General features: G+C 42.5%; 2 protein-coding genes across 2 annotated transcripts; one reads left to right on the top strand and one right to left on the bottom strand.

The window, feature by feature from the left end:
- Nucleotides 1–2,615: 2,615 nt before the first annotated feature.
- On the top strand, nucleotides 2,616–6,435 carry LOC310859215 (uncharacterized protein; the record flags this gene model as incomplete). The annotated part of the gene is made up of 12 exons (XM_083765616.1): nucleotides 2,616–2,691; nucleotides 2,776–2,877; nucleotides 2,979–3,032; nucleotides 3,123–3,176; nucleotides 3,464–3,493; nucleotides 3,646–3,681; nucleotides 3,967–4,023; nucleotides 4,445–4,594; nucleotides 4,712–4,774; nucleotides 4,966–5,201; nucleotides 5,299–5,458; nucleotides 6,026–6,435. The coding sequence occupies 12 exons, from the start codon at nucleotides 2,616–2,618 to the stop codon at nucleotides 6,160–6,162; spliced, it is 1,155 nt and encodes a 384-aa protein (XP_083621742.1). The 3' UTR covers nucleotides 6,163–6,435.
- Nucleotides 6,436–11,581: 5,146 nt separating this feature from the next.
- On the bottom strand, nucleotides 11,582–29,463 carry cusr (Copper-only SOD repeat protein). Its single transcript, XM_083765961.1, has 10 exons — nucleotides 29,236–29,463; nucleotides 25,814–27,899; nucleotides 23,325–23,424; nucleotides 20,892–20,969; nucleotides 20,510–20,602; nucleotides 19,751–19,883; nucleotides 19,135–19,249; nucleotides 17,716–17,840; nucleotides 12,801–12,881; nucleotides 11,582–12,053 (listed from the first exon to the last, which is right to left on the bottom strand). Exons 1-10 carry the CDS (start codon nucleotides 29,273–29,275, stop codon nucleotides 11,935–11,937), a joined length of 2,970 nt encoding a protein of 989 aa, XP_083622087.1. The 5' UTR covers nucleotides 29,276–29,463; the 3' UTR covers nucleotides 11,582–11,934.
- Nucleotides 29,464–71,164: the final 41,701 nt, after the last annotated feature.

Below are 71,164 nucleotides of genomic sequence, written 5' to 3'. Positions count from 1 at the left end.
CTCAAATGCAAGGTGGCGAGTACTATCATTTTGGATTGGTGCGTGGAATACTTTCACGATTGAAATGTCTGAGATTACCAGTGAACCTCAAAACTCTTACTTTACAGTTCAACATGGATGGTCTCCCCATCTTTAAGAGTTCAAGACTTCAATTCTGGCCTATACTTGCAATGCTGAAATGTGATTACACAAAGTCTCCATTTATTGTCGGTATATTTTGTGGTTTGACCAAGCCAAAGTGTGTTGTTGAGTATCTGCAGCAATTTGTTAGCGACCTTAAAAATGTACTGGCTAATGGAATTATTCATAATGGTAAGCATTTGAATGCAGAGGTTTCCGCATTTGTGTGCGACGCTCCCGCCAGAGCCTACATTAAGAATATTAAGTCACATAATGGGTATTCCGGATGCGACAAGTGTGATCAAGAGGGTGTGTGGAGGAACAAAATGACGTATCCGGAAACAAATGTCAGGCTGAGGACTGACTTGAGTTTTAGTGATATGATTGATGAGCAACATCACTTAAAACAGACACTCAGTCCTTTAACAGGGATTGTAAAGATGGTATCTTCATTTCCAATAGATTATATGCACCTCTGTTGTCTTGGGTTGATGAGAAAACTGTTGAATATCTGGTTAAAGGGCAATCTAGCCACTAGACTTCCTTCACACGTGGTTAACAGTATGACAAGCAAACTGTTGGTGTTGCATTCCCACACCCCTGTTGAATTCAATCGCAAGCCAAGAGGTTTGAACGAGCTTGATCGTTGGAAAGCTACTGAGTTCCGATCCTTTATGTTATACTGGGGTCCTGTAGTTCTGAAGGATTGCCTTCCCTGTGAGTTGTATGACAATTTCATGTTGTTTTCAGTGGCCATGTATTTGTTTTTGTCACCTGAAATTACTGGCCAAATGGTTGAATTTGCCCATAAGTTGACCATTTCTTTTGTGGAACACTTTGGAAAACTCTATGGTAGAGATCAGATTGTGTTCAGTGTTCACCAGCTTATACATTTAGCAGAGGAATACAAACGATTTGGACCCTTGGATAATGTTTCTGGATTCCCTTTTGAGAATTATCTTGGCCAAATAAAGCATCTGTTACGCAAGCCAAACCAACCTCTACAGCAGGTAGTCAAAAGATTATCAGAAAAGCCACAGGTTGAGTTTCCACTAGCAACGGATGAACCAGTATTACAGAACATCCATACTGATGGTCCACTTCCTCGGCATTTCAGTGCTGCTCTACAGTACAAAAAGGTCTCCAATAGTCGTTTCACCTTGTCTACAAAGCAAGGGGATAATTGTATTCAGGTGGGAGATACTATTGCAGTAGTACAGAATATAGTCCAGGAACAAAATGAGGTCTATGTAATATACAGAACCTTCAGACAGCATGAATCGTATTACACTTATCCCTGTGAGTCCTCATGCATAGGCACATATAAGGTCAGAGAGTTGTGTGACAATATTGGGGTTGGTAAACTTAGCTGTATTAAACGTAAATGTGTTCTGTGTCCAGAGGCTGAGGGAGATGGCCTCATAGCCATTCCAATAGCTCATATGCAGTAGCATTCATGTATGTAAAAAATAAACTAAAACTAACTTTACCAACCCCAATATCATAATATTTATATTCTGTCATTTATTGTACAGAATGGAAAAGGAGGTGGTGCTGTGGGCCGTGGTACTATTCCCTACTACTGGAGGAACTGCTACAGTTCCTTCCAGTTGGTTCAATCCAAAGGATAGTACCTTGTTCTGGCCCCCAAAAAACATCAACTTTTCGAAGGCCCTCAAAGAAAAAATGATGCCTCAAAACGGATGGACCATGCATGAAAATGTTCGGCTCTTAATTTCTTGTGGTAAGTAGACACTGCATCATTGTCATGTCCACATGGCTTGTCAATCAGATCTATTTATTTTTCCATTCTGGTCCAGTAGGAGAACCATAATTGTGGGTCTGAGGGGGTAGAGTATTTATATAGCGGTTTTATCCAAGGACACTGACACAAATTCAGGGGGACCCAAAGATCAAACTGCACTTTCTGGTTCCCAACCGGCAACTCTACCCCTGAGCCACCGCCAAGTATTGGTAGTTGCCTCATTTGGCAGATGGTATTCTGGTTGCCATTTTCAAAATCCTGTTTATATTGCATTGTTTAAGTATTAGTCACACTTCTTTAAATGGCATACTGTATTTCCTACTTGTTTTACAGACTCACTTGAAAAGGCCAAGCAACATGAAGACAAGTATATAACTACTGGATGTCCAACCACTGATTTAGAATCTGAGGAGGAAACGGATGCACGGCGTAAAAGACGAATAAGGTACATGCAGTGCCCACACTGAGATTAGGAGGCTGCAGGGTTTTTTGAGGACTAATCCGTTCCTCACTGCTTGGAACTCTGCATGCCTCGAGGGTTGGATTGGATGTCTGTCCTGTGTCCTGTGATGGACTAGTGTCATGTCTATGTGTGCTTGTACGTCAAGCTGTCTCATTTTACAGAAAATTATCGGCTCCTGACCCGAGAACAGTGCATCTCAAGGCTTGCTCATTTATTGTAATTATACTGATAAATGTTTATTTAATTTTAAGGCCAAATACTGTGTACATGGAGTCAGATGAGGAGCCAGAAACAATCAGCGCTAAGAGAAGATTTGCCAAGCCACCTGCTGTTCTTTTTCCAGGTACAGTGGCACTGTCAGTTATGACACTAATGGCTACCCATTTAAGTATTTGCATGTATAATTCTTTCTACTTTGTTAATCCAGTGCTGCTCGACTCCAATGTACCAACACCCAACCAGTACCCACCTGCACCAATACCAGTGCGGAAAACCAACCAGTCTGTACCAACCCCTAGTGAAATCAGTGGTATGTTATTACAATGCAAGCATGTAGTTCCTCTGTCAATACATGCAAACATATCAGTCATGTGATATGTGTTAAAGTTTCTGTCTTGTGTTCCCTTTTAGCCTCTGAAGGAAGGTGCTTGGAGGACGTGCAGACATTTGACCAGCCTGATAATGGTAACCAGTCTAACCACTTCGCATTACTACCAGGATATGTGCTTTGTGAGTTATAACTTTCATAGTTCATGTTTTATGTTTTCATTTTAGGCTTTTGTGGAAGCTTCTTGGCAGAGCTAGAGTCAAGAGACCTCTTTAATGATGGTAAGTACTAATGGGCTACATATATGTGATGCCCTGATCGGCCACTCTTATTGTGTCTAAAGTCCGTCTAGATGGGAGGCGGTATTGGGGGATTAATACTACTACTTACAGGAGAAGACCTTATTGACTTGAAATGTTAATTCAATTTAAAATGTTGAGTTGATAATACAGTAGCTTATTCAGTGACTCACTATTTTGCAAGGAGCTGTTTGCGTTGGCATGATGTCATATGACTTCATAAGAGTTATTTTACCTTGACTAATTAGATTTATTTGTATTCATTTCAGGAGGGCACCATAATGGACAAGCAAGAAATGGTATGTCCGTTGTCTGTTATAACTTTGTTTACAGTTGCTGTGCTATTGCACCATGACATACAGTAACTGTAACTTATTAGACTGAAATATTTCAACTTCTTTACTCCCAAGTTAAATCCCCTTGAATAATTTGATTGTTCTCATTTTTTTAGTTCACCCTCCCCAAGGCTATCCCCAAGATTATCAAGGTGAGTTGACTAACAATTTGTGCCACGGACGGTATTACCAGAAACAAAATACCTTTTATCGCCTGAATGACGATAAAAGGGCTGTAACTGAGTGTTCAAATGGACTTGTAAGGGTCCATTTGGTTCCATTTGTACACTGAGTTAAGGGGGTAGTACTATAGTGGGGATCTATTCTTCAACTATTCACTTGGTAGTCAATTGTGTTCATCCCACATCTTCTAAAACTGGAAATTGATGGTGCTCATTCATAACAATAAAAGATTGATATTAGTTTTATTTCTCCAGGAATGCCAATGTATACCAGCCCCTACCACACTGTGCCATCAGAGCAAGCAAGGAACAGTATGTATTTCTCATCCCATTCAGGACAGGAACCCCTGTTGGTGTTTTAAGCATTGTTATACTTTAGCTTTTGAAAAATAGCAGATCTACGAGCTTGTAGATCTGCTATTTTTGAAATATTGTGAAAGTGTGGGGCAAATCTTTGAATATATTTTAGAGCAGACGCTTTTAACTCAAACCTTGCTTCTGGGGGGTCCCTGGAACAGCATATTTTCAGATGGGGATCGGTGGCCAAATACAGATCATTCTGGGGGTCCTTGACATGAAAATATTTGAGAACCACTGACACAGAAACACAGGTTTATCCGAAAACTGTTGTTAAAAAAAAAGATCTGCCTCAGTCTCTCTCTGTCTAAATGGGTTAAATGTTGTTTTTGCAATATTCCACAAATCATGTTCAATGATGCGTCCTTTCTTTTAGCCTTCAGTCCCAGCTATGCAAATGGAACCAGATCAGCTGGATTCAGGACGCCTGACCAGGGTGCAAATGGCACCAGATCATCTGCATTCAGGACACCTGACCAGGGTGCAAATGGCACCAGATCATCTGGATTCAGGACTCCTGACCAGGGTAAAGATACCTATATTACCACCCCCCCCCCCCCCCCCCACACACACACACACACGGAATTACACAATGACCTATGTGCAATGCCTTGTCTGATCCCATGTTGTCTGTTTCTTAAAGCTTCAACGCCAGAAACACCACAGAGAAGAGTGCATGGAGGGGAACCCAGCCAGATGTTGCAAGGCAAGTATAATTTTCTTAACCTTTCTGATGACATCTGAATTGACAAACTTGTCCCTTTGTCTTTACTGTCTTTGTTAAGCATTTAATGGTTACTATAAGCGAGGGGTGCAGACATCAGTGAGTTGGTGTCATTTGATTGAAAATGGTCAATCTATCCTTGAAATTTAATGTCAAATTGTTTTTCTTCCAAGACCTTTCTTCCCAGAAAAACACTAAAATGCTGGCAGAGATACTTATGGAGGTGAGGCAGATGGGGAGGGACATTCAATTCATCAAAACTGAAATGGCAAAGTCCACATTGAATGTCCGAGGTGTTCCTGAATCCCAACGAGAGGAATCCTTCCCCATCAATCTGCCTCTCTCCAACGAGGAGCAGTTTGATGAGGCGGAAACTGCACTGAGGGAGGAGGGAGTGCGTCGCAAGATGGTGAGCCTTAGAATGCCTTGTGATGGGTGCAATTATTCTTTCTTGGACAATATTTGACTTTCTTTTGCTAATTTTAATTTTAATGCACTACTTCTAGATTGCACGCCTGGCATTAGTCGGAGGGACCAATAGTGAGAACATGATCCGGCGAATGGTTGGCGCCATCCTGACAAACAACCTGGCATGTGTTTTCAACTGGGCTGGCAAGGGAGAGAAGAGGGCCTTCAAAGACACCCTAGTTCAGGACTGCATTTTTGGTGAGTCTGCACATCAAAATACTTGGAGTTGTTGTTGAGGCATTCAATTTGACTCTGTAGATTGGCTATTTTCACTATTTCTCCTATTGGACCATAGGCCTGATTGACACCGCACGAGTGGTTGATTTGGCCAATGTTTCACCAGTTTTATAGTATAAATTGACTTTTCTAATGGTATTACTTTTTAATTTCTGAGGTATTCATTATTCTTCACTGTCATCTGGGGACACCCCATATTCATGTGGGGGTCCCGAGCCACAGGCTGATAACTACTGCTCTAATGCTCACAATTGGACTGCACAAATTTGTCTACTCGCGCTGCATCTCAGGTGTTCTGTGCCTGTGTACAGTTAAGAATGTCACTGGTAGGCAAGTTTCAGAACTGTCCACTGCCCTCCTCTGAGACAGAGTAGACAAACTGTGACATTTATTTAATTAACATTAGTGTGGCTCAATTGTATGTAGGTTCCCGCCTGAACCTAGTACACAATGGACATTTGTCACTTTGAATGGAACTGCAGCTTTATTTTATTTTTAATTTAGTAACGCCTGTTTTCTTTTTTTCAGCGGCTGCTCGTCAATTTGACCGCAAGTTGACAGAATTGCAGTACAAGGATGCTCTGCAGAAGTGGCTGCGCTATGCACCCGACAGGAGTGGCGGGGTACCCAGGAAAGACAAGGTTCCCACACCTGCAGGTCCTTAAAGTCTTAACCCATTTAGGCCTGATGTCAAAAATGTAAAAATCTCTTCTAAAGCAGCCAGTGGGTTTGATGGATCATTGGACTGTTTGTTTCGTTCATGTTGAACTGGGGTCCTATTGGTTCTGAAGGACTGCCTGCTTTCTTTGTCCCCTGTAGTTTCAGGACAAATGGATGGACGGTTAATGTGGTGTTCATGTTGAACTGGGGAGGAAGTTTCTTTAATTGTGTCCCCTGGATTTTCAGGGCTGTTTTTGGTTCATGTTGAACTGGGGTCGTTCAAGGACATTACTCTTTTGAAAATTGCAGCTCTACAAGCTCACAATGTGACTCATTGAGCTGTGTATAGGACTGAAGTGGTGTATGTTTTGTATGTATCAAAATCTGCATAGAGTAACTTCTCAAATTCAGTGTAGCAAAATAAATGCTGGGAATTGGATGTGTTTGAATCTAATAAATAAGTAAATGAATAATGGTCTGTTTTGTTTTTGTTCATAGAGAATGTTGTAAAGCAGCTGTTCTCAAACCTTGGTTTCTTTAATTGTTTTGGAAATGGCCAATCCAGAGGCTCAAAAAATGACAATGTGGGGTCTTTGTATTAAAAGGTTGAGAACCACTGCAGTATAGCATACTTAATGGACCATTTCAGCTTTTTCTATGCATCATTTAAAAAATAATCATTTTACTCTTCTGCTGTGGTAGCTCCAAACGTGTCTGTTAGTGATATCACTGACTAGACTACTTTGGTGTGTTCCTTGTTGAACTATACCATTAATTTTGTAATTTATATTCTTTTTTTAATGAGACATATTGGGCATACAGAAGAAGGTTGAAATGGCCCTTTAATAATAGCATTGTTTCAATGTATGATGGATGGATGGATGTATAGTTGAATCAATGTTAATGGATGGATAGATGCATAGTTGAATCAATGTTGATGCAATTCTACGTTCTTTCAATGTTGATTATATCATAGTTGAATCAATGTTTATTCATTGTCACAATTGGTTGGAAGTGCAACATTATTTCAATGTGGATCATAGCGAGCACTTTCAACATCTTCTCAATACCTGACATCAATGTTGATTGCAACCATCATGGCTGACTAATATCACAACGTTGATTCAATCATCTTTTGTTATCTGGGAAGGACATCGCATCCATGGAGCATTGTCCTGCCGTCCGGGTGCAATCAGCCAGCACCGACCACACCCCCGCAACCGCCGCAGGGCAAGCCCTCATGCGCACCCGCCCATTGACCTTATTTATGCACACCGCTGCCATCTTGCCAGCAAGGTGGTAACTAGGTGCAATTTCCCAGAAAAAGTCCTATCTGATTGTATTAACCCATTGACGCCTGGTGTAACCTATACGTTGTTCTACCTTTGATGCCGGTGTCAAACGGACCATCATTGCAGCTGCACGAAAAGCTTGAATTATCCTCTTTCTATCTGCAAAGTGTTTGTTTCATAACAATCCACTGTAGACATGTTAGGAGCTACTTCCTGTCAAGAAATTCCTTGCAGGTCTCATTGTTTTCTAAATTATCTATTCCATCAACAAACCATATCAAGTCTGCCTTTACATCAGGGGTTTTCAACTGAGTATGAACCAGGGACCACCACCCTGACTGAGAATCAACCTGGGGACCACCACCCTGACTGAGAATCAACCTGGGGACCACCACCCTGACTGAGAATCAACCTGGGGACCACCACCCTGACTGAAAATCAACCTGGGGACCATTGTTGTGTTGGGAGGGGGGATATGGTCGTGGTGTGGGGGAAAGAAATTAACCTTCCATATTAAACTCATGTTGCTGTTCATTGTAACTTATTCTATGACTCAGTAAGCAGAGACTTGCGATTCATTATGGGCACATTTCCTTATAATGGTGACTCATCCAGGCAATCCGGTACGGTTTCGCTTGAGATTCTAACTCACTTTTCTGTGGAAGTTCTTGACATCCGTCTTCCCAGTAACTGACAACATCGATGCGTCATCATTGTCACCAGATTATTTACTGCATTGTTTCTCAACTTGTGGTCAATACAATAAATTCAAACACGAATCTTCACTTTCCTACATTACTAAATGCATGGTCAGGGACCACATGCAACACCTTCACGGACCACCAGTGGTCCACGGACCACCTGTTGAAAACCCATGCTTTACATAGATAGATTGTGCATTACATTCACCCATTCACACCCATTCATACACCGATGGCGGTGGAAACCATGCAAGGCACCAACCAGCACATCAGGAGTAATTAGGGGTTCAGTGTCTTGCTCAAGGACACTTCGACACTAACTCTGGGGGAGCCCGGGTTCGAACTGGCAACCTTGCGGTTGCCATCCGGCCGCTCAGATCTGTCTGATGAGATCTGGAGCGAGGGGTTGAGGAGGATTCATTCTGGCTCAGTCAATAGCCAGATTGCAGCTTGTCCAGTTTAAAGTCATGCACAGATTACATTATTCTAAGGTCAGAATGAACAAAATGTATACAGCTGTTTCCGACATTTGTGACAAATGCAACATATCACTAAACCCAAGCGTTTAGGTTATAAACACTTATTTGTAACACTTTTTAAACGTGTCACAGTGTTTAGATTATAAACAGAAGAACATGTTTAATCGCACTTTTTACACACACATAAACGTGTTTAGTTTTTACAATCAAAGTCAATCATATAGGTGTTTAGAATTCGAACACTAGGTGTTCTCGTGAGGTGTTCGAGTGAACTCGTGTTCTACTGTATTTTATGACCATTAATAAACATTTGGCATTTTATTATTACACACTGGTGTTTAGGTTTTAAACGTGTCACATGTTCCAGGGATTTACAGTGGCTGGGGCACGTTGGGTCACCGTCACACCTTCTAGTCTTGCCCAAAGATCGTTCCATTTTGGCATAACATTTTTGCATGGTACAGCATACAGTATACCGTAGTAATACCCTTCCAGACGCTCCAGCTACCTAGCCCTGTTGGGTTGCTCTGCTCCGTTGCCTCCCTTGCACTGCCGTACTCTGTTCAGCAGACCCTCATGCTTGGTACACTGGCAGCTAAAATAATTACCTTGTTTTTCTAGATGGCTTAAAGATGGAGTGCCACAATTTTTTTATTTTTCCAGTTTTTCATGTGTCTATGAGGTGACAGTACTTCATTAGACACCCTGGAGTTGTTTTTATGTGCAATGGTGTATTAACTTTGTATTTAGGGTTTCTTCTTGGAGGCTGAACCCTTGACAGTCTAACGGGCCAATGAAGTAAACAGTAATATAGTGACACCACACTATCAGCCCCTCCCCTAACCCCTCCCCCTTTATCATACAACTACAGCTGTGGGTGCGGCTTCAGTTCAGGTGGATCACCACCCATCACCACCCACCAGGCAAACCAGGCATACTTAATGAACTGGTGGGCGTGTCCACATAAAAGCATGATTTTAACAAATACTGTACACTTTTTGGAAAAAGTTCTTCCCCCTTATATTGTAATAATACCTGATGATCATGTTTTAGGGTGGGAAAAAATGGTGGCACTCCATCTTTAATGAATTTGTATCCTTGATACACTTAGAGAGGCTGCGTTGCAACGGGCAGAACAGTCTAGCAACATTTGAACACAATTAATGTTGTTAATGTTTCAAAACAGTACTTTTGTATTTATACGGTTACTGTTGTATTTATTCTAACATCATGATAGGTCTGTTACTCGTTCATTATGCATTATAGTCTGGTGTTTCTGTTGTTACGTCTTGTGTCAGTCTTGTATGTCTTGTCTATATAAAAAATCCAATAAAAACTAATATATTAAAAAATAAAGTGCTTCCAAACTTAAATAATCATCTGCAAGGAATTTCTTGACAGGAACTAGCTCATAACATGTCTACGGTGGATTTTTATAAAACAAACACTTTGCAGAAAGAGGATAATTCAAGCTTTTTGTAGTGGCGGTGTGCATAAGGTCCTTTCTCTTATGCCAGAGCCAACAGGAGGCTCTGTCTGCCTTGTGTGTTCTTGGGTGATTGCAGGCACTGAGAGGTCTCTAGAACTATGGTTTGCTTCCTGCAGGGATAATATGAGTACAACTTCTCTCTTTGAGTGCACACAAACCGTGCAACTTGTTTATTTTTTTTCCCACGACTGCTTAAAAGCACAGCAAGCAATATGACATCACCCCAGACGAACTCTGAGATAATGTCCATCAGATTGAATCACTTGAATTATGAATAAAGTCCCCATACAATCACTACAATATTTCTATTCACATAATTCCCGTGGATTTAAACAAAATGGATATTAATTTATGGATGGTTCAGTGAGTGCACATGCCTAGAGCAATGAACTGAACTACAGTACAGCAGTGGTACACAAACACACCAGTGTGGCGAAGAACACAAGTGGCTCCCTGAAACAAGTCCAGGTGGGCCTTGGGATTTTGAGACAATTATGAATACATTATTATTGCAATATGTACAAATATACAAAATGTTTTATTTACCATAGCAATCAATTGTGCACATTAATTTCCCAACACACAGGCAAATTCTATAACCTTGCTTTTTTACCACTTTGTCTGACATCCCTATTTTGGGCAGTCTATGGTCATACAGGCAAAAAAAATTAAGCTACACTACAGTATATAACTTTCCTATTCTACCACAGTTTTGAACCCCAGTCTCCTGTGCAAGTACTTACAATTTTACCACTGAGCTAATAGAGCCTGCCTGCTAGCTCTGGAGAGTAAAGGTGGTTGCACACTAGACACGTTTTTCGGAAAACCGATGGAGAAACACCACAAAGAATCCGAACAATTGTGTGCAGGGACCTTAATTGTGTCAAACCAGAAAAAGGATTGTGTCAAAGGTTGTGTCCAACACGTGCTTTAAATAGAAGGGAGACCAAATACAACCATATATTTAAATGTTATAATGTATTAACATACTTAACCATACAGATTGGAGAAAATCATTTTGTATTCCCTATAGGAAAATGTTCAGAATAGAGAAGATCTACAAGCTCACCATGCATTGCATTACAACGGGTTGTTCAGACAACACAACAGTGGGGGTAAATAAAGACTTTTCCAGCTATCAGGTCACACAGAACATCCAAGAAGCCTATGTACAATGTGCAAATAGGGAAACAAATGTGACCCACCGTGAATGGGAGACTGCCATCGGATTTCTTTTGAATTTTCGTTCTTTCATGTCATATGAAAGCAGAGAATCATCAATCAAAATGTAAATCTTCAATTTGACATATTGGTTGTTCAGTTTGACCCACCAGTTTTGGAGATATGGCTTATAGAGTAATGTCTTGCAGAGAAACAGCGAGTTGAGAAAACAGGCTTGAAAGGTTCACTTCTGTGGACTCTAACATCCTTCATATTCATATTCATATTTACATCGATCGATTTCAGCTCTCACATTTATTTCATAAATGCTCTAGTATGTGAAGAGTCTGCCTGTGCTATTAACTCATTTTGGGGGAAAATTAAAAAAATAAATAAATCCTCCTATGGTGAAAAGCTGGAATTTGCACGATGGCAGTCTCTCAGTCAAAACTGGTCACAGATATCCAACGGCAAAAGGACAATAATTTGCTCTCAGAAATATATCGCTAGACACAATTTTCATTTGATTGACAATAATGCATATTTTGTCGCCATCATCACATCACGACAGCCATTAATGCATTCACAGTTTGTAGAATGTTGAGTATCCTCAATGGTTGTGCATGCTATAATTGAATCGGTGTGCAGCTACAGGCTACAGCTGAGTCCAAGATGACAGAATCAAGGCCACAGCTATCACAACAGCCATGAGATATCTTCCAGGTGTGAGCAACAGACCAGCACTTGCAGGTTCTACAGGACTCACAAGGGATGCTAAATCATAAGGATTTAAAATTAATCAAGTTATTTAGCACAACCAAAAATACTTTCATCATATAATGCTGTGTACATTTTTCTTGCCCTGTTATCTGTTTGGTGCCTACATTTCCCCAGCGGGATCAATAGTCAATAATAATTTGATTAGTAATTGATTGATAATTGATTAATACTAATAAATGTCTTATCTTATCTTAGGGTTATCTCATCAGTTTGATATACTGCAGCATGCAGTATGGAAGTACGCCATCTAATTATACATAAGTGTTAGGTTGACCCCGATGTACAGTATACATATCAGGCATGTAGCGGTATGAGATTGTATGGTATGGTACGGTATCAAACAAAATGTCACGGTATAAAATATATATATATTTGGGGGGATTTTCTTTTTTTTTGGTGAGAGCCCATAAAATAAACAATATAAATATATTGTAGAGACCTTCTGTGATCTAAGTTTGTACCGCCTCTGCTCAAATTCAGGTTGTGCTTTGGCATGACGTTATTGCCATGCGCCAAAAAAAAAGATCTACAAATGAACCAAACATTACAACGTGACAACGTGCAACTGCCGCTGGAAATGGATGGCTGTCGCTTTGTTGTTTTGCTTTTGGTATGAGATGAGTAACAATGGCAATTTTCACTGATGTCAACCTTTGCCTAAAATATGTTGTTTAACTTGTCGATGTGGATCTGTCTTTATGTTTGGCAATGGCTGTTAGCCACAGATCATACTGTACTTACTTGTGCACAATTCAGATTCCTGGAACGCACCCATCTTCTCACTGTTTTTGACGGAGTCCAGTTTTTCCTTGCTGACATCCCCTATAGGACACACACAATACATGAAAAACAATGCCAAACAGTTAAGCCCAGTGGGGAAAGAAAGTTACAGTATGAACAGTATGTGATTATACCAACATTGAATAAGTTAATTTCTAAAGCTATCCTATCCTATCCTATCCATTTTGAGGAAACATAAGACTGTAAATTCACGGTTCAATAAAAAAACAGCATATACCCAAATGTCTATTACCGTATATGTAATAGCTTCAGCAATGTTCCATATTTAGTTTCATTTTCATATGAATAATACGTTGTCCATGTTGGTTTAACATTGTTGACATTGTTGACAAAATAATGTCTTGCCGACAAAGGCCCTTAAGGTCAAATGTATCAGATCTGACAATGGTGCGGAAGTTATATGTTCAACCATCAACAATAGGCTTAAAAATTGACAAAAGTTCATCAAAACACAAAAGCATTGTAATACAAAAGATATTGGGGCTGAAATCCTCCCCAATGATTACTGTGGGTTGTATCATCCATTCCTTTTCTATTCTTGTATTATTGTTTCATGTCAAGGTTGCCTTGTGATTCCTGCAAATGTTGGCTGTTGCACCATGAATTGGGCGCATGTGTGTGTGTGTGTGTGTGTGTGTGTGTGTGTGTGTGTGTGTGTGTGTGTGTGTGTGTGTGTGTGTGTGTGTGTGTGCGCGCGTGCGTGTTTGTGTGTGTTTGCGCATGTGCAATGTATAGCTGGAATATGTCAATCTTCAGTTTTTTTTCGATCACAGTGTGAGAGTGGTTTCCTGTGCAAATACATGTATAGAATACATACAATATATGGAATTTAATGTATATAAACCAATATATAGCTTTGAACCTAGTAGACTAAATATAAAGATTTCCAATGTGGCCAAGTCAACAAAGAAGGTAGGGAAAGTTATATACAGTATTTTGGCATTCTATAGTCTCTTTAATAAACAGAAAATAGATTTCATATGGGTGACCAAATTTCTGCTAATCAGGAGAGAGTAGGCCTACCCATTTATCACCTAAGAATTTGTCTGCTGATTTCTTTGTCATCACTTCCAATTTTACTTGTTTATCCTTTAGCTGTTTGAGTTTTCTAAAAAGCTGAAGAGATGGGAGACTCCTTTGATGTCATGGAAATCCAAAAAGTGAATGTAGCCTACAGCATTAGCTGTAACCACACTAATAGTTATGGGCGGTCATCAGTACGCACAACCAAAGGTTCATGAGGTAAGTCAAAGAACCCTGCAACAAGATTGAGTTGCAAACATGTCGACTGTAAATGAGGAGAATGTGTGTCTCCTCATTCTTACTTAAGACCTGGAGGCGTGATCAATGCCATTTGGCTATTCTGAGTGGCCAAAGAGCATTATTAACCACGCCTCCAGTTAAGTAATAAGACCTGGTACTTAAGACACGCAAAATACAGCCCCTTAGGTCTTTTTCTATTTGGGCCCTAGTCATTAAGCTCTAGGAAAGATGTTAGCATCAGCAAGGCACTTGAGGAGGGTGGCTAAGTTGTCTTTATTGTCAAGATCAATGGGAAGATAAAGCTGGGTGTCGTTGGCATATAGAAATAAAATGTTATATTGTGTCTACGGATAATCTCGCTTAGGGGAAGCAGGTAGAGGGAGAAAAAGATAGGGCCTAGGATTGATCCCTGGGGGATCTCTGAGTGCCCTTCAAACCATTGAAGGGCACTCAGAGATGCCCACAACCCCCTCCAGTCGGTTAATGAGTGTCAGGTGATCAATGGTGTCAAATGGAAAGGAAAGGGGAGTTTAGGAACAGGTGTATAGTTATTCAGGGGTCTAGGTTAAGTTTTTCTTAGCAGAGGACTGACCATTGTATTGTTCGTTTTCCTTTCATAGTTGTATATCATCTGTATTGTATTTGCTTTGTTCAGGACCCCAGGAAGACTAGAGGCTCTTTCAAGTGTCCTTTAATAAACGTAAACATAAATCAGTCATCATTTTATAATGAAACACCTACGGGTAATTTTACATGAGACCCTTAATGAGGATGAAGAGCTATTGTGTACAATCTTGTGTGAACTATGAAAATGACACGCACGCACGCACGCACGCACGCACGCACGCACGCACGCACGCACGCACACACACACACACACACACACACACACACACACACACACACACACACACACACACACACACACACACACACACACACACACACACACACACACACACACACACACACACACACACACACACACACACACACACACACACACACACTATAGCATCAGGTTTCCCAACAATCTTTTTATTTTTTCCGAGAAAGCTTTTCAATTGTCCATTGTCGGGACAGACCCAAGCCTCTTTAGGAAGGGCAGAGTGAACAAAAAGCTCCATAGAAAATGGAAACAACACTTTGAGGTTGACTTATACAGCCCAGGCGTATAGACTTACAGATGCTCCCATGGATTCAATTGATCTCACACACAAAAACATAATGGCTGTGTCCAAAGCCATTGTGTTCATTTGGACAAAGAACTTTTTGCTCTTCATTTTTGACTGATATTATAATATCTTGGACTACATTATGTTGTTTTGCACTTTTCACTGTACTACTGTGGTATGCATTACAGTACATTAGCCTACTACGTTTCTTTCCCATGGCATTATTTGGAAGGGCAGAAATGCGAGACGTCAGATGCCAACTCAGGTCCTGCCTGGCCACACCACCAGACATGCCCTACCTGGTGCAATTCATTTAATTTAACTGAAAACTCTGATGTACAATAATGAACACTGATGTACAATGTTACAGCCATGAGCCATGGCTTGGCTCTCACATTATGAATTAGGCTTTAGGCTTCATACTTTGTCTCATGATGGTATTGCTTGGCGAAAACAACAGATTTTTGGAGAGCGACACCATCGTGCAATAAAGTATGCATGTATGTAAGTGTCAGTCTTACAGTTTGTGCTGGCTATGTTTTTTGTTGAAACACTACTAAGGTTGCTCTTATGTTAAACAGGTGAGTCAACACTATCCTTCATAACTTAACTTACTTAGCTTAAGCCCTTAATAAGGGTGCTAGATGCCCGTGCTTATAGTGATGGGTCTGAATTTCTCTCTGCATCATTGCACAAGAATAATAACCGGTAAGCTAGCCAAATGTCTGCATACAGTACATAACAGTCATAGGGGTGTGATGCTTTGCTGACACACACACATTACTAATATATTACCATGCTATTTATATCATTCCTTGGTAAAATGCACACCTGGTTCACCTCGTTCCTGGTGATTGTGTCTTCCTTGATCCTTATTATTCTTCTGCCATTGCTATCGTTGGCTTTCAGTATACTGGTTATTTCCTTCTACACTGGAATATATACTGGCATGAACCTACTGACAGGACAATAGTAAGTTGATTTTAATGAACATGAACCTACTGACAGGACAATAGTAGGTTGATTTTAATTTTACGAGAACAATTCACCAAACAACCCACAAAATAAAACTGCTTTTCAGAATAAACCTAAACCTAATCTTTATAGAGATTCTCTCTAAGAAATAATTGCGACCATAGGTCTGCAAAACCTGCAAAACAGGTCAGTCAGTCCGTCCGTCCGTCCGTCAGTCAAACCTCGTGACATGCTCCATATATGGCCGTCTCCATATATGAAGATCACGACATTGAACTCATCAAAACCTGCATGGCCATACAGTGGCGTGCACAGACATTTAGAGGGGCAGGTGCCTAAGTGAAAAAAAGGGCACCTTGTGCAGCTCATTTTGGGGCGGGAACCCATTTTGGTGCTTTAGCTATTGAAAATTAGCAGATCTACAAGCTCATAGCGCAAGCTCATAGCGCGCCAACGAGTGCTCTAGCACCCCCTAGTGTCTATCTGTGCACGCCATTGTAGCCATACATGGAGATCCAGTCACCTCCATACATGGAGGTGACTGGATCATCACCTTGTTCAGGTCCATATATGGAGAGGTCAATATTTTGAGCATGACTCGCCACGTGTTGGCCAAGATGTTGGCCAGCATGCCCCCGGCATCATCTGGCTTGACTGAGGCTTGAGGCTTTCCTCAGCCTGGTGCGTGCTGACTAGCACCTGGGCGTCCTTGAAGCTGGCCCGTTCCTATGTGTGTTGAGCATGTGGTGGGATCGTTGCATGAGGAAACTCCACTCCGCACGCTCATAATAACCTACATCTGCAGCCATACATGGAGCCGGCCAGCAACTCTACATCTGACCTCACTGGCACCAGAATAATAGTTTAAGAAGCTCTGTTGTTTTCTCGCCCTCAGGGCGTCTTACTGGCAATGTGCTATTGAATTTCAACACATTCAAGCCATGTCAGTTATGGTATAAATAATAAAATATTAAGCTTAAATTATTACAGCAAAGCCCCACGGCTCATGGATCCTGGCATACCTCTGCTATAGATACTATTGGAGCCAGAAGCCATTGAGCCAGGCTTGGCTCACACCGTATACATTTTGGCTTCATGGACGGGGCAAAAGGGGCCAGTGCTCAGAGGCCCCTTGACTGCCAGGGGCCCTTGAAGGCCTCTTTGGCATTTTATTAAAATGTACAGTATAGTAGACGCTCAAATATGGAAGCACGTCAGCCTATAGTACAAGGCCCATGCTATAATTTGGCCGTTTGACTAAAAGAGAGATTTTTGACATGTATCATGTAAATACTGTAGGGTATAGACTATAAATCCTGCATAATAAAATGTCTACATGTGCTACTGTATCTTGATTTCTTTACACACCAATGCCTTACAACTCGATACATTTTGTAAAATGTGTGTTGTTGTGTATGTGGAACAGCAGTCAGCCCCTATACCTGATATGAAATAGTTCACTTTCTGGCACGTGCCACCGGCTGCAGGAAGAGGGGACCCAGATATGATGGTGACTCTTGATATGTGCATCCCAAGGACATCAGCCACCCTCGAACGGAAGTCAAATCTGGAAAAGGAAACCAATAACCAATAACCAACAATGACCTTTGATCGCAATACTCGCGGTGTCCTTCATGTACCAGATCTATGTATCAGATCTAGACACATGCGTCACATGCACAGAGCGTGTCATCAGGGTTTCGGGTCTCCCGCAACATCATATCATACTCAGGTGAGTGCCCATACCCATGCCCATACCCATGCCCATACTCAGGTGAGTGCCCATACCCATACCCATGCCCATACCCATGCCTATACCCATGCCCATACCCATGCCCATACCCAGCCGGGGTGATCAAGTCCCGACTTACGTCCCAGTAGCTACCCTCGATCAGTCCCATTAGGGAAAAACCAGGTCCACACAATCCGTTCCTCCTGAACTACTCTGCCGGGACTGGGAGGTACCATTCTGGCGAGTGGAAGGACTAGGCTCTGTGGGTTGACTCCTTTCCGGGCCCCTCCTACGTCTTACCAGGTCCACTCCTGCTCTCACCAGGTCCAGGAATGGTGGATTCTCGAGCCGCAATGGTTCCGCAGGCTCCACCTTGCCCTTGGTGGTGCCGCAGGCTCCGCTTGAGGCTTGAATGGCCCTCCTAAAGGCCTCACCGTGGGTTTGTTGGGCTTCTTCCTCACAGAAGACACAGGCTGGAGCGCCAACCCATACTGCTCCCGGCTACTACTTACTACTACATTTTTATGTACGCTAACGCTACTGACCTATTATTATGATTCATAATTAGCTCTGTGAGGCCAAAGGCCAAGGGTAGAAATGATGTTTTCACCCCTGGAGATGCAGAGGGATCATGGAAATGGCAATATCTATCCATCCATCCTTCCTTCCATCCATCCATCCATCCTTCCATCCATCCATCCTTCCATCCATCCATCCATCCATCCATCTTCAACCGCTTATCCAGAGTCGGGTCTAGCAGTTCCAGCAGAGACCCCCAGACTTCCCTCTCTGGACTAGAGCAACATTAGAAACTCCTGGGGGGGGGCTACAGAGGCGTTCCCAGGCCAGTGTGGAGATCTAATCCCTCCATCTGGTCCTTGGTCTGCCCCGGGGTCTCGTAACGAGGACCTCCCTAGGAAGACGCTCGGGATGCAACTGTACTAGATGCCCGAACCACCTAAGCTGGCTCATTTCCAAGCGAAGAAGCAACGTCTCTACTCCGAGTCTCTCTCGCGTGACTGAACTTCTCACTCTTTCTCTAAGGGAGACATTTCGGTTCTATCCACTTGTATCCGCAACCTTATTATTTATGTCAGTCAATAATGCAAAGTAGGATGTTTATACTAACCTGCTGAAGGATTTAACCATAGGGAACATCTGTGTTGCAGAAGGGGATTCTGGCAGGATATCAGCACATGCCAAAATATTGTCTCCATTTTTAAGAAGCATGGACCTGTGAATAACTAAAAACAAAACAACATTCTGAGTTTCATTTGTGTGATTGATACTCCATCCTCTCATAATAATAAATTGTTACTTGTTAATTTATGATCTTATGTTAGCTTCATACAGAGGCAGCAGCCTGCATGCTTTTAAGCATTTATCTTCAGCTGTATAAACACTTATACTCAGTGGAGTCAAAGAGCCTGATTTGTCAGTTCAACGCTTTCACTTCACTAAAACAATGTCTCTCTAAAGACTGTATGGAAATCATTCCATGTGTTTAGATTAAATGTAATAACATTACAAAGTAAAGTGGTTTAGTGTTGAGAAACCCACAAGATTTTTTTTTTTCTTGTTACATTTTATATAATCAGTTTAAATGTTGACCCTTAAGCCCAATTTGTACTTACTTTGTCATACAATGGTGATGCATGTGAAAATATCTGATCTATAAGTAGATTGTAGATCGATATATTCGGTCTGTAACACAGTTGTACGACAGAGAGTAAACAGTGTTGTACCTGTGAAGTCCCAAGCCAGCAGGATGTTCACATCAGTGTAGAGTTGTCTCTCTGTCAGGCTGACATTGCCATGTCTGTCGGTCATGGACCCCGTCATACATCCCAACGGGGTGTCAGGTGAACAGCTGGCGGTCTAAGGAGGAGAATAGTGGAATTATAGCCGTATACAGTAGGGCCGGGACTAATTGCGATTAATTACGATTAATTAACTACAGAAAAAAAAATTACGCATTTTAAATCGCACTATTTTTTCACCGCGGAACGTTGCCACTGGACAGTGACAGTGTCAGTGTCCGTGTCCTCTTCAGACAATAACCAGAAACCGCAGACAGTTCACCAGACTGGGGGAAGCCGCTGAGATCACTTTGCTTGTCCCCGTGGATTGGAAATATGATTTAAAAGGCTTTAAAAACTTATGTATTCACTATTCATTGATTCACTAGTATACCAAAATCCATTTGAAAAAATTGCTTTCTCAGTTCTCGGGTCAAATAATGATATGCGATTAAAATGCGATTAATCTAGATTAATTAATCGCAAAGCCTCTGATTAATTAGATTAATTTTTGTAATCGAGTCCCAGCTCTAGTATACAGTGTACATACTGTATGCTAGTAGCATGAGGCATATAGAGTCATCACAACCCGTAAGATACATCCTGTTTTTGTTTGGACAAAATGATCTGCTTTCTAGTATCAGGTAGGTATTAGAGCTGGTTCATTCAGAGGAAATATACTGTATATGGAAAAGTTGTTCTTACCACAGACATCATATTGAAAGGATTATAGGTTACATCGTTGCACTGGCCGTTGCTGATGCGGTTTTCCATGATGAACCAGGAAACAGAGGTGATCTGATGTTGTCAAACAAGAGTTAAGATATGGATTTTTTACTTTGAAGCATATTCTTAGGTACTGTGTGTGTGTGTGTGTGTGTGTGTGTGTGTGTGTGTGTGTGTGTGCGTGTGCGTGTGCGTGTGCGTGTGCGTGTGTGTGTGTGCGTGTGTGCGTGCGTGGGAGTATGGTATATGCATTAGTGCATCGTTACAGTATTATACAGTATGGTATCTGCATCTATGTGTCACTATGTCTTGTAGTCCTTGCACTGTAGCATGTAGCCACTAGCCGTGTATCTGTGCTTACAGCTTCTCTGGCTGATGATTGGAGGTCTACTTCCAGTTGAACATCACTGCTGCTCCCATCAGGAAATGTCAGCTGAGACTGCAATACACAATCAAAAGTACATCGAACTGGCGTTATAGCAAAGTCAGTGAGAACATTTTTCAATAAAAATCAGCGGGTTACACATAACCATAGATTTGATCATCTTCTGCCTAAGATATTTACAGCAGGCTATATCCATAAATCTGATCATCTTCTATACCAATATATTGATATCCATACATCTGATCATATTCTGCCTAATATATTGATATCTACATCTGATCATATTCTGCATAACATATTGATATCCATGTAATTCGATGCGAGAGTGGTGGACTAGCCGACACCAACTTGGGACTCCTGGACTATGGCCTCCACACCCCCCTTTATAGCTATCCCTGCATGGGTCCATACTGGAGCTCTGCTTTCACGCCATAGTGACGTAGTGTGCTCTTTCCCTTCCTAGCTGTGGCTTGAGATGACTCCCACAGTGTCAGTTAGGCTGCCATGTGCCAAGTATTTTCAAATTGTATGAGGACTATGGATGGAATAAATGGATACATTAGCATATTTACACAGCATTGTGTGGTGTTCATTAATATACGCTGTCCCTTCCAAATAAATATACAAATAGAAAATAAAAATATATTTTTAAGGCATATAATTTGCATCTGTATTGGGAAATGAGTGCTGATATAGAAAATAACAAGGGATTCATAACCTTTTGTCTTAGTTGTATATTGTAATAATAATGTGCGTTGTCACAATATCCCAAGGCACACCTGTACTTGTCTCATATTATAGCACAGGCACACCACTGTCCCTGTGCCTCGGCACGTCATTTGGGAACCACTGAAATATAACAATAATAGTAGTGCTCTGAGGGCTCTCCCATCGGAGCTCAGTGTGGGGCTTCTGGAGTGGGCTGACAGACACAGCTGTTCCCCTGAGCTGAGCAGTTGCCTGTAGTTTGGAAGACCACTGGACTCCAGCAGCAAGTATAGACTGATGCAAAGATACAGTAATTCACTGCATCCCATTGCTCTCCAGAGCCCTAATGAATTCACCGTCTGTCCAGCACAGTATAATTGGCCTGTCATGTTTTAGTGGCAGCTTCGGTTCCAAAAGGTTACCATGAAAAAAAACAGTGCCAACTGGTGTTAATAAAACACTATATGCACTCAGAATGGCCCTCATTTATCAACTGATGAACTTGAGTAGGACAAAAAGTCACGTCTGGTCGGGAGCTGTCGTACGCTTTGTCCTCGGCTGTTTTTCTGTCGTACACAAGCGGAGCAGCATTGTCTGAACTGCTGACACGCTGTCACAGGCATCTAAGCATATGTTTTCACTCCTAAAATGTTAATATAAAACTATAACTATGTATATACATGTAAAAAAAAAAAGACAAAGAGAGATTTCCAACTTTACAAGTAATTAATTTCGCGAAATTAAATACAATATAACATGTTTACAATGTATTAGTTTGTGCTTAATCTAACAGTGCTTTACTGGCCTTGTTATGCGAGCGCACTTGTGAGATGATTTGGGAGCGCATGCGGCACAACATCAGATGCCTTGCGTGCGTCTGTGTGTGTGTATGAGAGGGGTGAGGCGGGCAGCAAGGCACGGGAGAACCTTTTTTTTTTTCCTGTAACCAGGGTTTCGAGGACGTATTGCATGTGTTCATGTCGCAAAAATGAGGGCGAGGCTTGATTTCATAGGGCGTGCCAGATAGATTTCAGCCGTCACATTTATTAACGTCAGAACGAAATTAAGGAAGGATCAGCTGTTTGCGATCACTATATAAATGCCGTGGCGACGTGGGTGTACTACGAAACCTGCACTCGAATCTGTGGCAGATTTTACACTCAATTGATAAATGAGGGCCTCAGACTCTTGCCAATGATCTTAATTAAAGTTAAGGTATTATGGTATGCATTTTCATGAAATAAGTATTACATTTTAGTTGACTTAGTTACAGAGACATAAATATAGACACGTACCAGTCGCCATGTGGGTTTTTATTTTGTCAACAGAAAATGACCACATTGGTTAAGTGAATCAGTTTCATAACCTGGTTTGGCAACTTCAGCTTGTGAAATAAAAAACAGAGCTTAGTCAGAAGATTATTGACCTTAGCCAGGTGCAATTAGCTGGAAACGTTAAGACATGTGGCAAAATCGATACCATTTCTGCCATTGCCCTTACCCAACGCAATCCATAAACCCAAGATAGATAGATAGATAGATAGATAGATAGATAGATAGATAGATAGATAGATAGATAGATAGATAGATAGATAGATAGATAGATAGATAGATAGATAGATAGATAGATAGATAGATAGATAGATAGATAGATAGATAGATAGATAGATAGATAGATATAACTTGACATGCATGTTCTTACCAGTTTCACTGTCCCAGACACTGAACCGCTGAACTCAGCCTTGGCAAACACCATATGTCCATCTGCTTCATGGACATCAATGATGTTCGAACACTGCATGCTGAAAATAATTATCACGGTTAATTTAACACTGAGAGTGTAAGCATGTGTAATAATGGATTGCAGCTTGCTGAAAACAACTGATTATTTAATAATTTTAATTTGACTTAAGACATGATCCTTCTCCAATAGAAGTACTATAGTACTGTACTATAATATGCACGTGACATCATCGTACCCGGAAGTTATGCGGGAACGCCTACTGAGTGGCAAAAACAACTTTCTGGCCTTGGCAGCCCATACATCCAAACAGAAAAGTCCTAGGATTGTATTAAATGACATTAAAGGAGGTGACGGAAAGCTCTTTCTTTCTGCAAAGTGTTTGTTTAATATAAATCTACCATAGACATGTTATTAATTATTATTAAGAAATTCTGTGCAGGTGATTATCAGAGTTTGGAAGTGTTCGTTTTCAATGACGCAATGTCCTGCTGCCTTCTGCATTATGTAAGATTTAGAATCACTGTGGTACGCAGGACCGCTGAGTGATTTCCAACGAGCGCTTCCCAACTCCAACGCTGTATGCTGCTCTGCTGCTCATTGGTCTAGATGAGAGGGGCGTGTCCCAGTGGAAGAGTGATGCCTAATTTGGGCAGGCAAAACATTCCAAAACGTTTCAAATTGAGCTTGTGGATCGACTTGTAGATTGGCTTACAATTTCACTTTTAAACACTTATGGGAGTCATTTTCACATGTCATGCTTTTGTGTAAACCCGGCCAGGCTGTTTCTATAAGTTTCTTGATTCAATATTTAGATATTTAGAGGACTGTATCTATTTGATAATGTTCCCCATCTCCACTTCAAACTCCACGTTTGATTCATTTTAAAATCATGCCCATGCAATGATTAATGATAGTGATTAATAGTATCATGGGTTGAATGAAGTAAGAAGTGACCCAAGTTAAGAATAATGCGACTTCCTGGAACTCTGCTGTAAACTTTTCAGGAAATGAACAAAATGAAACAAAACATGTTTTTATAACAACACAGCCTCATACTACCTCATGATGCTGTTCCTGTTCCTTTCAGTAAAGTAAAGGAACTAACATTTGAATTGAATGACAAGTAGAAAGCACAGCCTTCACCAAACGGTGGCCTACTTAGTAGTTTACTGGCCTACTTGGAACGAATTGAATGACAAGTAGAAAGCACAGCCTTCACCAAGCGTAGTTTTGCCTTTTAAAACGATAAACGATAGCCATATCGGTTCACCATTATCTTTGTTATAGTTACTAGAGCAGTGCCCGCAGGGCCTCCACAGCGGTGCCCGTTGGGTACTGGCCTACTTGGAACGATGCAAGTTGGAAATGCATGGAGCACCCAGATATTATTATGTCTGTGTCCCTTTTATGCCCATATATGGAGTTCTTTGTCAGGCATGCCCAAATATGGGGTCTATGCAGACGATGTCAGAACAGTCCACAGTCCACAGCCCAGGCAGAGGCCTTTTTGGGGCGGTTCTTGTGGTGGGGTGAGACGAATTTGAAGTCGGTGGGGGCGAACGGTTATTGAGTTACGTGGATTAACCCATTCTGACCTGAGATCAGATTCTAAAAATGTCAGTCGTTCTTCGATTAAAAAAAAAATAGCAGACCTACAAGCGAGTGGCGCGATATGAGCTTGTAGATCTGCTATTTTTCAATAGCTAAAGCATAACATGATGCTGACAAAAATGGGTGCCCGTTCAGAATGGGTTAAACACAGACAGACAGAAAGACAGAGACTTGGTGCATTTATATATAGATAGATAGAAGATATAGCTTGTAGATCTGCTATTTTTTGGTGTGGAGGTCTAAAGGAGAGGGCCTATAGAGCGTCGCAGTCCCGCCCCCTACCAGGGCCCAGGAAATGATTCTCCGTTCATTTTCCTCATAGACATTTCAAAAAGTATTTATTTAAAGACCTTTTAAGCCTCGTACAAAGCCAACTCTTGTTGTGACAAATCATGACAACAAACACAACTTTTCGGGCCGAACAAATAATTAGAAAGAAGAAGAAAACGGCAGGTTAGAACACTTTTTTTCTTGTTTTTCTTCTTTGTAATTATTTGTTTTTTCCAGTTTGTTGTCATGATTTGTCACGACTCCAGTTGGCTTTGTACGACGCTTAAAAGGTCTTTAAATAAATACGTTTTGAAATGTCTATGTGAAAAATGCATTGGGAATTATTTCCTGGGCCTGGTGTCGTCATGAAAGGGAGCGAACAGGGGGAACATAGGGAAAAGAAGTATAGGGTCTAAGTGGTCAAGTGCTGCACATATAACTTGTACAAACACGCACGCACGCACGCACGCACGTGCGTGCACACATTCACACACACACCCACACACACACACACACACACACACACACACACACACACACACACACATTCACAAATACTGTGTCACCTGCTTTGATCGATATGTTGAATCACCAGCGATCTCCCGACGATGCTGTTAGTTAGAGTTAGCGGCAGGCTGCTGTCCACATCCAGATGATGCATTTCATCGAGACCCGTCATCATCCCAAACTTCCCAGCTAGGTCTCCTGTCATATACTCATCTACAGTACCAGTCCCAGGGGCAGGATGAGAGTCTGACGTGTTCATGTGAAATGGGTTGAAGAGAGCTATGGCGTCAGAGCAGGGCTGTGCAGTGCCACTCTTGATGGGCACCGGGTGAACATAGTAGGCCCCTGCTATGGACTTTAGGTTTGTCATGGACATGTTCATCAGCGTAGGGCCCAGAGGGAACTGCTCAGAGAACTGCACCTGGCCCTTGCCGGGCCCATCACCAAACCACTTGCCAGTGCTTGCTACAGGGAGACGGACCAGAGTGAGATTGGCACAAGCTATCCTGCGTAGGCTCCTACCCGCGTCATGAATGACCACCGACCGGCCAATCATAGAGTCCGAACCTTGCATCCAGGCAGTGGTATCGGTGAAGAAGTATTTTCCCTCCACCCCGCCAACTCTGGTGCCCAGTTGGATGGAGCTGAATTTCAATTCGAGGTCCCCCACCTCACAGCTCAGTGGGTGGTGGGGACCACAGTGGAGAGGGTAGCTGCTGTCTGTTATGTCAATAGAAAAGGGGTTCCAGTGGGTCTGTGTGAGACCACAGTGTCCGTCATCATCGTCCCTCTCTGAGCTGATTGGATCTAAGTGAATGTGCCATTGGTGGTTGTTGGTGGCGCTTGTATCTGGTCTCCCATAATTCACATCGAAGAAGATTGATATATCAGACAATGGGTTGTTCTTCAGCTGGGCAAACTGGACCTCGCCGACCACCGGGCTCCGAAACCTGGCCCTTGCTACCATCACTTCCCCTGGGTAACCAATGTTGGTGCACGCAAACCTGGAACCCTCTGGCGTGTGGATCACAATTGATCGGCCCAAAATGCTGTTCTGTCCAAAAAGGGGAAGGTTGAAGTCTCTAAACACCATATCCAACTCATTTTTGCCGTCCAGTAACATGTGTTTACCACTGATGTCGCCAACTTCATACTTATCGTGCGTCTTCCCAGGCCCCTTGGGGTATGTCGGACGGGTTCGGACGACTCCAAAGGGCTTTAAATGATCGCCTACGTTGTCGTTACTACATCGGCTTTCAGGTGGGGCCCTCATTGAAGGCATGGGGAACAAGTGGACATGGTATTTTGATGTTCTGCCCTGTAAGTTAGTGAGGTTGACACTGACCTCTGTCACATCGAATGGTGAAGCCTGTTGGAATTTGAAATAGCCTTTGATCCCTCTCATATCAACCACTGCACTCACCTCCTTGTTCTGCACTTCATGGATCTGAGCACACGTGAAACCTTCCTTCTCCGTTTGCATGAGAAGGAAGGCAGTGTTGGTACTGAAAGTAGTCAGGTCTAAACGGGACTTCACAAGTTCTAGAGGGGTTCCAACGTTCAGGACACCCAACTGGGTCAATGCTGAGGGGTCAAGGCTTCCAAGAATGACGTCGCAATTAGCAGCAGAGCTCACTGATCCAAAGAGAGTTATATTAGTCTTTGAGGCATTGACTTGACCAATCGTAGCTAGATCTGCCAGGAGCCTGACACGGGTCGCTCCTGTGTTTAGCCTGATGTAGACATTACCAGCGATGGGGCGGAAGAATCTGGCCTGAAGCGTTTTGAATGTGCGACCGCTACCTACAACTGTGCAGACTTTAGTGCCATTACAGGTTTCCAAGGTCAGTGAGAGGTCATCCAAGTTTGACCTCTGCTCAAACAGGCTGGGCACGTTGACTGTCGAACCTGAGGCAGAATCTGTGGTGAAGGTGAAGATACTAGATCCAATGTTAGCTTCAGAACAAGGCCCAACAAAATGGCCATACATGACTGGAAATTCACTAAGGGACAACTTGAGAGACACACAGGTTCCGACACCAGACACATTCACAGTGGCTATCTTGGAGGTGGAGTCCAACCTCACCTGCCCTGTGACTCCACCCATGTTCAGATGAGCCTCAAACAGAGTGCAGGAGATAGAAGCTGGAAAAAAAACCAAGAGATTATTTTTGTTACTTGCTTCACACACACACACACACACACACACACACACACACACACACACACACACACACACACACACACACACACACACACACACACACACACACACACACACACACACACACACACAGAGCAAGCGTTTTGCTGTGACTTGACATAAACGCTGTTAGGCTATGTATGAAGGTAGGGTAATATTTTATATTAAAATAAGAGTCTATATGCTGACTGCTGTAGACTAGACGAGCACTGTTCAAGTCTGGCTCAATTCCTGCCAAATTGTCAATATTCAATATTTACATGTTACAGACATTTACAGACCCCATCTGAACAATCACTCTAGCAATGATTACTATACGTTTTACAAACACAGGACAGGATATGATGTTATTATCCAAAATGCCTTGGACTCTGCATGGCAGGGGCGTCCTCCTCCCTGAGCCAAGTTTGCGCCTGAATATATAGTTCTTTAACCTTTGAACAAAACACCAAATAAAACCAAGAATGATCACTTACCCTATACCCTTTTCTATCAACAAGTCTACAATTTAGATCTAAATCACACAGCTTTTTGTGTTGTTTTATCCCACCTGTAACCTCCAGTTGGTATCTATCTAACTGTGTGAAGATGCCAACACCACCATGAGCCAATGTATTGTGATTTTCATTTATGTAACACTACCCTAACCCTAATTGTGCCAATGAAGCCATGCAAAGCAAAACCCACTAATGACTACTTACTGCAGCAGGAGGATTAACCTGAAAGGTAGGTAACATTATATCCCAGCAAAAAAAGCAGGTAAAAGATATTTAAAATTCCATACTATTATGTGACTCTAACACATAATGCATGGTATAGCAGAATGTTGGCATCCTATGATGCCAACATTCAGGTTCCATCAGATAATGGAACCTGCTTTGGTCTGAAGGCTCTAGATCTAGAATAGTCCCTTCTCTCTTAACATAAAACCAACTTTAAACCAACAACAATCTGATACACACATGTAAGTAAAAAGTCCAAAAAGAAAATAAATAAGAAAAACTAGGAAAAAGCAGAATACACACACACACACACACACACACACACACACACACACACACACACACACACACACACACACACACACACACACACACACACACACACACACACATACACAAAGCTATTATACATAATGCATCTTAGAAACACATCATTATATGACATGTTTGCCAAGCTTTGACCTTTCAAAGCAAGTTAATAAACTAGTTAGTTAATAGCTAGTGCTATTCTCACATGCACATCACATCAGACAGATTTTGAAAAAAAGAAACTTACCAAGTAAAGCAGACAACAGGGTTAATGCTGAAAGGCACATTCTGGCAGAAGTGTAGAGTGCAGAACAAGAGGGAAAAAAATTATTGCGTTGTCCTATGTAGTTATCCTTTCTATATGTAGAAAGATATTCTTTCAAGCCATCTAAATCTAAATGGAGGGAAATAATAAAAAAGGGGTGTGACAGAATAGTCAGTGCCACAAGTGGTGTGTGCTCTTCAGAGTGTGTGCCTGGTTTGTGAGGGCGGTGAGGGTGTATTCATCATCAGTGAGGTGTGCAGCTGCCTTATGTGTGCCTTTGAGCTTCTCTATTTCTCAGCCCGCAGACAGCCCTCATTGACCACCTTAGGCTGTGATTGGTGGAGCAACATTGTCCCCTTATCGTTGACTTCCTAGAAAATAAGAACGGGAGGGAGGCAATCAACATGCTACCTAGTTCCAGGTAGCATGTCCCTCAAGTTTGTGTTCATGCAATACAATTTTTTTTATCTGAGAGAATATAAATGTGATTAACGGCCCAATTGTTTATACTCTTACAAATTGATAAATTACAGTGTGCCCTACTACCCTAGCCCTACCCAGCACTCCATGCATTCTTATATGACAGGTAACCTTTTGTGCAGTGAATACATGAGAAACTAATGCTGATGTTCTTCAATCACACAGCAGAACTCGAAACTAACAGCTGTCACTATATGGTTACTCATTTGGTTTTGGCCACAATGTATTTTTATGCCATTTTACAAATAGTACCGGTGGTTTGTTCCTATAATTGCTTTCACTCCTTTGCTGAATTTGGAATACTGTCACTGTGGCCATAGTTAAATATATCACATGTCACAAGGTCCCCACCCTCAGGTTAGCAGAGCCATGACCAAGGAACAGGACCACGCCTTTGACCTGTAATAAAGATATTTGCTCACAATATAGTGCACACACATTATTCTTTTTTTCCACATTGAATTGCTATGAAAACTGACTGAATTCCCCTCCCTTCATTTTCTTGTCTGAGTCAAACCTGCACACATGTAGGTGCTTCCCCTCTTCCAAGTTCCTTCTATCACGTTATGTAATAATCACGGTGCATCAACTGCACGTGTGCTCTAAAAATAGCAGTCCTGTAAGACAATGTGACGTTACATTTACACACTTTGGAGGGCAGGTGGCATAGTGGAGGTCTTCCACTTGGCTCATTTAGACCACTGATTGCACTAGAAGCAAGAATCACAATTCAGGGCACATACAGTACCAGTAGGCATGTGTTTATACTCTGACGTACATTCTGAGAGGGACATATACACTGTAAAATCCTCAGTGTTGATCTAACTCTGAGTGTACAAACTAAACCAAATGGGCCCTCACAGGACCATTTGGTTCCATGTGTACACTCTTCATTGTTAACCACTTAAACCCTCTATAGCCTACTTAGTAAACCGCATACTTGGTGTACTCTTTTTACCTGTTACCTAACAATGTTAAATCAACAGGCAGGGAATAACAAGGTAGCTGGGTTGAACTTAAACAGAATAGTATAAGCACCACAGACATATACTTTCTGTTTTATTTGTTTGTTTTTCTGATCGGCCTACAGAAGTGTTGATGATCTTTACCGTAATAATACAAAATAAAGCTAAATAAAAGCCCTTACCAAGTCTCATTTTCCATGTCAATACAGTAAATGTACTTGGGAAGTGTATGCTTAACTAACAAGGATAATTACATGAAATCAAAATGAAAAAGGCTGCTACACATATAAAGTCAATCAGCAATATTTCTCAACCTTAAAAGACATTGCAGCATTTATGTGAATTTCCAAAGCAACAGGTTGCAACTAACAAACGTACAATTAGAGGTCAAGCAGACAACTGGTAAATAACGTAATGTAGCTTTTGTGATTGAATCATGACAAATCCAATGCACCTATGCAAAAAAGGAATAACAGTTGTTGCAAGTTGTTGCAACAGTTGTTTATAGATGGAAGGGACAGTGGTGCCAGAACAACCAGGGCAACTATACTACTGCGAAGTTCCAAACAGATGTAGTGTGTTTGGTAAAACAGTCTTCTCTGTTAGAGCCTCCCATCATCGGAACAGTCTCCCTACAGAGGTAACCTCGCCTCACCAGGCTTTCCACCTCGGAGGAAAGCCTGGTCTCTGTTTCAAAAGTGCTGTATGATCCGATCGGGAGCGGATGATATCGTTACATCATGTTGTAGTATTGTTTTGTAGTCATCAGGTAGGAACAATCAAACGGAATTTCCTTTTCCCTCAAACCGGAAGAATAACAATAAAAGCTCTCTTTTATTGAGAAAAATCGGTTTGAGGGAAAAGGAAGTTCCGGAAGATTGCTGACTACAAAACAATACTACAACATGACGTAGCGATATCATCCACTCCCGACCGGTTCATGAACTGAACCGAAATGGAATGGTGCCCAGGCTACTACAGAAGTAAGAGAGATCTCCAACTATTTGACCTTCAAATTTAACCTTAAGAGGTGGCTTAAAGCAAAACAAATCTGTAATCACGAGTAATCTTTATTATTACTAGCTTCCGTCACTGCTGTCACTTTTCACTGTATTTGTTCTTCCCCCTGTACTATGTTTACTTGTTTTTGTATTGTATGTTTTTGTAAGGATACCCTTTTACCACTTTTAAGAGCCTGCTCAGGGACTACAGATGAAAATGAGCTTATGGCTAACTCTGGCCCATTTACGTGGATTTGAAAAATGACGTGTTGATTAATGTGCATTGTCCCTGTTAAATAAATAAATGAATAGAGTACAGTCAAACACTTATCACAGAATAAAGTCCTTTCCTTGTTTCCATTTAGGTTATCCATACGTTTTAGTCCTCGATATCTATAAACCTATTGTGTGTTTCTGTTATGTTTCTGTTATCACTTGTACATACCTTGAGATGTTACACCTGCATATCTTGGCTATTGAGAATGATCACACATTGGAAAAGGTTAAGCTTTAAATGTATCTTACCTGATCACAGCATGTGCTTGAAAAGATTTCTAAACATGAGGAAGTTGTCTTGAAACCGTTCCTCAGAAGTCCGTCACAATACATTACAGTTACGTCACATTTGATAAGATTAGTGATTAGTAAAATAAGGAAGTACAATCTGTCTTGGAGGAGGTTTTCATGTGCACCATCCCATTATAGATACACACTGTGTAGACTGTAGAGGGAATTACTCGGGGCAGGCCTCGATCAGTCCATGGATTGTCAATGGATTGTTATCATTAAAGGCAGTTATACTAGTCCATTTTTGTCAGTTTCAGTCCCTGCGACGGCATTCAGCATCAAGGGTAGATAGGAACCCATAACATAATTGGGGGCTCGTGAAAGTAGATAGGACCCCATAACATAATTGGGGGCTCGTGAAAGTAGATAGGACCCCATAACATAATTGGGGGCTCGTGAAAGTAGATAGGACCATTGTTTGATATTAATTCGGAATTAAAAAAGAAAAAAGTTTAACTCCAAATTTTGCCCAAAAATAAAAATAGTAATTAGGTTTGTTTATATTCGTTATTGTAATTTGGCTTCTTTGGATTCTGATCAGTTTTGGGATATTTTGTTTTGAAATATTTCAATTGTTTTTGCGGCCTAGTTTGGCCTTTTCGTTCGTTTCGTAGTGTTTTTTTTTTTTTTGTTAAAAGGCGGCGCGAGTAGAGTTGTTCGTTCGGTGGTTTATTCTTTCTCGGTCTGGTGAGTAGTCCCTGCGACATACTAGTGTCATGTCCAGGGGGTGTACTTGTACACCAAGCTGCCTCACACTACAGAAACAGGAGATAGGCTCCTGCCTTATGGGCCTCGATCGAAAAGGCTACTTACTTTACTTATATCTGTCAGTTTCCTTTTTCATATAATTATGGGAATTAATTCAAAGTTTTGAAAAGGTGACTGTACGGTTGCAGAATGGCATATAGGCCTAGGTAGGGTAAGTGTTAACCTGTTTTGTTAAAACAGTCAAGGCTCCCACTTTGAGAAACCCTAGTTAGTGGGTGACAATATTATCACACGAAAACATGAAATTACCTACCTAGGTTTTTATCCTGGAGGCTAATCTTTCAAGTGATCAAATGGCCACCAATGTAATAAACAAAAGTCAACCAAAGAACAAGATTCCTGTACACTGTACAGGATCTCCTCACTGGTCAACAAAAACACCTTGAAGACCCTAACCGGAGCCCCCATACAAGGTTTATGCATGCACATCATCATACCACAGCACCTCTAAAACAAGGCTACAGACATCCCAAAGCAAACCGGTCAGGCAGCAGGCCTTAGACTCCTAGAACCCACCTCACCCCTGCCCATTTTGATAGGCTGGAATGGCTAGGGTTGACGACAGAGAACAGCCACTTGCAATGGGCCTGGTCTACAAGATTCGCTATACACAACTATGATACCCATGTACCTGTCTAAATACTTCTGTCAACGAAGTCCACAATCACAACACCAGAGGGAGTTCAACAAACAATTTTCAATCAATCAATCAATCAACAAACCAACCAACCAACCAACCAACCAACCAACCAACCAACCAACCAACCAGTAGTATTTATAGCAGTTGGTATATGAACAATTTAGCCTTCTTGTCCACTAGATGGCGGGCAAACTCTACATAGACAGTGTACTGTGTAGCTTGGTTGATTTTAGGTTGTATTGTTGTAATTGTTTACGAACTAATAGAGAATTAATAGTACATTATTTATTTTTTACATTATTTTAAGTAAAATATAAATTAAATAGGCTTTCGAAGCAAAGGATGCAATTAAGTGTGCATTTAACAATAATAACGTTTATAAAGTATTTGAAATACCCTGCATAAAATTCAATGAACATAGTGCTTATACATTGTGCTGAAAATAGCTATTAGATTATAGGCTACTATTAAAATAGAACGATTAAAAATAACTCATTGTAATATACTCTTCTTCTAGTGAAACCATAATCAAAACAATGTAATGTAAACAACAGTCCGGTTTGCAACGCATGTGTTCAAGAGTAGGTGGTTGCTAAAAACGTGCCTCTAATTCAAATAACCCAGACAGAGGAACACAACGACTTCCTGTCACATAGTGAACCCGACTTCCTGTATAAGCCGGTTTACTAGATCTATAGACCATGTGGCTGGGCGAGTCGTCGTCTACATGAGAACTCTTGCAACAATCCAGGTCATTTATATATCTGTGAAAACCCAGTGTTGCCCGCGGCGCACTCACAACAACGTGTTCGTCGAATTCAAATCCTGAATCAGAATCAACTCAAGGTTCGGGAGTCTCTCGGGACAGACAGTGGGAATAATACTTTGCTTGCGGTATTGTGGACGCATTTCCATCTCCTTTTGCTCACTTAAACACCAGAAGAACAGGTATGGTTTCATTTTAAGTATTATATTTATTATTCTAGAGATATTCATAAATAGTGAATGTTGTCAATTTGAGTGTGTATTTGATTTCATACCCTTTTTGCTCACTGCTCAGACTCACTGAAAAGAAATGGCTTGGTTTGGTGTATCCATAATTCCGTGCCCGTGTCAAACTGTACATGATAATAAATAATATGCCAGCTAATCTGGAGTTATGTATGTGGGGCAGGTTCAACTTCATCATGGGGCTACTTAATTAAATTATCCAAGCGTGACATGACAATGAAAGAAGCAGCATTAAATAATAAGGCTGCCAAACGTTTAATGGATCCTTTTAGTGGGCTGTGCAATCATGCGCAATATGCTTTACTTTAACTTCTCAAGAATTAATTCATGGTTAGTAGTAGACAGTACGTTACCTGTGTGTGGTTCCGAATGCCTTTCTTTCAGTGTGTTGTCTAGCAGCATTAATGAGCAAAGAAGACGACCGCGGCTATAACTACTAAACAAAATCTGCCTGTGCAAACTCACCAATCAGCTGATCAATCATCAGTCTATCAATCTATCATGCTGCACAGGTTTTTGAAAGTCATATTTTGACAGTACTTGCTTCTTTTCATTCTATGGGAGGGAACTGATGACACATTTTATTTTTCTCTATTCTGCCATGGTCTATTTGACTATTCAATGGAGATGGTAAATGGTTGAAAATGTATATTTTCATTTTTCAACATTAACTGAAAGTTGCACAACAAATAATATGACCTAAATCAGCCTGATGGTGGAGCTGTAATTAAAGGTAACATTTTGAGAATTTGAAAAGATTTGCCTAAAGAACTACTAATAAAGTCCATCTTTTTTTCTTTTTCTTTTTTTTTTTTTTTTACATCTCCTGTATGTAAGTCCAGTTGTTAATACCACATTTCTTTGTAGATCATTATTGGGACACATCTTAGCTTATTGATCACTTATTTAGGTTTCAAGATAATTATCAGTGGACTCTGTGTGTGGCTCCACACATAAATACAATTTATTTGAATTTTGACCTATCCATTAAATAGGTCAACAACTGTTCAGGCCAATCATCACAAATTGTGAAAGGAATGTGGCTAAGTTGCAGTTGAGGAATGTTAGGCCCAGTTCATTTGTCATCATGCACGCTGTAATTATGAATTTGCATTCCTGAGTGACTATACATGTGCTAAGTTTGGGAGTGCAGAGGAGGCAGCCAGGTGTTCCTAGATCAGGTCAGGTGGGGCCGATAAAATAACCTAAAACTAAATGTGGGTAGGGCTGAGCGATATAGTAGCACTCTGCCAAATTGTTATGGGTCAATTCCAACATAAAAATAAATAAAAATCAAATCAAATGCATTTCCTTAAATTAAAATAACATTTAAGAAATATTGACACAACATGGCACTAAAGCGAAACGTTGTGCGCTTGTCGATATGCTTTTTTCACTAGTTTGGGTCAGGCAAATGAGGCCTGACCCAAGGCAAATTGGGTCTAATTTCTCTTCTGTGTCTTGAGCTAAACGGTTTGGTGAAACACTGGTGTAGGGTCATTTGTGATTGGGTCCAGAGTCGCATGGGGACAGCGGCACCTAGGTTAACCAATACAACTACAAGGTTTGAGGATGAAGGGACCTGTGTGCAACCTGACAGCCACGCTGAGTGGTCAGACTCAGAGCGCGTACCACATGGGCTCAAATGCTTGTCAGCGAGTCCCTAGTTTGATTCCCGGCCGGCTGGCCGGACCATTTGCTGCATGTCACTCCACAACTCTCTCTGTGTTTCCTGTCTCTCTCCACTGTCTGCTCTACTGACTATCGAGGCTAAACAAAAAACTAAAACTTAAAAAAAAATAACGAAGGGACCTCACATGCAGTGGAAAGTATAATGGCAAACTATCAGGTCTATCACTCTAGTACAAATAGGCCTAAAGTCCTCAACCAGTGGTTTTCAACCAGTGGTCCGGGGACCACCAGTGGTCCCTGACGGGGTTCCAGGTGGTCCCCAGTTAAATTATGCAGAGTTGGTAACCAAATGGGCCCTTATTTGGGACCCGTATGGGTCCATTTGGTTTCATTTAAAACATGTTATGCTCTCAAGAGTTAAATTACTGTTAAACATCTGTATTACTTAATTTACAAGAAGTCTACACAATTAGAAAACGTAGAATTGTTATTTTGATTTTGACGTTTTCTTGTTACATCTCCTATAGTGCCAACAGTCCAACAGCATATTGTGGACAAAATCTTATCCAACGATAACAAAGTCGTGATGATTTGTCACACACGTTACCGCAGTGCAATTTGTTCTGGAGCAGTGAGCCGCAGCCACGGAGCGGTAGCATCTCTTGATGAGAATCTCATCAAATGGTGGTCCGTGGCTCAAATGCTGAATAAATAATGGACCTTGATATGAAAAGGGTTGAAAGCCACTGTTCTAAACAGATAGGCGCAGATTCATTTACTATTTATTTTTTCTCTCCCTCTGTTTCACGCCTATTCTCCAGACTATTCTCCGAACCTCTGAGAATATTTCACAACTTCTAATGATTCTTTGGATATCAGTTTCATACCAGGGCTAGACCTTTTGATGTCAAAAAGGCCAAGACAAATATGATAATTGTCTGGAGGGCCAGTGCTCCAAGATGCCTTCCCCCCTCTGGTTCCCAGTGCTTAAAGTCTGGTGATTGTTCACCATATTATGGAGGACCTGATATCCAAAGCCTTCCCTCAAGATTTGAGGGTCTAATTTGAACTGCTTGTGGGACATCATATGAATGTTGTTTTTGTTGTTGTTTTATCTCCAAGCCAATGACTGTGCAGATAGAAAATGCAAACATGATCCATTCCATATATTTATTGTTCTACCTCCACTTTGATCTAACCTCCTCTTTTACTTTGGGTTTTGCGTACTCATGAATATTGCAGTTGCTAAGGGAATGTTGGGAGGCTAGATGCTTTTATTGCCAGCCTTGGCTGGGAGAAGAGGAATGTTTCTATGTCCCGGGGAAGGTGAATACTTCCCCGAAGTCACGCCTCAGTGATGCTGTATTTATTATTTATTTCAATTTAAAAAAGAAGACAACATATTGAAAAACATAGGCCTAAACTAACTCAAGTGCATTCGTTCTGATAACCTTACACGTTATCCTAGTGTTAAAGGTATATTCAGTGATTTCACTCAAAAAACCTTAGGTTTCGTTTTTGGCTGTGGGACCCAGCCTTTCGTCCAATCAGGATAGAGAGTCAAAAACGAAACCTAAGGTTTTTTGACCCCCAGGGGTTAACTGGGGACAGGGAGGAACTCCTTATATGGTCAGCACACTCTATAGTAGGGAGGATTATCACAACAAAACAAAAAAATAAGTGATATTTGAATTAAGTGAAATCACTGAATATACCTTTAAGATATTAAAATAAATCCATGCAATTATTTGACATAGAAAATAAAACACATTTCTAAGTTGGACATTGTAGTGGATGCTTGGCCTGTTTGAACATTGAACTCTTTCTTGTTTATTTTTCTCTTCTCTGACGAATGCCTTTGCAGCCATGCAAGATGCCTGCTCAATTCTACGGTACATGCAAAGAGGCAGGAAGTAGGATGTCCAGTGTGGTCCATTTGACCCAGAGAATGAATAATAAAAAGGAGGTTAAAGGGCTTAGAGTAGAGAAGCTCTGATAATAACGAAGTAGAAAAGGCTAGGCAACAGCAACACTTGCTATGTATTCCATTCCCATGTCTGTAATGCATTGTAAATGGCTTATAACTATAACTATATTATTATAGTTACAAGCACTCATAAATACTCATAATGATTTATAACACAATTGTAAAGTAATAAGCACTCATAAATACGTATAAATGCATTGTAAAATGCAGTTATGACTGAGATCTTAGAACTAATTATACAGTGTAATAAACCATGTTATTCTACATTATAAGTACCGGTAGTATATTTATAATGCATCATAGTAGACATGGGTTCCATTATGCACAGCAAGTGTTACCATGTAGGTATGCATGTGTTTGTATGTACAGTATGTATGTGTGTATGCACTATGCATGCGTAAATTCGTAATTGCATATTTAGATACATGCCTATAGTACATCCACGACATGTGTGTAAATGTACACTGTTACTCTTTGAGTGTGTGTGTGTGTGTGTGTGTGTGTGTGTGTGTGTGTGTGTGTGTGTGTGTAAAAGTGTTTAGAGTGAATGCAGCCCAGTTATATTAATTTGAAGCTGTCCAGAGGACAGAGATGACATCATCATTACCTCACCCCGCTCTGTTAGAGAACTTATGAAAAACATGTGGCTTCGCTTTCTCCACACACTGCAAATTGATTGAGTCTTGGACTTTTTCTTTTCTTTGTTAGAAGTGTGTGTGTGTGTGTGTGTGTGTGTGTGTGCGTGTGCGTGCATGGTAAATGGTAAATGGTGCATTTATATAGCGCCTTTATCCAAGGCGCTTTACAGAGATTGTGCATTACATTCACCCATTCATACACCGATGGCAGCGGAAACCATGCAAGGCACCAACTAGCACATCGGGAGCAATTAGGGGTTCAGTGTCTTGCTCAAGGACACTTCGACAGTAACTCTGGGGGAGCCAGGGTTCGAACTGGCAACCTTACGGTTGCCATCCAGGCACTCTACCCCTGAGCCACCGCCGCCTGCATGCATGTGCAGCGCCGCACACACATAAATGCCTGTGTATGTATGTGTCAGCGGGCTTTGTTTTTATTATTTTGGCGTTGTTCTTCCTCTCCGGGGCTTTGACTTCATCTGTCATTCATTTGGCTCGTTTCCTTCAGCCTGCAGCTTTGCGTTTGGTCAGCCAGGTCTGAGGCCCTCTCCATTGGTCAGCCAGGGCTGAGGGCCCTCTCCATTGGTCAGCCAGGTCTGAGGGCCCTCTCCATTGGTCAGCCAGGTCTGAGGGCCCTCTCCATTGGTCAGCCAGGTCTGAGGGCCCTCTCCATTGGTCAGGCTCACACATCATACCTGAGTGCTTGAGTAAGTGTGCCCAGTGAAACCAGATAAACTATTTTTTATATACTGCATGAATGCAAATTCAAAGCTAAGCACTAAACAGATTTATTTTTATATTGAACGTGAGATAGAGATATGAGGCTTAACCACTTAAACTCCGTTTGCCTTTTTTTATTGAAATATTAGCATATAATGATGACATGCCCATTGCTCAGGTTGTACTTGTAGTACCGTGGCTGTAAACTATATAGGACATTTTCACTTAACTCAAACGGGGAACACTGTGGACCACAGTTGACCCTAGTTGCTTGGACAGCAGTGGGTCAGGGGTAGAGTGGCCGGCAGAGCAGCCGGATGGGAACCAGAAGGTTCATACCACGAGGTTCCCAGTTCGATCCCGGGCTTCCCCAGAGTTAGTTTCAAAGTGTCCTTGGCAAGACGCTGCTGAACCCTATAATTGCTCCCGATGTGCAGGTTGGTGCCTTGGTTTCCTCCACCATCTGTGTATGAATGTGTGTGAATGCCTGGGGGAATATAATGCACAATCTATGTAAAGCGCTTTGGATAAAAGTGCATAAATGCACAATTTACCATTTACATTTTACAGCGTACAGCCAGCAGACAGACCTGTGGTCGTAGGACTTGATCACCCCCGCCCCAGATCAGATCAGATAGGTCGAGGGCAGTGAAGCCACAAAGAATTCATGATACACAGAAAGACTTCAAACTCAAGGGCAACTTTGTAACAAAACATTTTAACACTGTGACTTTTACTGGCCACTTTGGCATGCATTTAATGGCAGAGGCGGAGGCAAGCAGATTGTACATGGGGTGAATTAAAAACCTTGTAAACGACTGTTCTAAAGTCTAGATCTTTGTTTCTTCCTTATCTTTCTTTCTGTGTGTTTCTGTGTATCCATAGCCAGGTATGATATGTTGTTATGTGTGGGCTGAGTGTTTATAGTTCACTGTTGTTTGGTTGCCAGAGCCAGGGGGTGGGGTTAGAATAACCTCTTCATACAGATGTGGGTGGACTGAAAGGATTCAATTGGACTTAGACGACATCTGACTTACTTAGTTTTACTTTTAACCCACCCGCACAGCAAAGTCTGGAGTGTTAATTCATCAAAAAAAGTGTGTGTGTGCGTGCGCTGGGGGATGGTTACATGCATACTATGTTACACACATGCTTCACTTGCATATTGATTTTATGCGTTACATATTCTGTGTGTTGCATATGTAGGCTAATAAAGGCTATGCATAATTGCATATTGCATACGCCTTTGTGCATGGAGGCAGAGTGCTTGACAAGGCAACACTGTCTGGTGCAGCTTCACAGGCCAGAAGTGGGATTCCTAAGCCATGAAAAGGCGTTCGCATAGATACTGCAGTGCCATGATGGCAATGGGGTCAGCCTCTGACCATGGGAGAGCGAGAGGTGCCAAGTTTTGGTCCAAATTAGCTTTTGTAGCCGAAAGCGGCCTGTTTGATCCCCAGGCCAGTCGCTTTATTAAAGTGTCTCTGAAGGTCAGACTGTAGAGATAATGAATTCTGGACTGGTGTTTGTTAACAGGATCAATGCCGGACAATCGGACATGTACGGTGGTCTAATCTAATAGCCTAGACTGCCTAAGTATAGAGTTACCTTTAAACAGCTCCAATGCACCGACCGATGCGTTGCTTGTCGTGAAAAACACTTTAAACCGGTGGAATCGCTTGTTGTAGTGTAGAAAAGTATTGCATACAATGCATACCGGCGATCACAGCCCGCTCAGCGCACCACTTGTTCCTCCGTCAAATTCGCCAATGTAAACAATGGGACTCAATTTCCCATAACCCTTTGTGCGATGACGTCATCAAACCGCGTCTCATATGCCATTTTGTCCGGTGGATTGCTTGTATGACTGATTAAAAACGCGTCTCATATGCAATTTTGTCCGGTGGATTGCTTGTATGACTGATTAAAAACGCGTCTCATATGCCATTTTGTCCGGTGGATTGCTTGTATGACTGATTAAAAACGCGTCTCATATGCCATTCTGTCCAGTGGATTTCTCGTATGACTGGATTAAACAATGAAAACGTAACTTGTAGAAAGTGTTCTACAATTATTTAACTCGAGCAGCTCGCTAATAGAGGTCAAAGTGTTAAGCTATCCTATACTTAGGAATGTTTAGTCCACTGCAGTATTTATCCCATCTGTAAGGAATAGGCTTACAGTATGTCAGCCCAAGTTACAATTCATTGTAATTCATTTACTGGTGTACAATAGCGTATTCCAACGTTAACATAGTCTCATAATATCATCAGACGTATTACTTGATTTTTATCTCCCATTGGTAGTGACTAGTGTGCAGGTTTTGGCCCAGCTTTGTTTACAGTGAGGATGTTGCCAGTCGGGTGCAGAGATGCCCCTCAGGGCTTACATTAATATGAAAATTAAATTAGATGGTTGGTTTCCAGGTCACATGGTTTAAACCAACGGAGTCACTGTCATCTTGCATCTCTTCATAGGCAAAGATTTCAGCACACGTGTGTGTGTGTGTGTGTGTGTGTGTGTGTGTGTGTGTGTGTGCATGATTGTGTATGTACTACTAGTGTATATGTGCACCATGTTTGTCCTGGTTGAAGTTGTACTAGTTATACCGTGACCAAACTGGTTTAGTTAGTTTTCCTCACAGTGTGTCCATTTGAAGAAAGGATCTCTGCATACTGTAAAGCAGACATACTGTACATGTGTTCAGCTGTGTGAGCCACTCAGCCACCACAGATTAGACCTTTTATAGGTGTTGATTCCTCTGCTATCAAGGGATCTCTGGAGAGCATTTACAGTACCATGGCCCCGTCACTGCCAAGCCCTACTGTTGATCTACGAGAGGGTGTACCGTACTAGTGTAGACAACCACATGTCCACATGCCTCCTGCGATACACACAAAGCTGCTGACAGTGAGGAGTTTCACTGGGAGGGCGTATAAACACGTTGCGGGTGGAACACGCTATATCTCTCCCAGATCCACTCCCTGTTGAACAGGTGCCTGACCAACCTGTAGGAGTCACTATAGTGCAGCGACAGAGATCGCCGTCCCCCTGCCAGCTTGGCTTCCCACTCAAGGACCCAAGTTTGTGTTAATTGGAGTGGCCGGCCAACTTAAGCCGGAGGCACCATGGAGGTCTCTCTGTTGGTGGTGGCCACTGGCCAGGAACTGAACTTTGACCTCTGCACCACCCGGATGCCAAAAAGGGCTATTTGTGTGTGTATGCCGGGTGTGTTATGTAGATACCACTGTCTGTCGGTCTGTTTGTGTGTTCTGTGTTTGTGTATTTTACGTAATTTGAACCATCTCCAGACTCCAGCTCCCTACTGAACTCTGTGGTATGTGATCAGCCCAGCCATCTTTGTTCTGGTGTGCTGCTGCATGTAGTTTATTGAGTCACATTTATCTGCTGTTTTGTTACCCTCTTATAAAAGCTTCACTATACACTGCGCAACATAAATCTTGTACACAAGAGTGCAAGCAAGCACACATGCACGTCGCACACACACACACACACACACACACACACACACACACACACACACACACACACACACACACACACACACACACACACACACACACACACACACACACACATACATGCATCAATCTTGTGCCATGAATCGCACATTAACATTCAGCACAGAATCTTCAGGCAGTAGACAGTAAAAGTGTGCAGGCGGGATGGCTGTTCTATCACCAGCATGCCTGCATTGATCATCTCATCCTGTAACTGACCTTCTGTTTAATGCCCAGCATGCCAGTTGGCATTGTGCATTGCTGAATGGATAAGCAATATGTGGTGCTGAGGTGCTCATACTTTGTGATTATAGTTCATGGAATCTTGGGCCATTTAATTGTGTCGAGCGGCTTGTTTGAAAGTACGCACACATGTTAGCCACTGGTAAGTGGTAATCTTGTCACTAAAACCACTACATTCGATTGGGAATGGTGTGTGTGTGTGTGTGTGTGTGTGTGTGTGTGTGTGTGTGTGTGTGTGTGTGTGTGTGTGTGTGTGTGTGTGTGTGTGTGTGTGTGTGTGTGTGTGTGTGTGTGTGTGTGTGTGTGTGTGTGTGTGTGTGTGTGTGTGTGTGTGTGTGTCCTGTTACGTTACTGTTGCACATGAACTCTTGTGTGCACTGTGCAGGAAACATGCTTTATTGCCTCCCTTACCAAACATCTAAACTTACCACATCATTTGCCACTGTTTTCATCAGGCACGCCCATGCTAAGTTCCTGTTTTGTGGGACACGAACGCATGCACACACACACACACACACACACACACACACACACACACACACACACTCGCATGCACACCATCATATTTGTCATTTATTAATTGCTATGGTGTCTGAATAAAATAGTAAGTTCTCATTGGAAGAGCATTGATCAAATAGGTGGCAGTATTTCTATAAACCACTAGATTGTCTTTTGGCCTACATTCAACACTGTCTGGTACTAGGCAGCAAAGTGGCTTTAGTTATGAGATCCATGGTTCTCAAAGTGGACACTCTGGTTTCCATTGGACCCTGAGAGGGTCCCGGGATGCAGGGATGGTCTTTTTAGATGAGTCCAGGGACATTTCATGAGTCCCACTTCAACGACATTAGGAGACATATTTAGCCATTTTTACAAATTGCAGCATTTAACTACAATTTCATTTGATATGCTTATAATGTGGTTATATTCATGTAGAAAACAGAAGAAGAAATTATTATTATTATAACTAAAGCTAGCAAAATAAAGTAGAATAAAAAACAGTACCGTACAGATAGTGCATCCCGTGGATGCAGAGTTTGTTGTTTTAATCTCTGATGTATTGACATACACAGTATTGTTGTTAGCATCAACAGGATGCTGTTCTCCAATTCGAAATATCCAGAGCTGACATTGGAGCCTAATGTGATGTTACTAAACAATGTGCTATAATGGGAGCGCTGGCAGATGATTGTGCGTCACATGGCTTCTCTGTTTTTAGCACGTAGTGGAGTCAGCCCTAGAGACGGGACATATTTAAAGTATATATACAGTAGTGTATACAGTGTCAGGCAAAACTGTATAGTCTCAACTATACTATTTACTATTTGTATGCACAGTAAAATGGCTCCATGGGTCCATTCTTAAAGGTATTATGACATGATTTATAACCTAATTTTCAAAACATTAAAAGTCTTGGCCATGGTCCTTCAAACGTGTCTAAAAAGTTTGAACACTCAACTCCACTCCAGTATTTCTTGACACGAGTTTTTGTGCATGTGTAAAGTTCATCCTGAGAAGCCATGGAAAAACACATTATTTTAGCCTGTAGATGTCGGTAATTCCCCCTTTCCTGTCAACCCAAGATGCGCTACTTTGACAACTTGGTAGAAATGTCGTCAAAAATAAGAGTCATCTAGGCCAGTTGGTATCCAGTGTAAGGACTTGTGTTGATTGACACAGCCAACAACAGAGCAGATTGATTTTTCTCTATAAGACATTATTAGTAAGTATTACAAAGAAACAAAGTCGCGGTCGACAATGAGGAAGCGGAGAAGAGAGGGTAGGCACTAGGCAGGGAGCAGAGGGGAGGGGGCGGAGTTTTAGCAGAGATCTACGTATATCTCTGCCGTCCAACCAGATGAGACATTTTTGCATAATTATTCACAAGAGTCCAGACAGCAGAGAATACACTGAATGTTCAAACTTCGTTTTTTTTGGTGAAATTGATGTCAAGAAAAGCCAAAAAAGCCAAAAAAATCTACAAAAATGTGTTTTAAATGTCACAATCCCTTTAACACAGGATTTTACTGTGTGGCTGCAACATCAGATACTTTGATCATGAACACACCCTGCTCGTTCATTGGTTTACAGGTTTTTTTTTTAAACCTGAACATAAATAGAATTGTGCGTTTATTGCGTTACAATTGCAGACACCTGTCATTTCTATGTCAATTGTCCAGAGACTGAATCACAAATATTAACACTGTGGAGGTTTGTGTCGATCTTATGGTAGTGTGAACAGAATACATGTAAGGTGTGTATAGTATCCAGATTCCAGACTAATCAAATAACATAATAAGAAAATAACATGTCACTTTGCAGTGTTTTGTAATAACACGAGGGAAGCTAAAAGCCAAGGGCCACTTTTTCTGCTTGCGCCACCAAGTTGGCGCAAGCTGAAAAAGTGGTCCTGGTCTTGGAATGACCTACAAACCAGACTCAAAGTGGCTTCTGTGATTCCCCTAGTGAGTTTGAAAAGGATTGGTACATTTCCCAGACACTGCTCCTGCTTCCACGTATAGGATATGTTGTTGCTCTAGTCTTGTATTAGTTTAGTCTTATAAACTTTGTTACTTTCTTTATATTAGTTTTTATTGGTCATTTTATCTTCCTGTTCTTTTCTTGAGCTCCCTAGGTAGTGGGTACTGTGTTTACAAATTGTTATTTGTCTGTCCTAAATGTTGTGCCTTGTATTTGTCGGCAGAGTTTTATAACATTATTTGACTTCTGTCTCAATGTGTTGTTTTTGTGGTTAAATAAAGGTTAAAACTCATTTATTCATACATAATTCACATTGTATGCGGCGGTGGCTCAGGGGTAGAGTGCCTGGATGTGCAACCGTAAGGTTGCCAGTTCGAACCCGGGCTCCCCCAGAGTTACTGTCGAAGTGTCCTTGAGCAAGACACTGAACCCCTAATTGCTCCCGATGTGCTGGTTGGTGCCTTGCATGGTTTCCGCTGCCATCGGTGTATGAATGTGTGTGTGTGAATGGGTGAATGTAATGCACAATCTCTGTAAAGCGCCTTACCATTTACCATATGCTGAAGATGGACAGTCTGAAGACCCATGGGGATTATATCTAGGTCTATTCGCCTATAGGTCTGTTGTGTTCTCTTTCATTAAGGTCAGCGTTTCAGCTTGCCAAAGCACCTCACTGTACAGATACTGTAGATACAGTTTCGTGCTGTTGTTGTGCCTTTCCCCTCCGCAGTACAATCCTGTCATTAGTAATAGTGACGCATGTCGTGTTTTGCTGAATAGCTCCTCAGGCACGACAGCACTGTCGGATGCCGGTGTGTTTTGGGAAATTGGGGGCGTGTTTATTTGTTTGTGTACATACCATACATGCATACTAGTCTACTAGAGCAGTTGTGTTTGTTGTTTGTGTTAACAGCAGTGTTTCTTGGACGGTGGTGTTTGTTGATGATGTTGTTGTTGTTTTCTGTCTTTTGACCATTCAAATTCATAGTTGTTTTTGTGCTTTGCGCACTGCGTTGCACCACGGGTGCACTGCCATGAGTGCCATTCAATTCATGCCCTCCATCTGTCTCCTGTCCCCCCCTGTCTGTCACTCAGCCTGCTCAGTCTCCATGTTCCACTCATTATAGAGGTGACCATATTGAGTGTAAGCAGGCTGCTAATTAGATAGAAAATAGGAAACACCACCCCACCCATTCCTTCATATTTCTACAGTTACTGTCGGTAGATTGTTGCGTTATATCCCGTTTGATGGCGAAACGAATCAGTGTACATCTGTCAACCCCTCCCTTTAATAGCAATCTGCAGATCTGCAGATGTCCCAAGAACAGTTCTGGCTGCAATATCATTTGGTAATAATTCTTAACATTTGTGTTAGCCGCCCTATAAAACCTTTTGATTCATCAGATGTGTCGTGTTTACACAGCTGGGCGAGTTTGAAAAGTGTCTGTCACAGAAAAGTATGCTAGTCAAGACTGAGACTACATGAGTGTGTTACTGTGTTGTTTACATGCACACAAATATGCTGCTCTCACCTCGATTAAGGCAGGTTAATTAATGGTCATTAAACGTTTCTTGCACACCTAAAAGTGGATATACATACAAATCAAAGAATCAAAAACACCTGCACACTTTCTTCTTTTTCTCATTACAGAATACATTTTATTATGTAACAAATGTTTAATATTATTACATAATGTCCTCCCGGTGCATGTGAGCCAGTGGGATACAACAGCAGTGACATCCACAGCAATGTGTGTGGGGAGGAATAATTTGGCAAAATTGGGGTGAAAAAAATAAAGCAAATACAAATAATAAGCATAAACTTAAAGGACCACTTCACCACTTTTCAACCTATCTTCATATAATAGGTCCTCACTAATAATCATGAAAAAATGGCGCAATTTTGTTCTACTCAGTCTGTGTCTCATAGGAGGGCTGTGGGCAGTTTAGAAACCGTCTTCCAGTGACATCATCGATGGGGAATACAAGCTAATAAAAACTGCAGGCTTTCTAGTCCTGAAAAGTTGCAATGCGAAAATGGAAGCCATCATTCTCACGATAATGAAAATCTAAACATTTTTCTAAACATATCTTGTTTAAAAAATAATCTGCATAATGATGATGTCACTGGAAGACGGTTTCTAAACTGCCCACAGCCCTCCTATGAGACACAGACTGAGTAGAAAAAAACCGTGCCATTTTATCATGATTATTAGTGAGGACCTATTATATGAAGATAGGTTGAAAAGTGGTGAAGTGGTCCTTTAAGCCTTCGACTGGTAAAGAAAACCCAACCTATCTACCATCCCCACTCCCCAGTCTGTCAAGCTCTATAGTTACAAATGAGATATTTATAGGCCTATATATTTTTTGATTGAGCTGGCTCCTGCAGGGAAGCTGTCCTGTCCTTTATCTTATCAATGTCTGAAGGCTAAAGCCTCGTTCATACGTTGTCACGCACAACGGTGGCGCTCGCCAAAAATAACAAGCCAACACAACATGACAGCATTGCTTAGTGACGCATCGCAACAGGAAAAGAAGACTTCTTTGTAGACAGATGTTTGTATACAGTAGCAATTACTGTCATATGATGTGTGAAATTGGCTTATTCTGAGTTTAATTGATGGCAGTCAGGAGGTGAGATAGGTTCTAATTCTCTGACATTTTCTGCAGTGACATTGCCAAGTGTGCCAGTATGCCTCCTGTGTGCGTGGGCTTGTGCACATACCAACAGACAAAACAGGCCACACTGTGTCATTGTGCTCCGTAACCCTAAGGTGTTTCTGGCAAGCCCAGTGAGATACACTTAACTGTTAGCTCTTAAGCTCGGGCTGTCACGATTATGACATTTTACTTTACTACAACAATTAAATTGTGTTTTTGGTATTAACTATTGGAATACAAATGTCGGTTTGCCTTTTAGGCATAGTAAAAACAAACGTACATGAATTGTGACAGGCCTAAGTTAAGCCCCACATAATACTTAGTAGTTGGGTGCTCCTGAAATGGCAGATCTACAAGCATGCAAAGCGATGCAGCTTGTAGATCTACAATTTTAAGTGAGCGGCTAAATATAAATTTGGCCTTACTGTGAACTGCTGGCAATGCAAACAGATGGTTTGATTGCATACTTTATTAGTCAAAAATGTACGGTAAACAGCGCGGAAGTACAGTAAACACTTGGGCTAACACAAACAAATGATGGGGAGTGGGGACTTGTTTCCATTGTGGTCCTATTGTGTGTATTCAATTAATCAACAGAGCATATAATAACACAATACAATTCTTAAAAAAAGAGGTTCTGTGTCAGTAGAATAATTGCATTTAAACAAATTTTCAACGTTTTTTTTTTCCGGAAACCATGCAAGGATTGATCTCAGCTTATTTATATTGTGAAAATGTATTTAACAATATAAAATAAAAATCATATTGTGGCAAGTTCATAAACGTCTTAACCCATTCTGAACGGGAACCCATTTTGGTGTCGGCATCATGTTATGCTTTAGCTATTGAAAAATAGCAGATCTACAAGCTCATAGCGCGCCACCGAGTGGCGCGCTACGAGCTTGTAGATCTGCTATTTTTGAAAAATCGAAGAACGACTGACATTTTTAGAATCTGATCTCAGGTCAGAATGGGTTCATCAGACCAGTGTGTGTCCAGTGGAAACCTCGTATGAATCTGATCTCAGGTCAGAATGGGTTAAATCCCTCTTTTTTTCTTGAATGATATGCCATTTTATATTTGTAGCATAAGACAAGGCTAAATGATGTCTTTCTTGCAGAGGGGCAGAGCTACACTCAGCAGCACAGAGGGGGAGAAGCAGTCTTCAGGTATGGATATGACCGTCACTGTAATATAGCTGACATCATGAGCACAATGACATACTGAGCCAAGCAGGCCGCAAGACCAGCATCTTTTAAATTACACAAAAAAGAAAACCGTTTGCCAGTTGGATACAATAATGACAAACAAAGGACAGAACATGTCACTCTGTAGTTAGCCTGAGCTAACGTGTTAGGTTTCTGGTCTAGAGGGGCGGGTCGCGGCTCAGATTTGCGCGCGCCCTGATTGGATCTCATCGATCTGTCCGTCACCCCCGGCCCCTCCTCTCCCCCCCCTAGTGCAGCGCTACGTCACATCATTTGGAGCGACGCCCACCCGGAAGGGTTGACTCCCACTTTTAGACCAGAGCGGCCAATGCGTTCCTCCAGGCTTTACATTTTTGCACCAACAAAAATGAAAGCCTGGTACCGAGGCTACTCTGTACTGTAGTACTACTAGTACGTGAATCGATTAGCGAATGGTTCAGCACCACCGCCGATGGACAGCGGCTATGTGTACGGTACTCGGAGCCATAGAGTAAGACAGAGTTACGCAAAGTCCGTTCACTTTCATGGGGCCATGGGTCCATTGGCGGCTCTTCTACATACTGTAGACTTCTGTTGAATGGGGACAACGAATGGGGACAACCGGAAGTTCACGGAATGCATTGGAGTCTATGGGGCTCGCGCGCCGAGTACGGTACATGAACCACGTGACCGCCGGGCTGTTTTCTGCCCCCTCAATATTAGATGGCTCTGTGTGTACTGTAACCCACCACCATGCCTTTTACAGTATATACGGGTTAAAGATGGAGTGCCATTTATCATACTACGAATATACTAGGAGGAAGATGCATTTTTTTTAAGTGTACAGAAAGTGTTAAAATTATGTTTTTTATTTGGCCACACCCACCAGTTCACTCTTTAAGTGCCACGGACGACAAGACGTCTTAAAAAAAAAAAAAAAAAAAACATATTTTGAAAATTTCTCTAATCTGGTGTACAGGTGATGACATGCACATTACATGCATAATATAATTACAAATTATTTATTTCTTTATTATGGGAGAATTGGCACTCAGAGCCTAAACTGGTGACCAGTGACCACCAGGTGGCGCTGAAGGAGTTTAAGTATACCTAGTTTTTCACCACCCACCTGAACTTAAGCATCGCTCACAGCTGTTGTTGTATGATTGGGGGGTAGGATTATGATGTCACAAAAATGGTGTATTTTCGATTGGAAACAATTTGAAACATTTAATGATGCAGAGTTTATCTTTTGTGTGTATCACGTTTCACAATGTAATGGCACAGCACTTGGCAAGCTCACTGGTTGTGTGTTGTACCTATTGAGTCAGCTGAGAGCTCTGCACCTCATCTGGTTGGCTTCATTGTTTGGGTAATTTGCCGTTGATAGCAGTAACTCCTCCTACCCCAGTGTATTTTGGACATCAGCCAAGACAGGAATGTGATGCACAGAATGATGCCGATCTACCTACGTCTTCAGCAATTGGCCCAGGATTAAGATGCACGTGTGACAAACGGGTATCCAGAAAGTTTCCACAGCATTTCTGCAGGCGGTTCATAGGTTCATACTGTATATGCACAGAACGAGGGAAGCACTAGATGTTTGGAACAGGGCACAACATCAATGCTAATCTCTGTACTAATAATATAATTAAATTGCTTTTTTTACACGATCACTTACGTATTTTTGGCATTGCGTTAGCGAGGAACGACTTAGGAAATGTTTTCTAAGTGAGTTTGAAAGTTGGATGGCCTACATCACAGACTGGACTGGAGGGACAATTACTCTGCCTTTGGTTTGTGCGTTGTTAGGCCAACCGGCCGACCAATGGTGTGACTTAAGTGTAATAAAATCTCGCGGTTTGGAACGGCTTCCCTAACTATAGTTTGGCGAGTTAGGACATCTGGAGGTGCATGGGTTCCGAAGAGAAGTTCTGGTACCTCCTTTTCCGAAGCTCGGAATGACGTCAATTTGTAGTTCCTTTCCAGTATTGCGATTTAATCAGCACATCTTAACTTCATCAGAAATTCAGTCACCCACATTGAGTTTTATAGGGCTGGACCTGCTCTGTGCCTGTGGCCCAGCCAAATATGAAGTTTATGACTATAGATAAACCATTATTTGCCTGTCCCACCTACGCTAAAATGTACCTAAGAAGAAGCCAAGTTGGCGTCCTCAGTGTAGACTGAACAAGGTGCTCTTTGATGGGTTCAAGTCAAGATAAACAAAAATGGGTAATGGTATCTGAATGTCAGCTGTTCTTACAAGGAGGCCTCACTACAGATGAGACCACACAGATGGTCTCTTTTTTTTGTACACCAAAATATATCCAGACGATTCTTAACTAGACATGTGTCTGCCATTATCAAATCCTCCCGTTCCACCTAAAACAACTTTGAGCTTCCCTTAGCTCGAAAAGCCCAATGGGGTAAAAAAGATAAAAAATAATCAGAAATCAGAGGTATGAAACGAAAGCCAAAATCAAACCACTGTAGGCTTACTGTAAACACAGCTGAGAAGCACTGGCTCAGTGGCTTAACCCATTCTGCAGGGCGGGAACCCCTATTGGTGCTTTTAGCATTGTGTTATACTTTAGCTATTGGAAAAATAGCAGATCAACAAGCTCACAGCGCAGCACCGAGTGCCGCGCTATGAACTTGTAGGTCTGCTATTTTTGAGAAATCGCGAAAATGTGGCACAAATCTTTGAATATAATATATTCTTTCAGAGCGGACGTTTTTAACTCTAAACATATTTTCAGATGGGGGGTCGGCGGCCAATTACATATAATTTCTGGGGGTCCTTGACATGAAATATTGAGCACCACTGATACAGAAACTACAGAAACAGAAAACTGTCAAAAAATAAATGACGTCAGGCCTAAATGGCTTAAATCATTATGCCTGCATTGTGTGTGATTGTAAAGGCTGTTTCACACGGGAAGCAACTGACACGTCTAGTAATTCATCTTTAATGAGAGTCGACCGGTCAGATTGCGGGGCGCGGGGCAATCTGACAGGCGCAGAGGTACAGTAGGCACAATGCTGTGAAATTGTCACGTTCATGGCATGCCTCTCTCACACACACGCCGTCGTCGCACACGCTCCAGCTCACGTGGTGTTGAACCTCTTTCTGTGAGCTGTGTCCGTATACGTGGGTGTAGGGCGTCTCCCCCTGTGGAAAGCCCTTAATAATTCAAACTATATCCTCATGCTAGAAGAACCCCGCCTCAAAACCATGTTGGCATCTCTCTGGCTTGACGCCGGGGGGAATTCGACAGCAGCAGCACCTGCTTCTAGTTGTCCTTTCTTTCAGTCCTGAAGCTTTTGTTATGTCTCTCTGTCTGATCCTTTGATTCTGCAATCATTGGGTTATTTCATTTGAGCATCATCACTATCAGATACACCAAATCCCCTCATGTGCAACTCTCTCCCCCATGAGAATACACCACACCCTCCCCCCCCTCAGTCCTGGATGTTGTCAGCGCTAGGTAACAAGCTACAAGCTGTATAGCAACGAAGGGGGAGGGGCCGCAAAGATGGGGCTAACACTACATGCTTTAAAAAGTGTTCATTTAACTGTGAGACCCAGTAAAGGGTCCATTTGGTTACATTCGCAAACTTATAAACAGATAAATAAGGATTTTACTGTGTAGCTCCTAAAGGCTATGTCGCGCCAGGAGACAGATGCCATTACCCATGTCAATCACACTTTATTATCAGGTCCTCCTGAAGGACAGCCGGACACACACACACACGCACGCACGCACGCACGCACGCACGCACGCACGCACACACGCACGCACGCACACACGCACACACACACACAGTCACACACACACACACACACACACACACACACACACACACACACACACAGTCACACACACACACACACACACACACACACACACACACACACACACACACACACACACACACACACACAGAGAGAGAGAGAGTTTCCACACACAGAGAGAGAGAGTTTCCACTAGAGGATGTATCTGGATGGGGACATGGGATAGATAACCTGTTTACATGTCTCTGGTGTCATGTCACATGTCCCAGACCTCTGTCACGTCACATGATCAGGAAGTAACCAAGGACTCCCATTTCCCTTTCCTCTGTGGAGGAAATGACAAGATGGGACAGATCTCTTTTGTTCTGTCCTTCAGGACGGACACCGATAGTGAAGTTAGAAAATAGATAACGTGACAAGAACGGTTAATGCCTCTATTCTAGTCTGTAAGCACTTAAGCCATACCTTGGCATATGACAGCAAAAATAGCAGATCTACAAACCCACAATGCATCACAATTGGCTATTTTTGTAGATATTTTTTCAACTTCTTTAGTAGAAGACGTGCATGACACGAATACAGAAACAAAGAAATTAAGACCAATACGGTCATCAGAAATGCACAAGTTGAATTGTCATTGTGACAAAGATTAACATGTTTTATAAAGGGTAGGAAGTCCATTTAATGCCCCATTTCAAGACAGCTGAATACCATTGTTGTTGCGTCTTTCATCCGGTGATGTCATCATATACTCTAGTGTTTCACTATTATCATCTTCACCTTCGGTGATGTCATCCTTTTTGCAGCTAAAGGAAGTGGCGACGCAACTAAAGATGATGTCACCATAGGGCTGTGTGTGAAGTTGCTCTGTGCTGGAAAAATATACTCCATGGCGACGGGGGGGGGGAGTGACAAATAAGCCTGCAGTATTTTCTTCAAATGTGCATGTGGGTTGGCTAACAAAGAAAATCCCCAAAAAGCAATTATGTAATTAGAAGCACTCTATATATAACTGAGGATCAGCCACAGAAAACATGTTAGTGTTTGCGAAGGCAGTTTTCTTTTTAAGAGAAAAATAATCACAAGAACATTTTCTTGTGATTTATCACAAGAAAATCTTTTTAATCTTCGGCTTTCCCTTTTTTTACAGTTTATAACTCTGTCCAGATTGAATCAACACAGGCAATCATCGTAGCTTATGTCATCGTGTCCGCCATGCCAAGTCTGAGCAATATTTTCATTGGCACAGCTGTAGCAGTGATGCAGTGATACTTGGAAGGCTGTGCTAGTCCAGACTGCTACATGGCAGGTAGATGAGTAGATACTATGCTAGTATCCCATTTCCTACACCAGAGAAATGGGGCGGCCAATCGGGACACGGTATGCAATATGGGCGGGCTTTGGTACAGTGACTTTCAATGCTTGAGACCTTTGACTGACAGTAGCTCTGACCAATTGCGTCAAAGACAAAATGTTTCAACCCCCCCCCCCTGGAATTGAAATCCAAGCTGAGCCTCCCCAGACTAATATCCCGCGGTCCGTGCGATATTAGTCTGGTTTATTAACCAGGCTATGTAGATGTGTAGATACTGTGCTAGTCCAGGCTGCTACATGGCAGATAGATGGGTGGTAGATACTGTGCTAGTCCAGGCTGCTACATGGCAGGTAGATGTGTAGATACTGTGCTAGTCCAGGCTGCTACATGGCAGATAGATGGGTGGTAGATACTGTGCTAGTCCAGGCTGCTACATGGCAGGTAGATGGGTGGTATAGATACTGTGCTAGTCCAGGATGCTACATGGCAGGTAGATGGGTGGTATAGATACTGTGCTAGTCCAGGATGCTACATGGCAGGTAGATGGGTGGTAGATACTGTGCTAGTCCAGGCTGCTACATGGCAGGTAGATGGGTGGTATATACTGTGCTAGTCCAGGCTGCTACATGGCAGGTAGATGGGTGGTAGATACTGTGCTAGTCCAGGCTGCTACATGGCAGGTAGATGGGTGGTAGATACTGTGCTAGTCCAGGCTGCTACATGGCAGGTAGATGGGTGGTAGATACTGTGCTAGTCCAGGCTGCTACATGGCAGGTAGATGGGTGGTAGATACTGTGCTAGTCCAGGCTGCTACATGGCAGGTAGATGGGTGGTAGATACTGTGCTAGTCCAGGCTGCTACATGGCAGGTAGATGGGTGGTAGATACTGTGCTAGTCCAGGCTGCTACATGGCAGGTAGATGGGTGGTAGATACTGTGCTAGTCCAGGATGCTACATGGCAGGTAGATGGGTGGTAGATACTGTGCTAGTCCAGAGTCAGGCTGCTACATGGCAGGTAGATGGGTGGTAGATACTGTGCTAGTCCAGGATGCTACATGGCAGGTAGATGTGTAGATACTGTGCTAGTCCAGGCTGCTACATGGCAGGTAGATGGGTGGTAGATACTGTGCTAGTCCAGGCTGCTACATGGCAGGTAGATGGGTGGTAGATACTGTGCTAGTCCAGGCTGCTACATGGCAGGTAGATGGGTGGTAGATACTGTGCTAGTCCAGGATGCTACATGGCAGGTAGATGGGTGGTAGATACTGTGCTAGTCCAGGCTGCTACATGGCAGGTAGATGGGTGGTAGATACTGTGCTAGTCCAGGCTGCTACATGGCAGGTAGATGGGTGGTAGATACTGTGCTAGTCCAGGCTGCTACATGGCAGGTAGATGGGTGGTAGATACTGTGCTAGTCCAGGCTGCTACATGGCAGGTAGATGGGTGGTATAGATACTGTGCTAGTCCAGGCTGCTACATGGCAGGTAGATGGGTGGTAGATACTGTGCTAGTCCAGGCTGCTACATGGCAGGTAGATGGGTGGTAGATACTGTGCTAGTCCAGGCTGCTACATGGCAGGTAGATGGGTGGTAGATACTGTGCTAGTCCAGGCTGCTACATGGCAGGTAGATGTGTAGATACTGTGCTAGTCCAGACTGCTACATGGCAGGTAGATGTGTAGATACTGTGCTAGTCCAGGCTGCTACATGGCAGGTAGATGGGTGGTAGATACTGTGCTAGTCCAGGCTGCTACATGGCAGGTAGATGGGTGGTATAGATACTGTGCTAGTCCAGGCTGCTACATGGCAGGTAGATGGGTGGTAGATACTGTGCTAGTCCAGGATGCTACATGGCAGGTAGATGGGTGGTAGATACTGTGCTAGTCCAGGCTGCTACATGGCAGGTAGATGGGTGGTAGATACTGTGCTAGTCCAGGATGCTACATGGCAGGTAGATGAGTAGATACTGTGCTAGTCCAGGCTGCTACATGGCAGGTAGATGGGTGGTAGATACTGTGCTAGTCCAGGATGCTACATGGCAGGTAGATGGGTGGTAGATACTGTGCTAGTCCAGGCTGCTACATGGCAGGTAGATGAGTAGATACTGTGCTAGTCCAGGATGCTACATGGCAGGTAGATGTGTAGATACTGTGCTAGTCCAGGCTGCTACATGGCAGGTAAATGGGTGGTAGATACTGTGCTTTATTGATCCCTGGAGAAAAATGTGGTTGTCATGCAGCACCACAGAAAGAGGAAACATGGTTATACATACAGTAAACACGACAGGACAAAACACATACTGAACTGTGACAAGAACGGTTACTGCCTCTATTCTAGTCTGTAAGCACTTAAGCCATACCTTGGCATATGACAGCAAAAATAGCAGATCTACAAACCCACAATGCATCACAATTGGCTATTTTTGTAGATATCTTTTCAACTTATTTTCTTATTTTTTTTTTATTTTTTTTTGGGGGCTTACGCCTTTATTGATTTTTTAAGGGATAGAAAGTAGGCTGACAGGAAACGGGAGAGAGATGGGGGGATGACATGCGGTAAAGGCCGTGTCGGGTTCGGGAGTCGATCCCGCGGCACACCGCGACTGGATCACCAGTCCGGTGCCCAGACCGTTACGCTACGGCCTGGGCCCTTTTCAACTTCTTTAGTAGAAGACGTGCATGACACGAATACAGAAACAAAGAAATTAAGACCAATGCGGTCATCAGAAACGCACAAGTTGAATTGTCATTGTGACAAAGATTAACATTTCACACACCCTACTATGGACGGAAAGCTATTATGTTGGTGTATGTGAGCTTAAGTTCACACAAGGTTGTGGTGGTGGGGGTTTACCATACATTCTTGTGCACCAACTTGTTTCAGAGCTAATTATCTATGATTGGGCTTGCTAGTTTGTGGCTGCACGTTTTCACCAAACAGTATATTATCCATGAGAGCTATATTGTTCTCTGCTTGGACTCGTGAGTTTGTGGACTGATGCCGTTACCCCGTATTTACATGTATGCCCACAAGCAACACGGCTACCGCTGTGATTGGTCTGGAACAATCTACGGAGAAGATTGAAATAATGACTGCTGCAGGCGCTAAACGCAATCCACATATTTAAGCAAAACAGCCCCCAAAGACAGCTGCGCCAACGACGAGGCAACTTGTGAAATTCAAGTCCTCACGTGATGTGTCGTGTCTAGCACAAACAGACTGATTCATAGGATCAGGTCCAGGCTAGTACTTTAGTATATGCTACCTCTTATGAACTGGTGCCAGCCCACAGTCCTTCCGCTTTGTACAGCTATGTGGGTGATCTGCTAAGATAGACTTTATAGACCATGGCTGTCTGCCAGGGCGGAGTGTAGATCCACCCACAGGAAAGAGGCAGAGACAGAGGACTGCTGTCATCTTTGACCGCCAGATTTTGAAAGAACTACATGTGTAAAGAACTACATGTGTAACATGGCAAGTCTCGTCTTGTCTTCCAGCTTTGTGTGTCTACTCTGTGTGTACCCCGTAGCGATGATTTGATTGGCTGAGGGCTTAAACAGTGAGGACGACAAAAGTGATTGGCCGGAATGTGGTGATCTCACTTCACACAAGTGTGACTTTTATTTTATAAAATTGTCAAAATGTTATCCGATCTACAAGCTCACACCTTGAGCTAGAAGATTTTTTTGTTGCTATTTTGGGAACGAGGTATTTTGTCAAAAGATATTAGATTTTGTCCATGAGTGTGATCTATAACGTCTCAGATGATAATCTCAATTCTCAACTGCAAATTTGAGATATTAGAAGATTAAGTCAATGGACAGATGTTTGGTAACACACTCTATATGCGTTGGTTGTACCACCAGCTTTAATTCTTTGCCTTCCTCTTGGAAATTTTGGGAAAACGCTCAAAGGAAACTGCCCTGTCTTTAGAACCATCCGGTTGGTGGCGTTTCGTCAAACAAACAAAGACTCTTCTTGTATAAGATGGCTAAATGGATTATCATGAACTTGGGCTTTGGGTTCAGGGGGCGTCTTCTGTCTGTGTGTGTGTGTGTGTGTGTGTGTGTGTGTGTGTGTGTGTGTGTGTGTGTGTGTGTGTGTGTGTGTGTGTGTGTGTGTGTGTGTGTGTGTGTGTGTGTGTGTGTGTGTGTGTGTGTGTGTGTGTGTGTGTGTGTTCAGGGGCTTTTGGTAGGTGTGGCGGCTGGGTGGGATTCCCCTCCTCTAAGCTGACCCTGCCTTGCATTGGAAGCCTTTTCTGTACGTCATGCTCTGGTTGAACGAAGGTAGATTAGAGATGAAGGGACATGGATGGAAAGAGATGATTAATTTTTTTTGTACAGTAATAGAGGAAGGAGGCAGACATGAACCCTGGGGTCCCCCCTGTTCTTGGCATGTTGTAATAGGCGAGTGTTCTGTGAAAATAGCTCAACTATTTTCGGAGTGATAAAAAGATGAAACCAAGTGTAGACCCCTGGGGTACCCTGGCCAATGTCATATATAGGGATTAAATGGTTTAAAAAAAGTTGAAACAGTAGCTTTGTGGTTAGAGTGTCCGCCCTGAAACTGGGAGGTCGGGCTTCGATCCCCGGCCAGGTCATACCAAAGACTGTAAAAATGGGACCCAATGCCTCCATGCTTGGCACTCAGCATCAAAGGGTTGGATTGTGGGTCAAATCTACTAATCAAATGATTCCCGAGCGCGGCACGGCTGCAGCTCACCGCTCCTTGGCTGCGGCTCACTGCTCCAAGAGATGGGTCAAATGCGGAGAACAAATTTCACTGCGGTAACTACTAACGTGTGACAAATCGTATGACTTTGACTTTGACTTTGTATGGGTAAAATCATGTGTATGGGTGGGGTTGGATCGAGTAACAGATGGACAGGTTGATTGATGAGAGCAAGTGAATCAAAATCGTCTGCTGTATCTTCCACAATTGTTATTCCCGACCATGAAGCTGTAGGGTTCCAACGTTGTATCTTGTCTTATTACCTTCATTTACCTCTGTCCTGCTTTCAGTGTGACACCAAGAACATATTTTGACTTCCAGATCATTATCTGACATGGTTTGAAATTTTAATTTAATGAATTTGCCGTTCTCATGGCAAATGCATGAATGCAGCCAAAATGATGGGCAAGTGGACTTTAATCAACTTAAAATAAAAATCGCTAAATACTAATACTTTTTGTCACGTTTTTTTTAAACTGGTAGAGACATTTGTCTTTCTCATGGGGTGAATAAATATCTAGGAGAATTTGTCTTTATAATGCCAACACGTTCATACAGTGTACAGTGCATGGTGTACTGTATACATGCATCTGTGTGTGCTGTGCCTGCATGCAGCACTGTAGATTTAAGAGCAGCTGTCTTTGTGACCCTGCAGTGCCTGTCTCCACTCCCTGCCTGCAATGCTATTCTAGCCATCCAGATTACACTGATGTGCCCTCTCTCTCTCTCCCCTCGCCCAGGGTATATGCATCCGTTCAGCATGCACTGACTGCACTCACTGCATTCGTAGAGGCTGCAAGAGTGAGATGAGATGAGATATACTTTATTGTCCCACAAGGGGAAATTTGTCTTGGGCAAAAGTGCATTAGTACATCAACACTTTTTAAAACAGAGTCTGTGACCCGTTTAGAATGCTAGACAATGAATCTCCATTCACATCTTTTATCAAAACACATTTTAAGTAGTAACCTAATACCTTCAATTTTAAAACTTTGACTTTGTCTTTGGACCAGTATACTCTAGTCTACATCAGTGGTTAATTTGAAATACCCCCAGTTTGCGTTTAGGCCCCATACGTGTCCATTTGGGTTCTTCCTAGTAACTATCAGTAACTTAGCTGGGACCTTAGAGTATATATATGAATAGAGAAGGCACCCAGAGGAAATCTTGAGGCGAAATGGACATAGTGGCCGAATGAAGGTATTGCAGCCTGGCCCCAAACACATGAACGCGCTGTCCGTTGACTAACATTGTACACGTTCACGACGGACGACGCTCGTGCGCGTTCAACGGCAGCGCGTTCATGTGTTTGGGGCCACTCACCATTGCAATCCGTCCCAGAATGCACTCTGTTCCTACCAGGAAGGAGGAGTGAATCCGCCTCATGCGCTTTTGAGCAACTTAATGCAAGTGGATGGGAGGAGAACTCGGGTGTCTTCTCTATAGATATATAACTCTATGGCTGGGACCCCCTCCCCAATGACCCCTGGGAGTCCCTGCACCCCATGTTGAGAACCATTGGTCTACATGCATCATTCATTTAATGTCCAGGAGAATGTAGTGTTTGCAAATTGCAAGTAATATCCTTTTATTTCAAGATCGTAAAGCACATCTTAACTTGCCATAATAACCTTGAAATAAATTAGCCTGGACTTAATGATTGATGATGATTGATCAGCCCAATGTATATCAGACTTTAGCTTCATCAAATGTTTAATTACTTAAAACATGGGGGCACTTATTAGTCTACATCAGTGGTTTTAAACCAGTGGTCCTGGGAGTTAAATTATTGTTAAAGATCTGTGTACACATTTTGAGAGAATGTAGAAGAATGTTGTTATTTTGATTGTTTGTTTGCCTGTTGTCTCTCCTATGGTACCATATCAATACAGCATGGAATTGTGGATTTTATGATCCAACGATAACAAAATATTCTTTAGTTTGGGGACCTAAATGTCATCAAATGGTGGTCCGTGGTTAAAATGCAGAATAAACTAGACAAAGTGCCCCTTGAGGCACAGGTCAGGTTGTGGCCTCCTGGTGGCGCTATAATAGGACAGGTCTCCACCAGGGCAGGTCAGGTTGTGGCCTCCTGGTGGCGCTATAATAGGACAGGTCTCCACCAGGGCAGGTCAGGTTGTGGCCTCCTGGTGGCGCTATAATAGGACAGGTCTCCACCAGGGCAGGTCAGGTTGTGGCCTCCTGGTGGTGCTATAATAGGACAGGTCTCCACCAGGGCAGGTCAGGTTGTGGCCTCCTGGTGGCGCTATAATAGGACAGGTCTCCACCAGGGCAGGTCAGGTTGTGGCCTCCTGGTGGTGCTATAATAGGACAGGTCTCCACCAGGGCAGGTCAGGTTGTGGCCTCCTGGTGGTGCTATAATAGGTCAGGTTGTGGCCTCCTGGTGGTGCTATAATAGGACAGGTCTCCACCAGGGCAGGTCAGGTTGTGGCCTCCTGGTGGCGCTATAATAGGACAGGTCTCCACCAGGGCAGGTCAGGTTGTGGCCTCCTGGTGGTGCTATAATAGGACAGGTCTCCACCAGGGCAGGTCAGGTTGTGGCCTCCTGGTGGCGCTATAATAGGCCAATGTGAAAAGGGTGACTTTTCTTCTTACGCCTTGGATGATTTGAGGCATTTTGTTCCAAAATGTGTTTTGCACCTGTTGGTGGCGCTATAACAGGCCAATGTAAAAAGGGTGTGATATATTCCTCAGCCTAGTAGGAAAGTCTGTGAAAGATTTCACGTAAATTGCACGCTGCGTTTAGGATTTGAGGCTTTTTGTTTAAAACGGGCCAATCCTGTAAACTGAAAGCCAATGTTAGCCAATTAGGATGGAATCTGAAATATCGGACAGATCCGTCTTGAACACATGACTATAGAGATAGTGTGTAACGATGTTCGTGATTTTTGGACAGAATCTGGAGGAATAATATTTAAAAAATAGTTTTTCAAAAGTCGGCGCTATAACAGGCCGTTCTGGAAAATTTGGGGCAGAGGTTCATCATTGGCAGGGAGTGTGTGTGCAAAATGTGGCATCGACCGGGTTAACGGTGCCAGAGATTAGCTGTACACAGACGGACAGACGGACGGACGGACACAAGCACACACACACACACACACACACACACACACACACACACACACACACACACACACACACACACACGGACCGAGTGCAAAACATACTCTCTCCCCATGCCTTCGGCCTGGTGGAGACAATAATGGGCTTTGATATTAGGGATCGACCGATATGGATTTTTCATGTCCGATGCTGATTAGTAGTGATCAAAGAGACCGATAGCCGATATTTAAAGACGGTATTAAATTAAAAATTATATATTTTTCATTTAATTTCAATTTACAGTAACGCAAAACAAATCTTTAAATGCATTTAAGAATATTTATCGACTCGGGGGAGAAACCTACTGTATGCCTAATTTATGCCTCGTTACATAGAGAGGAAAACATCGGTCCATATCGTGGCCGATAATCTGTCTATCCCTACTTGATTTGAAAAGGGTGACGAACACCACTGGTCTACACAAGTAAGACGCGCAAACGCGTGAAGCGAACGCAGCTCGTAAATGGCAATAACAACAATTAGAATAAATTACATACTTTTTTAAGGTTTTCTTTTTAAAGTTTTTTCTTTTTCATTTTAAGTTAAGTTTTTGTTAAGTTAAGTTGTGCGTGCGTGTGTGTGTGTGTGTGTGTGCGTGCGTGCGTGCGTGTGTGTTTTGTGTGATACAGCTGCGCCCTCTGGTGGCGGGCGGGTGGTGTAACAGCGGGACAGACAGACAGACACACGGACACACAGACATGATCTGCAGGGTCTCATAGTTAGTGCTTATTGCGTTCGCAATCACTGCGTTCACAATCACTGCCTGTATGATGGATGAGGTTGCGTGATGGTGGTGGACGGCTGCAGACAGACTATCTGAGGGATTAGGGACCTTTTAGAGTGGACTGCAGCACAGGCAGAATCACACCATCGCAAAACTGCTGCTATCAGGGGAAAATAATCTACCTTTTATCATGACCCCATTTGCTTTCCTGGCGAGTGCAGGGCCATAGGCTGCAGCACAGGGACAACATAAACATTTAATTGAGAGTGAGCTCACGCAGCCCTCCAAAACACTTAACCCATTCTGACCGGGCATTCTGGTGTTGGCATCATGTTATGCTTTAGCTATTGAAAAATAGCAGATCTACAAGCTCATATCGCGCCACCGAGTGGCGCGATACGAGCTTGTAGGTCTGCTATTTTTGAAAAAAATCGAAGAACGACTGACATTTTTAGAATCTGATCTCAGGTCAGAATGGGTTCGTCAGACCAGCATGTGTCCAGTGGAAACCTCGTATGAATCTGATCTCATGTCAGAATGGGTTAATTCTCCAGCCACTGTATATTTGAATCAATGTTCAAAATACAAGTACAACAACTATGGATGCCATTTTTTGTAGTTCTTTTGCATTGATGGATCACGGCAAGATTCTGCATTAGTTGAGGATTATTGTTTGTACTGTAGTACATTTATTTATCCCCATGGGGAAATTAACCCATTCTGACCTGAGATCAGATTCACACGAGGTTTCCACTGGACACACACTGGTCTGATTAACCCATTCTGACCTGAGATCAGATTCTAAAAATGTCAGTCGTTCTTCGATTTTTCAAAAAATAGCAGACCTACAAGCTCGTATCGCGCCACTCAGTGGCGCGATACGAGCTTGTAGATCTGCTATTTTTCAATAGCTAAAGCATAACATGATGCCAACACCAAAATGGGTGCCCGGTCAGAATGGGTTAATTCTGCTTCTGAGTCCAGCCACTGTATATTTGAATCAATGTTCAAATACAAGTATACAACAACTGTGGATGCCATTTTTTGTAGTTCTTTTGCATTGATGGATCACGGCAAGATTCTGCATTAGTTGAGGATTATTGTTTGTACATAGTACTGTTACTACTGTAGTACCTTTATTTATCCCCATGGGGAAATTAAGGTGTTAAGCACCGCAATAGGTATGGAACACAGGACAGATGCTAATAAAAGCTACAGTGCCAGAGTAAGCAGTCATTATTCCAATGACAGAACAGAATGCATGGGGACATGTATAGCTTAAAGGGATTGTGACATTTAAAACACATTTTTGTAGATTCTTTGGCTTTTTTGGTTTTCTTGACATCAATTTCACAAAAAAAAAACGAAGTTTGAACATTCAGTGTATTCTCTGCTGTCTGGACTTTTGTGAATAATTATGCAAAAATGTCTCATCTGGTTGGACGGCAGGCATATACGTAGATCCCTGCTAAACCTCCGCCCCCTCCCCTCTGCTCCCTGCCTACCCTCTCTTCTCCGCTTCCTCATTGTGACCGCGACTTTGTTTCTTTGTAATACTTACTACTAATGGCTTCTAGAGAAAAATCAATCTGCTCTGTTGTTGGCTGTGTCAATCAACACAAGTCCTTACACTGGATACCAACTGGCCTAGATGACTCTTTTATTTTTGACGGTGACGTTCCTACCAAGTTGTCAAAGAAGCGCATCTTGGGTTGACAGGAAAGGGGGAATTACCGACATCTACAGGCTAAAATAATGTGTTTTTCCATGGCTTCTCAGGATGCAGATTACACATACACAAAAACTCCTGGCAAGAAATACTGGAGTGGAGTTGAGTGTTCAAACTTTTTAGACACGTTTGAAGGACCATGGCCAAGACTTTTAATGTTGTTAAAATTATGTTATAAATAATGTCATAATACCTTTAAGGGCTACCGGGACAAACGTACTGACCGAGTTAGTTGTTCAGTCTTGTGCAGAGAGAGGCACGATGGAAGAAGTGTTGAAGAATTGTTATTGTCCCTCCTATGGTACCAACATCAATACAGCATGGAATTGTGGACAAAATCTTATCCAATGAGAACAAAATATTCTTTAGTTTTTGGGTCTGAGAGGCTAAATCTCATCAAATAGTGATCCGTGGCTCAAATGTGGAATAAATAATGGACCTTGATAATATGAAAAAGGTTGAAAACCCATGATATAAATAAGGGGTGAGAGGGGTTCATTCGAGTAGAGTTCATCTTCCTCCTCATCCTCCCATCTACAGACTACAACCACCTCCAGGTTATCCAGTTTAACTAACCACAGAGATGGCCTTCCTCACCAGCTTGTGTTGTTCATGTTACTGTAGAGGCCCTCCCTCTAGTTTATTGTTCATGTGTACTCCAGGAACGTGTGGTGGACGGACGGGGTCCACCATCTCCACCTCCTCCCCTTGGATGGCGATGATGGGAGCTGGAGGCCTCTCATTGCTCTGTCGGTGGTCCACCAGACCACCAGCTATAAATTGAGCTGGTTGGAGGTGGTAGTTTCCCCTCCATTCTACAAAGCTCTCCACCAGGGTTGTACCCCTCCTCCATGATGTCTTCAGTAAATGCAGTTGACAATGATTTAACTTAACCAGTTGTCACTCTTTGCAGAGACAGTTTGTCTGCTGACGTTTCCTGCTCAGTGAACAGAACACGCTCCTGACAGGCTCGTCCTTGGGTCTGCCTTTTGTGTCGCAGAGAATGACATCCAATACACAAACTGGTCTGGGGTCTGCCTTTTGTGTCGCGGAGAATGACGTCCAATACACAAGCTGGTCTGGGGTCTGCCTTTTGTGTCGCAGAGAATGACGTCCAATACACAAACTGGTCTGGTTACTGTGAGGAACATACTTTGAGCCCTTTTTTACTGTAGCTTCATTTATCATCTCTTTCATTCCTCCCACTCTCTTATCTCCATTTCCCTCTTCCCCCTTCTCTCCCTATTCTATGCCTTCCTACCACATCTTCTAATTATCCTCATTAGCACTACTAACAGGACAAATCCTGAGATTATGTAATACTTCAACAGTCAGCAGAAAAAGGCCAGTGTCACGGGGAATGTACGTGATGTCCACCAACCGCTTCACATCTGTGGAGACTGAGTCTCCTCCGTCCGTGACCCAGGGTGGCGTTGCTGTCACAGCATATCTCTGAGCCCCCCTGAGCAAATCCAATTAGTGTGTGTGTGTGTGTGTAGGTTGTGTGTGTGTGTGTGTGTGTGTGTGTGTGTGTGTGTGTGTGTGTGTGTGTGTGTGTGTGTGTGTGTGTGTGTGTGTGTGTGTGTGTGTGTGTGTGCGTGTGCGTGTGCGTGTGCGTGTGCGTGTGCGCGTGCGCGTGCGCGCGTGCGTGCGTGCGTGCGTGCAAAGAACCAGAGCAAATTAACATCAGCCCAGTCTTTCCGTTCTTAATGAAGCAGTGTGCCTTATTGCCAGTCTTGAATTCCAAGCTCAAAAGTTGACGACCTGGAAGTGCTCCCTGTTTGACAGATTATCCCCCCCCCCCCCCCAGTCACACACACACACACACACACACACTCACAAACACAGGGACACCCCTTATGAAGTGGGATTTTTCAACAGTAGCCTAATTGGTTTTGGACTTTAAGATGAATTGGGCTGTGGGTTTATATAATTGGTGCCGAATAATGTCGCCGATCTAAAGCATCAGTCTGGGGGAACACAGACAACACACTGTGAGCAGGAACATGTTATGTAAGTGTGCTGGTCTGTCTCCTTTGTTGTACTGCCTGCAGTGTAGTACAGTAGTTCACTCGGGGCAAATGAAGCCGACGAAGCCACAGAATGCAAATGTGATATGAGGCACAGTCAGACACATTGTGTTCCAATGTCTCTCTCTCTCTGTACGAGTCATGATCAGCACGCCACTGTAGATCAATGCTAAGGGCTTGAACTCTATCCCATTCTGAACGGGCACCCATTTTGGTGTCAGCATCATGTTATGCTTTAGCTATTGAAAAATAGCAGATCTACAAGCTCATATCGCGCCACCGAGTGGCGCGATACGAGCTTGTAGGTCTGCTATTTTTGAAAAATCGAAGAGCGACTGACATTTTTAGAATCTGATCTCAGGTCAGAATGGGTTAATCAGACCAGTGTGTGTGTCCAGTGGAAACCTCGTATGAATCTGATCTAGGGGTGGGCGATATGGACAAAAGTTTTATCACGATATTTTTTCAAGCTTATCACGATACACGATATTATCACGATATTTTCGCGCGCGGTTTTTTATGGTTATTTTTCAAGTTACTTAACAGTACAAGGTAACAAAAATTTAAGAAATACCATTTAGACTGTATTTAGACATTAAAATACCATGAGAAACTCCTCATCGGTATGTGCACGAGCACACACACACACACACCACACTATTATAATGTAGCTGTCAGCAGAAACCGCTTGTCGTCATTTTTTTATATTTTATGTCTTGCAAATGTATGCTCTACCATACTATAGCATCACACAAAAGCAACAGAAATAGAAGATCCGCAAGCTCTGCTTATCGTCTCTGTCGGTGGAAATCCCATATGTCCAAAACTGTTAAGGATTCAAATTAAAAAAGGGCTAAAGTAGCAGATCTACAAGCTCAAATCATGTCACTTCACTCACACATCTCGAGCTTGTGGATCTTCTACTTTTGGTGCTTTTGTGTGACGCTGTATCAGTGATGTACATAGGTTTTCAATGTAATGGGTCCCGGGATGCACAGGTGGTCATTCAAATGAGTCCCAAAAAATTGTTATGAGTCCCATTTGGCCTTTAGTGTGGTCAACTTTTTGAGGGCACAAGGCCAAGTGCCAGGGCATGAAGGCCATCAATTAAAGCAATGATTTTAAGTCCCCATCATTATTTTAGCTTAAAGGTTAAGGATGATTACTTTTTTTTAAATTTGAAGGCGAACATTGGTTCAGAACAGTGCTTCTTAAATAAATAATCACAGCTTTAAATAACAAAATATAAGTAGCTACTGTTGTAAAATATTGTAAACATGTCTGTAACATGGGGTCCCAGTGCAGAGATGAAAATCACAATGAAAAGGCCTGGGACCCTGTCACCCTGGGCTAATTCATATACATTTAATTTGGGGGTCCTTGAAATTCCTGAAGAAGTCCTTGAAATGCCTGAAGAAGGTCAGTAGACCGAAAGCTTGCCAAAAATAAATTGATTGTGCGCAGATCTGAGTGTGCGGAGCTTCCCTTTATTTTTTCTCTTATTCCCTTTGTGGCTCCAGCACCTCTCTAAAGTGTGGTTCCTTTTCTATTGGGGTCCTTGAAATTAAAATGGCCGAGGATCACTGGATTAAACTGAGTTAATTCACAGAAAATACAATGACAGACAGCCTACATTCATTTGTATAGCCCTATGTTTCTGTTCTGCCTCGTCTGTTTTTGTTCTGATATTATCACAACTGTGATTGATATGTTCCTTGTTTTTACCTTCTAACTTTGTTTCTTAAGGTGCTTTATAAATAACATTTAATTTTACTTACTTACATAACTTTTTAATGAGGGCTTGGTTTAGAAAAGATTATTTTGTGCTAAAGTAATATATTGAACAACATGTAGATGTTAAGGCTAAACTGGCATATGGCATTGTGGGGCTGCAGGACTGAGGACTCTGGAGATAAGTCAAGTGTAAAAAGCATTTTGTACACTTGTGTGCTTATGAACATTTACCACGTTATGTCCGCATTGATACAGAAATTAATGATTATTAAGCGAGCGACGCGTGTACAGTGAGCGGCGCGCGCTCTGGTGCTTGGCTACATGGCTACTAGCCGTGGCTAACGCCAGGGCTCCACCGGGCGCGTTGCATCTCCGTCGCATGCGTCAACAAACGAACCGGTTCAATTTTAATGGTGAACCCTTCATTGATTAAAAGGGGAACATTCTGTGATGGTGACGGAGACGCGATGCTGACGCGGCCGGTGGAGCCCCGGTGTTACGGACAATTTACTCTGTCAACTAACGTAGCAGACGATAACTTGGTAAATGGTGGAGGAGTCCTGCAGTCTATGCTGTTGCGTGGTGTTGTTTCGTCAGTTTATATCCATGAAGACGAGTCACGTCTGTCTGTGTGACAGACGTGGAGTTATTTTTGGGAACTATAACACGTCGCCCTTCCTCGACATGAGCTGTTTACTACATGAGGCTACAGCTCAGCGCAATGCTGTTTCCCCCTCTGCTTAGAAGAAAGGGGGCGGGGACTTTGGGAGTGCTGAAACTCAACAGAGTTATAAGCAAACCACGTCGTCCATTGGAGTGCCGTAGCAACGTGTGGTTAGCTTGTAGATCTTTTATTTTTTGTGAACGAAACCGTCGTACTGCAGAAGTAAAAATTACGGCATAGAACTGCATATATAGAGTGTGCATTCACTGTCTGATGCAGCACATTTATCGTGATGGAAACGATAACTCTAAAAAGCCATATCGTGGAGACGTTGTATCGTCCCGACGATAATTATCGCCATATCGTCCACCCCTAATCTGATCTCAGGTCAGAATGGGCTATTGACTCCCCTGCAGACTGTGCATTCAGATACAATCTGTACATGTGGTCATATAGAATATGGCGGCGCATGCAGCCATGCATGCAGGGTTCTTTCCTCGCTCAGAAGAATTGGCCGTTGGGGAGGTTGACTTGACCGTGTCATGATCTGTACGCGCCGGAAGACGACCGTGCGCGAGAGTAAAAGGCTGTTGTTGCCTTACCTGACAGAAATCTATGTATTTTCCTGTCATTTATGATTGTTAGATTAACAAAAATGACTATTATGCTTGATGAAAAACCCCAATGAACAAAATAGTTTACATTGTTTTTATTAGAATCTTGGTATGGAGAGGGAGGGGGGACCCCTCCCGCATGTTGCAAATAGTCTCCACTAAGTGGCATGCTATATGTTAAAATACATCTGAGGCAGCCGTCTCTTTGAAATTCCATATTTCCTAATAGCCAATTATCATTACGTTGGAATGTGGGCGTTAGCAGCGTTAGTCATAACACATGTGACGTGCCGCCTGCCCCGTAGCCCTCATGTACAGCCCGCTATGGGCTCCTATTGGGAGCCGTCTTCCATACTGTGTGTTGACACAGTTGGTGTTTGTGCAGAGGACAGAGATGGCTATCAAGGGCAGGTCAAGTCCCCCAGGCTGCCTACAGCCAGGCCTGCTGTACAATCTGAGACCCGGCCCACTCCCACAGTGGAAACTGTAGAGGAGAACACACACGTAGAGGAACCCTCCATGCATACACGTGAGCAGTATAGCACTCGCACACACACACCTCTGGGGGCTGGGGCTCATAATATACACAGTGAAATCCTCAGCGTCAGCTTAATGTGACTCTGAGAGGGTACCAATATAACCCAATGGGCCGCCAGAGGATCATTCGGTTACATTATGTACCCTCTCAGAGTTACAAATGGATACAGTAACCCTTGGAGAGAGAGAATGAATTAAGACCATTTCCAACAGAATCTCCTCCTGGAAATAATGTGTGGGTTTCATAAGACCAATGTTTATACATCTCCATCAGCTATAGTTGATTAGGTACTTAGGGTAAAAGGGAAATGTTTATTGTTTTATCCCACACTTTTCACATAATTAAAGTCCTAGAACAAATGGCAAGTCAAATGCAAGCATCATACTTTGACACTGTAGTATCATTC

The sequence above is a fragment of the Protomyctophum parallelum genome, assembly GCF_964188405.1.
Source record: "Protomyctophum parallelum genome assembly, chromosome: 5".
Classification (NCBI taxonomy): domain Eukaryota; kingdom Metazoa; phylum Chordata; class Actinopteri; order Myctophiformes; family Myctophidae; genus Protomyctophum; species Protomyctophum parallelum.
The sequence above is the reverse complement of the archived record's forward strand: the minus strand, read 5'-3'. Positions and strand labels throughout refer to the sequence as shown.

What these genes read in the sequence shown, in the direction of transcription:
- cusr (XM_083765961.1), bottom strand. Translation starts at nt 29,275, where the DNA reads ATGTGCCTTTCAGCATTAACCCTGTTGTCTGCTTTACTTG. An exon ending in ATGGTTAAATCCTTCAGCAG is followed by an intron (nt 17,841 to 19,134) that starts GTTAGTATAAAC and finishes TTCCTTTTCCAG; the next exon opens with ATTTGACTTCCGTTCGAGGG. An exon ending in GGAATCTGAATTGTGCACAA is followed by an intron (nt 12,054 to 12,800) that starts GTAAGTACAGTA and finishes CTTATGATTTAG; the next exon opens with CATCCCTTGTGAGTCCTGTA.